Raw genomic sequence first — 55,012 nt, 5'->3', positions numbered from 1 at the left:
AAAAATAACTAAAAACATATAATGATATGCACAAAAAGTCCCCCAAAACACCTACCTGTGCACACACAAACAGACTGACCAACAATTTAAATTTAATCAACCACCCAAACCACATGGTAAGTTATGATTCAGCATGTAATCAGACATTTGAATGAGCAGCACCTGCTGCTGTTAAACGTCTGTTTATTAATTTGCATGTCTGTGTTAACTGTAATGGTTATGTTTCCAATATGGGAAACCAAAGAGAGACATTGTAAAGACAGGGCACTCATGGGGTCACCCCATTTCCTCGGTCACTCGCGGGGTCCCTCAAGGCTCAGTGCTCCAAAATCTCATCCTTGAAATCCTTATACTTGGTTCACAGATCAACTCCTTTATTAACAACACCTCCGCAACACAGGTGGTCCCATCACATCACACCAGTGTTCTAAAACCTCCATTGGTTGCTAATTAAATCCCACATGTAGTGCAACCTCAGATTATCTTTAATCCTCCTCTTCCAACCACAGTAGCTTTGGTGCTCGAGCCTTCTCCTACTCCACTATTAATGAATTCAATCTCTGAACCATCCTTGAAGCCCTTTCTGCTGTCCTAAAAAGAATTAGACTGATTATGTTACAAAGTTTTTATTAAAAAAAAGGCAAAAACAACATAAATGGAAAAGAATACATAATTGATTATACAAATGCTCTGAAGGCATCAACACACAATCTGCTTTGTGTTTTGTTCTATTCAGATTTGCAGATTATGGAGAAGACTGACGCACTCCTACAGTTCAGGAGTGTCCGCCAACTGTCAGTACAATCTCGGCACTGTTTAAAGCAACAGTTCATCAGAAAAAACTAGTAACTGTAACTGCCTGTATCAAGGGTGTAAATCCACTCACACAGCTTCAGTTCATCAGCCACTTTCTGAGGAAGGGAGCCCTAACTTTTCAGGAACTCATCTTCACAGCTAAACTGACCAACCCAAGCAAGCAGTGATTTTATCCTATATTCAAATGGTAACCGTGTTATTTTAAGATTGGTGGGGGGTCAACTGGGGGAGAGAATGGTTACATACAAATCTTTAACAGTGCTTACACTCTTATTTAAGAAAAGTGAGTAAAAAAATATGTTAAAGCAAGAATGTTATATACATAAACATAAACATGCAAAACACGTAATTCAGCCATTATAAATGAATGATTCGGTATAAAAAAAAAGAACCCATATGGTTCAATTGTGTAGTCATGAACATGAGGAACTGAGGTATGGAACTACTATTCAGCTGGACTGCTGCTTTGGTCATTTTCTTCACTTCGAGTAAAATAATGTCCAAGTGTCAACCAAAGAGCACAAGGCTTCACCACTACTCATGTTCCACAGCGAAGTGCTCTGCAACCTGGTTAAGTCGCTCATGTGTTCTTTTATAGCGGCTGTGCTTGAGGCTGGACAAGCTTTACATAATGCAGATTCAATTGGGGGTATAACACTTCAAAAACGTCGGAATTTCATTTGATACAGTAAATTCAAAATTTTTCATTTTTTATTACAGTATTAATAAGGAATGCGCTGTAATGTACTAATGTGTGAACATTTACCATTTCCAGCTCCAAGAGCATCCAAACTACAGTATCTGAAACAGTATCTGTGCTTTACAGCGTCTCAACCCAACACTCTAGCCACAAGCTGATGTTAAGCTGAAGTCAAAACACCTACAGTTAGGGGGTTATTAAGTAAATATGAAGGATTTAGTTCAATTTAACCAATTTCTGGTGTTTTACAAAGACAAGACATTCCAGTGTAATTTAATGAATTCACTATTATTAACATTTAGGTATTGTTTGTAGGTATTGTGTTATAAACTGAGGTGTGTGTTACAGTCTCTCATTAGGGTTGAATATTAATAACACTCTAAATGTAGGTATTGTGATATAAACTGAGGTGTGAGTTACAGTCTCTCATTAGGGTTGAATATTAATAACACTCTAAATGTAGGTATTGTGATATAAACTGAGGTGTGTGTTACAGTCTCTCATTAGGGTTGAATATTAATAACACTCTAAATGTAGGTATTGTGATATAAACTGAGGTGAGTTACAGTCTCTCATTAGGGTTGAATATTAATAACACTCTAAATGTAGGTATTGTGATATTATAAACTCAGGTGTGTGTTACAGTCTCTCATTAGGGTTGAATATTAACACTCTAAATGTAGGTATTGTGATATAAACTGAGGTGTGTGTTACAGTCTCTCATTAGGGTTGAATATTAATAACACTCTAAATGTAGGTATTGTGATATAAACTGAGGTGTGTGTTACAGTCTCTCATTAGGGTTAATATTAATAACACTCTAAATGTAGATACTGTGATATAAACTGAGGTGTGAGTCACAGTCTCTCATTAGGGTTGAATGGGATGTTTAAGAGCGTTTTATAAAGCTTATCCAACCTGACAACAGTAGCTATGAAAAAACACATGGACGGAGCCTGTACAGAATAATTACATCATACAGTAACACAGTGAGGGTCCACAGGGGACGGGGTCATTTGAAAGGTCACTGGGCAGGTCCAGGTCCACTCTGAGGAGCAGGTGAGGAGACTGTGGTTGGCTGAGAGGAGGTGGTTGCTGTAGAAACAGCTGCAGCCGGTTCCATCTTGCTGATGTGGGTGATGAAACGGAGGCGGAGCTTCATGGCCGGCCTTAACGTGCAGATAATTTTCTCCACCTGAGAGTAGAGGGGGGGAAAAATGTATCCATCAATAATAAAACAATTCAAAGTCTTTGGCATTTGGGGATTGAAAAGACAATATCCCGACTGCTTCAACTTAAGTTTCAGCTTCACAGAAACAGATCTGCTGCTGTAGAACTAAACCGTTTAGACAGCAGAGACGATATTTGGAGAGAAGCAAGGCAGAGAGAACAGCTGACAGACAGACGAGTGGGCAGAATGACTGTGTGTGTGTGTTATTGTTACCTGGTCTTTGACGCTGTCCCCTGTGAACATGTATTTGATGTGGTAGAGAAAGTCACAGATGGGGTCCATATACGCCAGATGCTTACTGTGGTGGTCCACTGCCTGCAGCATCTCATAGAATGCCACTCCAATCTGAAAGAGAAAGAGAGATGGTGAGGTTCTAAAAACAGTCCGGATAAATTACACCAACATGAACAGCCGGTTCTAGGTATTATCCAGATCCAAATAAATGACTGGGTATCTCCAAACTACTGTGTAATTATTTTAGGTAATACTGGGTCTGCCCAACAGGTTCTAGATCAGCAATCTCAAGCAGAAGAGCTATATTCCCGCTGACTTTGAATGTAACCCTACCTTCAGCGGTCCTCGATTGGCTAAATGGGGTGTATTACATTTTGGTGGTAGAACCAAAGAGGCTAAATTGTGCGGGAATGTAGTTTTCTAGAGGACGGCTAAAGATCACCATTCAAGATATTCAGGGGGGGGGGGGAGTGAGTGTGTACCTGTGTGCAGGTGGAACAGCTGGACTCTGTGTAAATACATGTCAGTATGAGTATGTGTTGCACATGGCGGTGTTTGTTGTGTGTGGATAGTGTGTACCTCCAGCATGCAGCGTGTTCTCTCCTGCTGGAAGCGCTGCAGGAACGGGCCCACCAGGTGGTAGATGTAGAGGAGCTGGAACTCTGTCTTCACCAGCGGCTTCAGCACCTCTGACAGAAACCTGACAAATCATCACAAACTAATTTTAACAGGGTTCTAACTATCAGGGACGTGCTCGGGTACTCCGTAAACCATTCGAGGCGCCAGTCTTCAAACTCTAAAGTCACTGTTTGGGATATCTGTTTAATGTCATTTCAGGAACCTTTACTACACTCACTCAAGTACTTTATAAGGAAGAATACACTAATACTGGGTAGAGCATCTATTTGCTCTCAACCTATGTTCTTTATGGCATGGTTGAATCATTGCTTTGAGATTCTGGTCCAGGTTAGCATGGACTAGCATCACACAGTTCCTGCGGATTTTTCAGGAGCACTTTAATGCAACTAATCTCATGTTCTACATTACACTTGGCCAAATCTCTTACTTGGGAATGAGGGAGAGTTGTCCAATGCTGGAATGGTGCCAGACTGCGTGGGCTAGCGCTAGCACGTAACTGCAGTACATCTCAGAGTAGGATTGGTGGCAGGCCGTGAAGTCCAGCAGCTGGAAAGGGTATCCAACCCACTCAGTCTCTGATGTTAGCGTTGGGCTGCTGATCACGCTGACAATGCGATCATGAAGTACAATCCAGTACGGCTCCTACAAAACAGAAAAGATAAAGACATTTCAAACCCAAGTTAATATTAATATTAAAAGCCCCATTAATATTCATCAGATTTAATAAACAGAAAATGATTTTTTAAATACATTTAGTAAAAGGAGATTTCATTTATTCTTTGTTTTTAAACATATATATAGTTTATATATTTATCAAATATATTAGAAAACATTCTGAGCTGCATTTTAATGCATTGAAAGATACTATATAAATAAAAGAGAAACAGCAAGTTAAAATGTTTTTGAGCGAGAATGTGTGTGTAATAAGTGTGAGGGAACTATCTGTACAGGCAGAGCGGTGATGACCAGGCCAATGGCATTCATCCAGGCAGTCACGTTCTCACGAGGCACCAAAGGCTGACTGCAGGAAACACAGAGGACACCAAACATCAAAACACACACAAACACATCAATTCTAGTAGGACCGACAAACCAACCACAGTCCAGCATCAAACTCATGTACCCTCAACATGCACTAGCTTTATGGGAATCCAAAACTAAAGAAGCATTCTTGCTCTTGAAGCAGCAGCAAATCAGTGGTATTTCATCTAGCAGGGCTTGCCCTCAATTCTGACCTCTGGTGGCATTATTTTCAGCGTGTGTTTGGGGGGGGGGTACTGAGGACTGGATTAAGCATTTTTGCTACAGTCTACAACAAATGTTAATTAGTATTAGAATTGTGATTGATAATATTTATTAATTTTAATAATAAAAAAAACCCTAATTTCATTTACAACTGACAAAGACCTGACAAGGATAGCTTAATATCAATTAATCTTATTTATACAGTATCCTTTGGTTAATAAACTACATGTTCAAAGACTTGCAGTGGTGAAGAGCACGGACCTCTTTAGCACTACATTTAGCAATGCGTTTCCCACATCTTTCCCTGGCACCGCAAGAGCCATCAGCTCAACACAGGTCACGTGGAGCGCATGTGCCGCTGGGTTCGGAAACTCATTAAAGCGCCAGTCACAGTTGGGAAACGGACCTGGAGACTTCCCAGCCATTGGTAGCACTGGTTAAGCAAAAGACTTGCTGGAAAAAACATGCTCAAACCTTGCATATAATTACATAGAACAGTGTGTTTTAGTTACTGTCCCAAATGTTTACATATGATACTGTTCAAATGTTCTCTAAATGAACCTAGTTAATGTTAAAAAAAAAACAAAAAAACAAAAACACCTAATTTCTATTAGAAGCATTAAAAAATGCTTTAGGGTCATTTACAGTGTACTGGCTGGATATACAGAAAAGCACATGAATATTCATCAGTAGTTTTACATTTACAGAAACTGGAGAACATTAAACAGCCTGAATGCTCATTCTGCACTTTAATCCAAACACAACAGCTAAAAGGATATTGTCAACCAGGCGGCCAATGAGCTTGCAGTAGTAGGTATCGTCAGGTATCCACACGTTGTCATCACGGGGGTTCATGCCAAACTTGAGGTAGGTCTCACTCAGGCACCAGCCAGGCGTGCGGTTATCCTTCAGCGAGCTCATGATGGCATGCACCAGCTTGCGCTTCAGATTGGTGCGGTCGCGCAGGTGCCTCTCATAGTAGTGTAAGGTGTTATAAAGGTACGTCACCGGCCGATCTGAAAAATTGCAAAAGGAACATCAAAAAAAAAAAAAAAGGTCAGTATTTCCAGTTCTCATCCAACACCTGAATTTCTTTATTGAAGTCAATGAAGTGAGCTGCTGGTGAAACTGGAAAAATCCATACAGTGGATTTCATACTCAGGGCTGAGACACAGAGTTGTAACAATTTTGCTGCTGAGTTTTTGCACAGAACTGAAAATACTTAGCACTAGATTAAACGAAGGTTTTAAATGAAGAAAACATTCAGACTTTAGGACCTAGTTTTGTTATAAATACATGCATGAACTAAAACCTGAGAATTGTTCTGAATGCATCCGAACTGAACTGAACGCAATAATCTGATCCTTTGCTCTCATGAAGGTACATAACTCATACACAGGTACATAAGCTTTTTATCAAAGAATTTAGTTTCAGATCTTTAGTGTGGGCCAACAGCTCTCACCATGGAACTTGTAGAGCCCGCCTAGGTGGTCCAACAGAGTCTCCAGGGACTTTGAGACAGGCAGCAGCTCCAAGAAGCGGTGGATGACGATGTCGAAAACTGGCAGGAAACGCAGGCACACGTTACCAAAGTAGATGGGCAAGTACTGCGGCTGAAGCTGCATGGGTGGATTCACCTGCTCTGCCAGACCCTCAAAGTACAGCTTTTCTGGGTATTTCTGAATGTGAAGAGAGCAGAGGGAACGTGATCATCAGAATGGAATGTGAATGTTTCTGATGAAGTTTCAAAGTCAGCTGTGCTGCAGTAGAACTGCATCATTGTCTGTCTGCAGTAAAAAAAAAAAAAAACAACAAAACAAAACAAAACACAGGATGATGACTGTAGGACATCTATAGGACATCCGGGATCCAGTCCCTTCACCGCTCTGTGAGTCAAAGGAAGAGGTCAGGAGGTGGTTTGGGACTGAACTTTCTAACTGTAACATTTATCACAGTTACACAGAAAGGAAAGAGAGGGCAAACACTCCAAGTTTTGAAATGTCAGTGCAATAACAGAGCAGCCTACATAGTCTGCAAACCCCCACTGTGAGCGAGAGAGCGAGAGAGAAAGAGAGAGAGAGAGCGCGCGAGAGCGAGAGAGAGACAATGTTGGTATTTCAGAGGACCTCCATAATGGGCGCTATCCGGATAATAACGTATTCTGAAGGACTTTTTGTTCGGAAACATTATTCATTCTGTTGGGAGCGTCTATTCAGATGAATGCAGCCAATCTCAAATACACTATTAATACATTCATCAACCACAAACGCCCTCCTGCGTCTCTGCAATGTCAGGCCCAGAGCGTCTGAAGGAGTGCTTCACTAAAAATACCAATAATGAATGCAAGCTAGTGAAACCAAAATTAACTGTTAGCGTAATGCTAACTGGCAGCCCACTAGCATCCGCCCAGTAATGGCAATGTAGTCGACTGTGCATTGGTTAAACTAATCCTTTAGAGCTAGATGTGTCTTTCAGTGTAAGGTCATCTAGTACAATTTCCACTCTGATGTTGAAGGTCCCCATGAACAACATATTAGATGTGTTAAGAAAGGGTATCTTGGGTATATTTACCTTGTGGTAGGACATGTGCTTGTTATGCCAGTCACTCTGTAGCCAGTGTTCGGGAGCGTTCTCCTTGACGAAGTCGCTGACACGATTGCGGAAGTCATTGGGCTTTAGGAGGAGAAGCTGGATAATGAAGTAGCAAACTTGAGCTTCATTCCCTTCATGACTCCTCATAGCCTACACAATGGCAAACAAAGAAAACCAAGAGTAAGAAAAAATAAAACCACAAATCCTGTAGCGCAACACGGCAGAGTAAAACAGCACAATATCAGAGAGGGGAGGATGTAAAGGTATGGAATTAGATCAACCAACAATGCTTTAATAAATAAACTCCACCTCATCACCAAATTTCGAAGTCATCCCAAAAGAAGAAAAAGAACACAGTTCCACTACTCCACAGCTCAATGCGGGGGGGGGGGCTTATACATCTATCAGCATGGTGCTGTTTGTCTGGCAATACAGGGACTAGACAAGCTGTGTCAGCAATGGGTGAAACCTAACAATTCTCTACCAAACCGTTTAAACAGAGTATGTGGGCAATATCAGCAGAAGATATCAGAGGGTGGAAAAAACTACTCAATTCCCATCATAAAGAGCATACTTTCACACCGACTGTTAACTGTGGTGTAAACCAGTGGGTGGGTAGTTTCACACTTGCATACTTTTTAGATACCTTTTCATTTTAAAGCATTTGTAGCTGTGCAATGCTGAAACAGCACAGGTTTTACTGCATGTTCTTTAGAGTCCACAAAGATAGTCTCATAAAACCATGTGTGTATGGATTCCTCACCAGACAGAGGATGAGGCGGTCCAGAGTGACAATGTTGTATTTCCACACCATGTCATTCAGGATCTCAATGCATTTGTTTAACTGCTGTCCCCCCGCTGATGTCGAGAACTCGTACACGAGAAAATCAGCAAACGTCCGCACATGTGCAACCAGCGCACGTGCACCAATTCGCTCCAGCACCCTGTCAGGCAGACGAGAAATAAGATGAGTAACAACAAACTCTGCAAGGGTAGAGTTACATTCCCAACAATACAAAACATGCTATGAAGTGCTTCTCAGTAACAGAGACAGGGAGACTGATAACAATTGAGGAACAGACGAATGCAGAAAAAATACAGAATCCTTGAAATCCTTGAGCCTCCTCTAGGGTGCACACAAATTCTGACTGGGTGTCAAGATAACACTAAAGTAGCAGGACTTCACAGCCCGATTTCAATTCTGAAACCGCACTGAAAATGCACCGTTTGTGTAAATTCACTGTATCTCAGCCAAAATCGACCCAGTCGGGTGGTTCAGTACATATCTACTTAATGATAATAGTTATGTTACGATTGTTCTGGGAGACCAGATGAAGTGCTGACAGATAAACAGAAAAACATGTGCACTGACACCGACTGATCTGTAAACGGAACAGCCACCTGAAGCCAATCTGGTTGATGTGGTCGGTTTCTAGAAGCATCTTCCAGAGCAGGCAGAGGAACAGTGGTGGAGAGCCCTGCATGGAGAAGTGTGTGATGATGTCGTTCTCATTAGTCATGGACTTCCACTTCCTGTATTCCTCCTCCACGTTCTTCTTCAGGTTGAAGCGGCTCTCCTGAGGAACGTTGTTCTGCTTGAAGAATGCCTGTGTTGAGGACAAAAAAAAAAAGGGAAAACAGGGAAAAATTCAGCGAAACAGAAACCACTGTGTGTCTTTATTAAACTCAGAGCTAGCCTAGGACTTGTTGTGCCAGATGAATACCAAATGCTGCTTGTGCTGACCTGTAAGGGAGCCGGGAAGCAGCTCAGTGTGTGAGAGGCCCAGTTATGAGGTGTGAAGTTCATGATGGTCTGCAGAATGTCCTTACACCACGTACCCTGGATAGAGTCTGAACCTGTGAAGAAGTCTTCAGCAAGAAAAGACTAGTTAAAGGCACATAAACCACATATACTATATATAAATAAAGCATTAAAAATAATAACTGAATATTAATAAGCCTAAGGGTCAACATATAGCAAGAATGTATACAATAAGCCTACAAAAGAAGGGTAATCCTATTGGGCTAGTGTACCAGTGATGTGTGTAGCACGGGCAAGAGTAAGGATGAGTGCTCGGTTCAGCTCCTCAGACTCTGCAGACAGCACTGTTTTGGGGTCACTGAGGAAACGTGTGAACTGCGGTTGGACCTCTGAGCTTCCCAATGCTGTGATTAACCTCAGAGCTGTGCTCTCCACACTGAAAAACACACAACACGCAGTAAAATTTTGTTTAAGTAAAACCATCCATTTTAAATCAGTATTTCTTATAAGGTTCATTAAAGATTTACACACTGCTTCATTCATCTGTGCACCCCTCCATCAGTACACTCATTTATTCATCTCCATCTGTATACCCATCCTATTAAATTCACACATGTATCTCTCCCCTTTCAGAAACACAGGCAGTAGCTTCTAAAACCACTGATTAATTCCTTCAATCACCTTCTACCTATTCATTCACGCATCCTCCCAGATAACCAACAGGCCACATATCTACTTATTTATTGATTTATTTATCCATCCATCCACCCATATGACCATCAGACTCTCTAATCAACCTGTCACACACACAACAACCATCATTCATGCACCCCTTGTAATTTCTATAGTAGAAAACTACTGGCGTGTCCAACTGTAAAGAGTCTGACCAGAGGTGCAGCTGGTTCTGATTGGTCTGCGGTACGGCAGCGAGTGAGTGAAGGTGAGAGAGGAGCTGGACGCGGTAGTGCGGCTGGATGTGATGCATCCGGTAACTGAACATCTCCAGCAGGGTGTGCAGAATCCCCCACGCATGACACTTAAAGACATTTGGTAACAGCTGGCCTGAGGAGGGAGGCAGGAGAGGGACAAAATTATCAATAAATAATACAGCCCTAATTAACACAGCTCAGAATATAATAAACATCCAACTGACATGAAAATTGTTGCCAACACTGTTACAGATTTTGAAGGACAAATGCCTGATAATTATTGATAAGGAATAATCAAAGAACATTCAGTTGTATTTTACATTTTAATGTTATACTCCGACTGTAATATGATAGATCCGTTCTCCATAGGCATGTATTGTAAAACTCAAATCAGATAAGAATGCTTTAATACAATCTTTGTTTTTTTTTTTCTTAGCTAATACAGTTTTAAATAAGATACCTTCACATTCAAATATCTAGGGACCCCAGGTAAACATGTTAAACAAGTTAAAAACTAACCATACTTTATAACATTTTAAGATGAATGTATTATGTATATATTTTTTTCTTTTTACACAGTTTTAGAGTGAATAAAGGAAAGGAGCACACTGCAATCATTTGGTCACCCCAAGAGAATTGAGCTCTCAGAAGATCTCAGATCTCAGTTAGCCTGTTAGGGCTATGTATTGCATTCTGACTCCTCAAACCTTGTCCCAACAGAGGAGGAGAGGAGTCTAAGACTATAATTCTAAAAAAAAAAACAAAAAAAAAAACAAACAAACACCCTAAAATCCACAGGGGACCGCCAAGAGGCATAGGTCTTGCCCTTACAGTTCATATTCCTAAACATCACTGAAAATCTGTGAATAGACCTCAACAGAGCAGTGCATGCAAGACAGATTCCTTTTGGAAATCAGGGATTTTTTTTTTACTGGCTTAGCTAGTCACCATAATAGACATTTTGTCCAGAGGGGCTCGATTTTGAACAAAGGTGCATGGCACTGTGTAGTAGTCTTCTAAATAATACTACAGTAAATTCCCCTAATTTTTATGTTGTCCCCAACGTGAAGTTCTATACTGATTTGTAGTTTAAGCTGTACTTTTTTCACTTTCTAACACTCTAAAGTATTAGGACAATCATTCAACTGTTTAACCACTGATAAACTCTTAATGTTCAAAAGGTTTTTTTTTAGGTTACTTCATAAAACCAAATTGTATTTATATTACAGAAAAACACACACACATATAAATATAAATATATATATAAAAAGTATCCCAACATTAGGTTTTCACCATCTTGCGCATGTCTTTTTTTTTTAAATAACAGAACCCAGTAAGAGTATCCAGCCTTACTGATGAAGCCTTTGATTCCAAGGGACTCTATCTCCATGTAGACCAGCAGGCGGCTGTATGTCTCCACCAGGGCAGGGGCCAGGGCGACACTAGACTTGGCATGGGCCAGTTTAATGACCCGTGTGGCTATACTGTGAATGAGACTGGGACATACAGAGATCAAGAGAGACGTATGTGTTAAGGAAGCAAATATTGTACCTTTGACAAAGACAATTTTTGTTGGACACCACACTAAATTTAATATCAATTTAAGCCGCAGTAACATCTATTTTTTTGGACACAGCAGTGGGATCAGACCTACTGTCCATCACTAAACAAAACAAAAAACAAACAAAAAAAACAACATGAAAATTTATCATCTCCTAGTCATGCTTTTTCTTCAATTAGTCATTCTACAAGCATGCCAGCTGGCAGCAAGACACGTAACAGCAACACACGCATAACTCAGTCACTCTGATATGGCAGAGAAAATTGTGAAGAGACAGACAGCAGCGCATTCCTTCAAGCAGAAGAGTGAATTAAAGTTATTGTGTACAGTGGCAGTGTGCGGTTCCTGTATCTAACAGCAGCCAACAGAGAAATAAGACCCCTTCTCTGTTCTACAATTCATTCCATAAAACTGGAAAGCACAACTATAAACACTTTGCTAAACTCAGGAAAGATATGGGAGGTTTCTATGTGACTACAACCAGTTCCAGATAACTTAACAGCGGTGGATTAAGGTGATAAGGAACCAACATGACCAAACTGGTTGATGGACATGACAACGTTTGGATTTCTTTTTAATTGGTTTTAAAAGTTTTGAAACCAAAATGTACAGAATTATACATACAGGGTGAAACATATAACTGCACATTTATTATTAGTTCAGAAATGCTGAAGGTTCCAAAATGTCTTAAAGACTAGTTAACCTCCTGATCTGTTAGCTTCTCTGTGCTCATATAAAAAAAGAAAACTGGTTGACAGCAATCACTGGCTTAAGCAACAGACAGTACAATGGGGAAGTCTAAGCGGTTCAGTGCAGATCTGAGACAGATTATCGTAGATCCACGCAAATCAGGAATGTCTCTTGGAGCCTTTTCTAAACAACTGCAGATGTTAAGATCATCCGTTCAAATAACCGTACACAAGCAGATGTTATTGGGAAGTGAAGCCATGTTGCCAAGAAATGTCACCCCCAGCTGAGAGGAAATTAATTCTGATGGACAGGAACAACCCAAGAACCCCCAAGGCACAGGCCTGCCCTGAACTGGAAGCTGCTGGAAGAACAGCTTCCTTGTCTACAGTCAAACTAATTTTTATATCACTGCTGTCCAAGGAAGAAGCCCATGCTCCAAAACGGACACCTTTAAACTGAACTGAAGTTTGCAGCTCACCACATGGACAAAGAAAAAGCCTTCTGGAGGAAAGCACTGCGGTCAGATGAGGAAGATATTTTTATCCATAATGATCAGAGGTATGTTGGAGGAGTAATGGTTTTCAACACCAAGGACACTGTACCTACTGTTAAGGGATACTGCTAGGGTACTTTGCACAAAATTGATGGAATAATGAAGGAGGACCACCTCAGAATTCTTTAGCATAACCTCAAATCAGCTAGACAGTTGAAGCTGGGATTCCAACCCAAAACACGCATCAAAAAGTCACCACACACAAAGTGTGCTTAAAGGCCAGATCCAACCTTCCAAAAATCATTGAAAGCCCACGTTCATGATAAGTGGACTGTATGTTTTCACCAAGATGTCCTGGCCAATCGGTGGTTATGGACCCATGAGTTAGTCTGCATAATTCGCACAACCCAAAACGTACCCAGCTTAAAATGTTAGCCAGCTCCAAGAATCTCCCATGGCTCACCTCATTTTGGCGTGGACGGTGAGAGAATCGAGCAGGTTCATGGGCAGTGGCGTGACTGAGCCAGATGCCAAGCAGTTGGTCCCCGGCAGTGTGATGCGCACATTACCATTCCCATAGATGGTCTCCACTAGCACACCCATGGGCAGCGTGAAGCACTCTGAATTGGTGGAGTAAGCATTGCACAGCAACGCAATCTTATAATCAGTCATCGGCAGGCTCTTGTTGCGTAAACTCTGCTGCAGAAACCTGAAGCGCACAGAGAGAAAGATAGTATAAAATGACTCATAAACACTCACTCTATGGAATAATGTTTTAATCAACGGCTGCAAAAGATGTTCTTAAATAAATTTTTCGCCCAGGTGGGCGTGTGTGTTGGCCTCTCACTCGTGGTGCAGTTTGAGCGAGTGTGGAATAGGAATCTGTAGTTTGGAGTTGTCATTCTGTGCTTTGCGGTTCAAGTGGATCCAAATGCAGGTCATGGCGAAGGCGTGAGTGGACTGGGGTTTGTTGATGTCTGAGACTGGAATACACTGCGAGAGAGAGTGTGAGAGAGAGAGAGAGAGAGAGAAAGCGCAAAACAACTTTCTGAATTAGCACCAACCACATCAATACAAACACCAGTAAACAATGTTAACTGCAAATCAAGTTCAGTTACCTCTTTCTCAGGGTAGAGCAGGTCAAACAGTTTCATGACGGGCAGGAAGTCGGCCAGCGCATTCTTCTGGATGCTTCCAGAGATGAACTGCAGGAGCACCCACATCAGGTGATCTCTACCTTTAATCAGCCCGCGACCAGCAAGCTGCAGAGAAAAAAGGACATCAGGGTTTTATCTCTAGAACTGATTCTCCGATTTTACTCGAATGATGAAATTATTTGTATCGAAATTAAAATTTGGGTATGGTTAAAACTCTAGTGGAGGTAATGCAAGAGGAGTGTGTGAGAGAAAATGTTTGGTAACTGGATACATTTTCAAACACGTCTTCATCTACCAGCCTGAGCTCTGCGTTCTGAAGGCAATTTGCGCACACGTGCTTGTTCTTATGTGCCTAATGTTTCCCGACTGTCTGTATGTGTGTGTAACTCTAAGTGCACAGATGTTCAGGTTTGTCTTGTGGAGGGAAAAACGACTGGATATTCTGATAAATTAAGATATAAAGAAATCAGGATGAAATACAAAAAGTGCAGTTTTGTTGTTCCACCGGACAGCTGCAGCACCACTACTTATAATTACCATGTTTACATATGCACATGTCCTCTGATTGGTCAACTTAAGGGAACACAGTCATCATATCAAACTGGCAGACACCTACAAATAAAAAAATGTAGATTTGCTAAACCTATCCCTGGGGTTTTGTGTGGCATTGTGCTACATCCCAGTCATCATTTTTGGTCTGTGACGCTCATATTTGGGGCCGGATCTATATAAATATATAAAAATAATGAAATACACTCAACAAGCACTTATGCTGAGTAGGGCTTCCATTTACTCTCAAAACAGCTTACATTTTTTGCTGGAATTCTGGAAACTTTACCTGTTGTACCACATCCCAAAGGTTTTCTAATGGATTCAGATATGGTGACTGAGAACTTATCAGGCCCAAACTGCGTCAAAAACCATTACACCATTATACCACCTCTACCAGCCTGGACTGTTGACACCAGGCAGATTGGGTCCATGGATTCAAGGCTCTCTACCATCTGTGTATTTTAGCAGGAACCAACATTTATCAGACTATCTACCTTTTTTCAGTCTTGAGCTGTCCAGTTTTAGTGAGCCTATGTCCACTGCAGCCTCAGCTTTCTGTTCTTGGCTGACAGAAGTGGAACTTGACATGGTCTTCTGCTGTTACTGTTTCCACATTCTGATGGTTGGTGTAAACATTATATGAAGCTGCTGGCCTGTATCTGGATTTGATGCACTGTACTTAACTATATTTGAAGATAACTGCATGAATGAGAAGATCTTTCCTAATAAAGTGCTCAGTGAGGGCATTTCAAGTGTCAAGTTTTCTAATAACATGATTATAAAATGCTGTGTTTGTGTCCTGTACAGCACCTTCTGATGCAGTGACAGCACCATGTGTGGGAAGCTGGCGAACTGGAAGAGGACGAAGAAGATGAGTTGACTGGATAGATGTTGCCACAGCAGCTGGCTGGTTCCGCCATCGTCAAACTGCTCCTCGGTCTCTGAGCGCTCCATGGCATAAACCACCAGGTCCACCAGCTGCTCCTCCAGCACAGGGCAGCGCTGCTTATGCTACACACCCCGCAGAGCGAGAGACACAGTGATGGAGTGAGAGAGACAGAGAGGAAAAAGGGAGAGGGATAGACAGAGAGAGAAATATAGACAGAGAAAAGGGAGAAAGAGGAAGAAAGACCCACAGGACAGATACGCTTATGCAACTTTGTTCTACTATGCTTAATTATAATATAGTAATAACTGGTCTTTCGCAACCTTCTCCCATCATATAGATCGGACGAAGGTCAGACATGATGATACTATATGCAATATTTAGATACCAGAACTTAAGAATTACATGTCAGATGTCAGAAATCAGTACAACGGAAACACTGTATAGACAGAACTGCAGGGTTTTTACTGTGAGAACGAGTTGGTTTACTTCTGTATTGGAGTACAGCAATGGTTTAGTTAAAGTCAAATTTACTGTTTTATCTGTTATGTTATGCTTAGGACATCTTAAGTGATGAATGCCTCTAAAAGCTCCCTCACAAAGAGCACTGAGGCACTGATTGACCAAAGTTTTGAGAAGATTGTAGGTGTAAAATATAAGACAAAAAAGTCCCTAAAGAAAATCCACAATATTACCATCAACACTACATATTAAACTCAGTGGGTTCACTGGTAGGTTTGGATAGCAAAAAATGGCTATATTTGTGTTGTTGGATATATTTGCCCTGGACACTGTAAAATGTTACGTTTATTGCTCCCAAAATCTCTGAGATTTTGAAAAATAATGGAAAAAAATGAAATTACTTCACACTGTTTGAAGAGAGTGTGTTGTGATTGTGGCATTGTGCTTGGTGGAGTACAAGCTTATTGTTATTTTAGTCTAGCGGAACCAGTGTAAAACCACACAAGCACATTTCAAACTTCAAAAATGATCACGCACATACGGGCAAACTGTAAATTTAACTTTTGACTAAACCATCTCTTTAAAAACAGGGAAATAACTTACATGTACAAACTTTACTTTCTTATAACCAATAAATACCTTACAAACCATCCAACAGCAACCACAGCTGATAATATAGCCACTACACAGCCACACAAGAAACACGAAGGTGCAAAAGTGTTCACTGCACACACACACACACAGACAGACGGACAAGAGCATGGCACGACGACTGCACAGATGCACAAAGAAGCTCTAGCTGCAGGGAAAGCTGCAACATATCACAATCTCCACAACCCCACAAATCTCCATAGCTAAATCAAAGAGCATTTCAGAATTCAGCTCCCAAAGCAGTCATGTTTCTGTTTAGTGTAGTTTACTTACACCCAAATCTGTAAATATTAAGCATACACTTATAGCAGGCAAATTCATTATTAACCGGACACTTTTGTCTCCCCAGATACACTGCAGCTTCCCCTTTGAAGTAGCATGCAGGGGATTTGTCACAATGACATTCTGGGGCACTGTCTGGGGTGGAAGGTAAACTGGCATGTCTGTGGGATGAAGGCACTAGTGTATAGGTGAACAGTGTTTTGTGATAAGCTTCTGTTTGAGGGTTTGTTTGGCCAGACTGAGCTGCTGAAATCTAAACTACCCGCTATTGTTAAAGCGAAGAATCACATTAACTCAAATGTAGCCAAGGCATGGTCGGTATCCAAAGCTTGCAACAGTTTGCACTGGAGCTATGAGGCTAATGTAGCCAACACGCACCAAACAGCATGGTGTTTAGCATGGCGATATACAATATGATGAAAACCAGAGTATAGTGTGAAAGTAGAGCACACAATACACAATACTTTTTTTAAGCATATTGAGGATATGATCAGTGCTTAACTAACACTGATCAGCTGCAGGTTTGGATGGTAGATTTTAAAAATCCATCACTACTGATGCATTTTATCTGTGATCACATCTATCCTGATAAATATCGTGGATCGCGAAAATACCTTTAAATATCGTGATACAATATTTTTTTAGCATATCACCCAGCCCTATGTGAAAGTATCAATATTTAACTGTAACACCAAAAACACAGCATACAGTATGCTTAAATAGTAAATATCTAACTGTGTAAGACAACTGCACAGGATTATGTTGATTGAGATGGTGAAATGATGGTTGTAATGCTGCTCCTTTAACTGCAATGCTTCAACAGCATAATGACCCATGCACATTATTTTTGGAATTAAATCGAACACAGATGGTTTACGAATGATATGGTTATCCCGAATATGATAATTTTTTATATCTTGTAAAAATGGTTTCAAATTTATGATTATGACATTTATCATATACTGCCCAGCCCTACGCTGAACTTATAAACTTCATTATCCTTGTAGCTCCAGTGCAAAACTAAAGAAGCAAACGCCATTAAACATACCATGTCCTGGCTGATGGACCGTATTTGTAATTTAATAATTTCTTTTTCTCTTTTTTTTGCTTTAGGCCTCGACCAATAAAATTTCACTGTCAGAAAATCCTTAACAAGAAAGAAAAGACCTAAGGCACAAATGAATTAAACCAAATTAAGTCTCAACAGCCAAAAGAAGACTTTTGGGACATGGGAGAAAAAGCATCTAACCCACGGGACATGGATCCAGCCTGGGTCTGATCAGAGAACAGAACACAAAGCAGAAATGAGGGGATCTGTCTACAGCGTATTAACACCACATGAAATGCTCTGTCGAAGTCTGAGACATTTACACACACCGCAAACATGTGGGAAAATCACAAATTACATTTAAACCAGTTGTAAGTTGGCTGAATGAGGTGGTTGACCTGCATGACCAGCTTCACCAAAGCTAGTCAACCAAACTAGTACAAGTAGAAATTGGTCAAGCTGATAAGCCAGCATGTTCATCAAAACAAAAGGAGAACATCCACTACGCAGGTCAAGCTGGTTAATTGAAGGTTATAGCAGCATACAAAGTTTTGGGCACTCTTGGTGAAAAGTTTTGTTACTGTAAAGAGAAAGATGACCTGATGTCATAGTTCTAGTACTGCAAGATTCTCCTGCCAGCTTACATGCAGTGCTTTATAGAGGTCCATCCACAGATTTCCAATGAGATTTAGGTCAAGGGACTTGACGGATTATGGCAACACCTTCAGTTTGCACCTCTGTAGTCCAATGTTGGTTTTACTTATAGCTGGACAATATGACAATATTTTATTGCATTGTGATAATTTTTTTAAATCGCAGAAATATGCTTTTCTAAACATATAAAGGATACTGTTAGTGCTTAATAAACACTGATCAGCTGCAGGTTTCATTACAAAAAGTGTAATTAGACTGGTTTAATTAGATGAAGAGCAGCAGATGTTGACAAAATCACTGTGTTCAGAACGGGTAGAGTATCTGAATAGCAGTTTATAAGAATATGTTGCTACTGATGTATTTAGTCTGTAATTACATGTATCTTGATAAAAATCGTGATATAATATTTTTTACATATTGCCCAGCCCTAGTTTTGATGTTTGTTCATGATCATTATCCTGTTGTTGAAGCCTTCCTCTCTTAATCTTGGTTACAGGTGATGTAATGTATTTAACTGAATCTATTCTTGTCTCTACCAATAAAATGTTGCCTGTGCCACTGGCTGCAATACATTCCCATATAATCCACCCAGTGCGTGACAGTTGGAAAGGTCTTCTTTTCATAATTTCTTCACCCTTTTTTCTCCTGCCATTTTCAAATTAGATTTTAAACTGAGCAAAGGCAGGTGCTTAGACCTTTTGCATCTTTGCTAAAGAAGCATAAGTCATAGATTTAAAACAGTAATCAAGGTCTGAGACTTTGATAAAAGTTCAGATCTCTTGGAGTGCCCAAAGTTTTTCATGGCACTTTTTTCCTTTTTGTATTCATATTCAAATATTAAAATAATGTTTTCTCTTTCCCTGATATTTGAAAGTCATACAGTTACTCATCAAATAGAAATTTTCACCAGTGGTGCCCAAACTTTTGCGTACCACTGTCCCAACATAGGGTATGTTTTCAACCATACTGACCATCAAAGACCAGCTTAGACCATCTGAAACCAGCTAAATATTCTCCTGCACTCAGTGTTGCACTTTGAAGACTGTGTAGTAGAGGTGTTCAGAGATGCTGCTGTGGTTCGTAAGTCTTCAACCAACTACTAATTTTAAAGGCCGCCCTCATCATGGAAAAAGTAATTTCCCTCATTATATTGAAACAATAGTAGTAGTAATAAATAATAATAATAATATTAAGAGTTTGAATATGTAAATATTGTTAAGTTTTACAGTGTTTACATCTGTAATAAACATACAACAATGTGAATCCCATTTTTTTTATATTTGTGGCTCTTCTGAAATCTTTACATACAGCAGATCTGTAGAATAATTAAATGTTGATTCAACTCACCCTTTACATGCCAGGTTTAGTAGGTCTGCTAGAGCCAACTGTGCTAGACTCTGCCCCCCGTTGCCCACCCCAATCTAGCTGATGGTTTCAGGTTATGCTATCCACTTTGTGCAATGTACCAGTTCCACTTGAAGCAAAACAACCTCAGAGCATACTGCTACCACCACCATGCTTAACAGTTGGCACAATGTTATTTGGGAATTAATTCCTCATCCATATCAACTTTTTTGATTCATCGGACCATGAAACATTCCTCAAGAAGGTTTTTGTCCATGTGGTCAGCTGTGTATTAAAATACACTTTGGAACTTTGAATACCATTAAAATCTAATTAAAACGGCTGTATGTAAATTTTGTATATTATCTGTATAGATCATTATGATCCAGTGTTGATTTCAGAAATCCCTAAAACAATCAAACTTGTGCCCCACATTCTTGTTGTTTTTCTATTTAAGTTGCATGTTGTAGCTCATCCTGTACCAGAAAAAGTAACATCATCCATAGCACAGTGTTGTCAAGACACTCACGTCCATAATGAGTGTACGTAAACTTCCGATCACAAAAAAAAAAAAAAAAAAAAAAAAATCAACTGTAGGAGTGGAGCACTGCAAAATTGCACGTGGTACTCAAAACCACAGATCTGGTTCTAATAATAAAGTTTCATTTCTATAACACCTTTCTCATACTCCGCTAATACACTATCTCTAGGTACAGTGGTTTTAGACTAAGAGTAGACATCTGGGTAAACCAATATCTTCTGCTGAGAGTAAACATTAAACTTAAAGTGAAGCTCCCTCTTAACAATAAGGCTCTATCATATTCCCAAAAATAGAGTAAAATATTGCACACCAAAATTTGTCTGACTACAGTTAATCTGAATTAAGAACTGGACTTCATCAGTGATACTTTAGAAGGGGAAAATTGGTTTTAAAGTCTTGATTCAGCCAGGATGGGGAATTAATTTGCTGATTGAAAGGCTCGTTTTCCTAAAGCAGGGAGATCAAAATAAAGCAGCCTCTAAAAACTGTTTTTGGCAGTCTGGATTTAAGAGCAGCAGTAATTTCAACACCCACATTTCTACGTGTGTAAGAATGTAGGTGCATGTAGGTGTAGATGTTTGTATGTATGTATGTATGTATGTATGCGTTTGTTCTGTCATAAATTAGATGAGATCAGTTTGTTTGGACTATGGAGAAGCTTCCATAGAGTCTGGTTAGTCACAATACAACAGTAAGATTTATGAACATACCTGAGCAATGTTCAGGGTCTAGAGCATTGGCGCAAGGTGGGCGGGGTAAGACAGGACAGAACAAAAATAAAGGAAGAAAAAAAAGAAGACAAATAACAGTGACTAGGAGGCCAGCTCCAAGTACCCCCGTCAGTCAAGCCAAACCAAACCCCCCAACAGACATGTATCAGAGAGACAGGCGGGGCTATACTCCCTGAGACAGAAGAGCAAGAGAGCATGCCATTGGTCAGAAATAGGAGACAGACGGACAGCTAGAGGCCCCGCCCACACCCACCCAGAAAGAAAGAGAGAGAGAGAAAAAGAGAGAGAGAGAGAGAGAGAGAGAAAGAGTTTTGCACAGCCAAGCAAAAGACGGCAAGTTTGGAGGTGCGCTGGAGTGGCAGGGAGTATACTGGAGACTGGCCTTGCAAAAAACAAAGCAATGCAAAGGAACCCCACTGTCATTCCCTTAACACTGCAATCACCTACTTCAGTGGACCTTAAAACCAAACCCACTGACTAAAAAAGGCTGCAGCGTTCTGTCTTTTTATTTTCTTCTCTCTTTCTCTCTAAAGCATCTGGCTTAACTAAGGAAGTCTCACAGAACAGAGGAGAGGGAGAGAATTAAGGGAAACAAGTGGATAAAAGACAGGAAGACAGATCCACAGAAACAAACAGAGAACAGGAGAGACTCAGATAGAGAAAGAGAGAGAGACATAGAAAGAGAGACATAGAGAGAGATTGAGAGATAAATGTAGAAAGGTAGTCAGTGAATTTAAGAAAGAGAAAGGGAGAGGGACAAATTAACATTAGGGGGGGGGTACCTGTTTGTTCAGGCCAAGCATGTTGCAGACCATATCTCTAGAGTAGGGTTGCTCCAACACATATCTTAGCAACCCCGTCTGGGGCTCAAACAGGTCCTATAGAAGAGGAAAAAGCTCACAGTTAATAATGAACTGTTCTTTGACTTACAACTGAAAGGCATAACCTGATGTTAATGGGACCATTTTACCATTATTTTCTGTCTTACTTTATCTTAAAATCTAACAATCTGTGATAACAGAACAGTAGTATAATCATAATTACATGCTCAAGGTCTGTGGGAAATCACACTAGTGCAAATATCTCACATTATAGCATGAACCTCAAGTGTATTATTTGCTATGGTGTTTTGCTATGTTACGTGTCTATGTGGTAGAGTAATACTTGAAAAGCTGGAAGAAACTGTCTTCATTGTAAATTAATTTTAGTGCTTGCCCTGCTTGCACCTGACCCAACTAATCAGCTAATTTAACAATCCTTTACCGAGTTGAAGTGATTATGTTAAAGCAGGGAAGCACAAGCAAATTCAGATATTGACCACAAAATATTTCACAACAAAAGAATTTGACTGATGCTAACCAGCAAAGAATAGATGCAGCTCTACCTATCTGCATTTGACCTAGAGGAGGAGTTAGTGGGTAAGCAAAGCTTACAGAGGTCGTAACACGCACACCTCCAGAATCTCACCTACGTGTTGCACACATGGGAAGCAGAGAGTTAATCCAATGCTAAAAGCCTCTCTGGAAGTGTTGTGTGGACCCTGAACCTTGGTTTAACATTCATGTTAAATTCAAGTGTGCTGGCAGACACCTCTGTGAACATTTGCCCACAATGCCCGCGCAGGTTCAGAGGTACTGAGATGTGCATCTACACCCAAGTATAAAATCAGCCTTGAGCCAGTGCAGTGCTGTTGAGCAGATCTCTGAGGGACTAAAAGTAAGTGTGTGCACTGCGTGTGGGAGGGTAGTACCTTATCATAGGGCAGCATGCCTCTCAGAGGGAAGCGCAGGGTGGTTGGATCCAGCTTCCATGAGTTACAGATCGCTCCAGAGTTATTCACCACAGGGAGGAGACTACAGCGACCTAACACACATACACACACAAAACATTAGCCAGTACACAAAAAGATATTACCCTCCACTGCAGCACGGCCCATTCAAACACAAACAGAGACAGCGTTACACTATATGGGCAAAAGTATGGCTCATTCATTATTGCTACCGAAATCCAAAGAGTATGGTGGATGATCACCATCCCACCTCATTCCCAACTCATCCCAAAAGAGGGGACACCTTCATTCCATAGTTCACAGTTCCCCTGCGTAATGCTGGGGGTTTTTATATCCCTCTAGCCCATGTGGGCCCATTCATGTTTATCTCTGTTCTATATCCTATTCTACGTGCTTTTGCACATCTGTGTCAGCAATAAGCACAACTCACAGTGGCTGAAAGCATTCATTAGAAGGGGTGTTCACAAACAAATAGATAGGTAACATAAAACAAATAATCTCATCGATAACTTCTAAAACTTGTTACTTGTACTTGTACAACATCCCAAGTAGAACACATGTTTACTACATAGCTTGTAATATTTTAACATTTAAACATGACATGTGTTCAAAGATTTTAACATTTGTGTTTAATCTAGAACAGCTTTAAAAACAAAAAGACACTTAATTGTAATGAGCGCATACTACTCCAACCCCATTAGGTGGCTAGCATACGTTTGCATATAATGGAGGTGGGTGTATTCTTCTTTAGCCTTAATTGAAGGCCTTGTTCCACAGTCAGGATTAAAACTTAGAAAACTTAGATTAAAACTTAAAATTTAGTGTTACCTTTGTCAGATGTTAGGTCAAAAACATCTGAATGAGACCAATAATGTCATAGAAAATAAAATATGATGCATGTTTCAGTCTCACCACAAATGGAGTTTATCCTTGCAGTGGGTCGGAAACTGTCCACAAAGTCTGATATCAGGCTGCCTAAAAGCTGAGGGGGGGGGAGAAAAACTATTAAATAAAAACTGTAATAGTACAATATACATATATTTTTTATAGATTACAAAATGTATTACAGTGAATACAGTGAGTATTTTTCAGTATGTAAGACTGACATGCAGTATCTATCTGGGAACAAATGCATTCTATGGCACATTTAGCATCTCCCAATGTTTAAGTCTGCCAACGGTTATTGACCCGAAAGTGTCTTTAGGGTCTTTGTTTACAAAATTAATGATATAATTAATGTAGAGACTGTGAGTCAGCATGAAATTACTGTCCCTTAAGACACATCACTGCATGCTAAATGTAACTAAATGCAATCATGTTGGATCACATCAGAATCAAACTCTGGAATCATATGGCCCTAAACCAAAGTACATTGCACTGAACTGAATTGGCAGCAAACTAACTAGTATCGTATCATTTTACTGCCTCATTTTTGTATTGTCATGTAAACGCATCAAAAGGCATCCAAACTCTTGAGCTATGGCTGAAATGCAGCATGTGAGAGTGTGAGCATGCATGTAACCCCCCTGCTGAAATGCAGTCCATGAGTGTGCGCATGTGTGTGCTTTACCCAGTGTGAGAGCTGTCCCTCAGTGTAGAGTTTCCGGATTTCATTCACAGCAAAATAAGCTGGCAAGAGACACGCATTTCTGTCCAGTATGTACTCCACCACCTTCAACAAGAGAAGAGATTCACATTAGTAATTATACAGTGGTTCCCATTCCCCCCCCCCCAAAAATCCCTTGTATGTCACATTTTTGTACTTTCTCTGTTCTGACACAGCTGACACGGACCACAAAGGGCTTATATATGACCTTAATTAATATGTTACGTTTATAAACGTATAAACTATATTATAAATTATTATTTATAAATAATACGTAATTATTATTACATATTATTTAAAACTTGTCCCAAGTGTTGGGATTAGGAATAACAACAATAACCGGGTCGTTTTTTATTAGATTAAACAATTCAATTGTTTCATTCTGGGGGCATCCCCTCTCGATTAGTCAATCTATCAGTTGCAGCCTTAGCTGACTAACTCTGCTTTTGTTATTCAGCTAAAAGCAATTTTTTCTATAGATTTTGTAAGTGAATTGTAAATAAAGATGCAGCTATTACTGTATATGAAAACCTGAACAATGTTGCCAGCAAACAAAAGCTCTGTAAAAACATCACTCAATTTAACTAAACTTACTGTTCATGGGAATATGTTGCACAGTGACTATCTTTAAAAACCATAACACATGTTATAAATGACAGTTATAGTTCCTGTAGTTATAGCATGGGGCTATAATGACTGTGGAGGGAAGTGAACTGCACCTCTCGCGCAGACAAGAGTTGATGCACTACTGCCGAGCTGACCAGGTTGGGGATGGTCTGAATTTTATCCAGAACAGTCTTCAGCAGGTCTCTTACACCCTGTCCCAAAACATAAACAGTAAGTTAAGTGGTTTTAGGTAAATTGCAATAAATTTTATTTTATTTTAAACCATTTTAACCATAGTATTGCTGTCACAGTCAATAAACAATCACACTTTAATGAATGGATTAACACCTTCAGGTAAACAGTTTGTCAACGTTTGCACTTTAATTCATTTCTGTAGCATGATTTGAAATCTAAGCCAATTGTTATAATTGGAAATGTAAAACCATGAGCAGCAGAATGTCAAATAGTTCTTATTAAAAGTGAAGCTTCCACTCTACCTTATAATCCACTCCACCGATGATTTTACGGATGAGTTTGAAGGTCAGAGCCCAGAGCTGGGTGCGTTCCCACTCCAGAGTTTCCGAATTGATGAGAGTGTGGCACACCATCCTAAACACACATACACACACAAATACACACAAATACAGTTTAACGAATAATTCACAGACTCCATTTCATTGAAATCCAGTAATATACCAATATGGCAAAACACCAATACAATTTGTAAGCAGCTATCTAAGAAACAGGGCAAACAAAACCAATTCAATTCAATCCAAACCACTTATTTCATGTTTAAAATGTGTAGATTATGCAGCAGTGGGCAATAATATAAATAATAAAAATACATCACAACAGGTTTTTCTGTATATGTGATGTGTCTGCTCAATGTTCAGAGAACAGTGAATACCTACAAACACCATAGAAAGAGCGATTAAGATGAATCAGATACAGCATGTAAACAACCAATATATAATGACTGCATAGTAACAACTCAGACTTCTCTAGAAAGAAGCGTCACACCAAACCCATGTCTTTGTTTACATCTTTACCTTTAATTTATAGAGACTAAAACTATGTGAATTTCCCATTTAAATGTAACATAGCTACATTAATGAAAACACTGTAGTCTTGTTTTGAAAATTGATTTTAATCTATTAACCTATACGTGGTGTTTTTACAGTTCTAAGTTCTAGCTCTCCTAATCTCGAATATACAATGCATCTATATGATTACCTAGGAGGCAGCAAGCTGGTCTCCACAGCCATGGCTAGGCAGTCATAGAGGAAGGAAATGCGTTTCGGGCTGTGCTGGCTGTGGATGAACCGCACAATCCATTGTACACACTGCTCATGGGACTCCTGCAAAAAGAAAAACACCACATAATGAAGTGAATAAAAGGAAGTTCTGCTTCCAAGAGTATCTATTACAGTGTGTGCCCATTGTCCAGTATCTGACAATTAAAGAATGGATTTCTCATTACAACACTCTTAATGACTTTGTTTATGTCTTAACTGTTCAGTAGAACTCCCCTTTTAGAAAGCAGCCGATTGAGCAAAAAGATTTTTTATGACTTTGGCAGACAATCCCCTAAAGCAGAGTGGCACAAATGGACATGCACTGTTAAGCGTAACTAACCTCAGGAAGACTGCTCCAATACTGCCTGAACGCTCCTAAACAGCTGATCAGTTTGGTCCTTTCATCTTCAGGGGTGTCCATAAACATCCTGTAGTTTTACACAATAAAGACAAAACATGCATCAGTTTCACATTATTGCGAAGCTCAGAACACATGACAGGAAAAGACATTTCTGCTTATTTGTTCTGGACAAATGGAATCATATTGTATTCAAAATGAATATGTAGACACTTCATCACAAATCTGGTCTGCAGTGGACCCCTAATCTTCAGTGACTTACCCACCAAAAGCCTCCTCAATGACTTCTGTTTTCTAAGGGGGGAAAAAATAGAAAACAATAACTCAAACAATAATTAACAACACAGAAAAATACAAAAATGAATGGGTCTGCCAAATTTAAAAGCGTATACTGTATGCCTGCCTCCATATTCAATCCCTAAAATTAAAGTATAACATGCGGGTGCCACAAAAGCACAGTAAAATCAGGCACAAAACAAAGTACATAACACACTTTCGCAAGAGACTGAGAATCATACTGTTTAGATTTAGTGTGTGAAAATCTTTTTTAATGCCTAGCTCTCTACAGTGTGTCTGGTGTAGTGCTGTGGATAACAACACCTCTCAGAGACTCAATAAGAGTGTCCGAGCAAGACTGCTAGCTACATTTATCTACCTGTGCAACATGATTCAAATGGTCAAGTCACTCTGGATAGAGCTGGGCAACATGACGGTATTTTCTCGTATGGTGATCATTTTCGATTTTGTTATCATGATAACTATATGCTTTTATAAGCATATTGAGGATACTGGTAGCGATTAATAAACACTGATCAGCTGCAGGTTTCACTACTTACGGGAATAGTTGTTTTTAAGAATCTGTCGCTACTGATGTTTTTAGTCTGTGATTAGAACTACATGTATTGTGATAAATATTGTGTATTGCAAAAAAAAGTATATTGTGATATAGCTAGTATTTTTTTTACATATCGCCCAGCCCTAAATCTGGATAAGATCTCACCCAAACGCAGTAAATGCAGGTAAATGGCGCTTTTGTGATGTACAGATGTTTCTTATTAAAATACTGACTTTTTTTTTGGCTAAAATAAATCCCTCAATCCTACATCCTTTCTACCCCCAATCTGAAACACAACCACCATCTTGCAAAGCTGAAAAGACAACCAAACAGCTTTTAGCGCAGACAGAAAAGCCACAAAATAAGTTGCACGGATGTATTAATTCGCTCCAGTTATTCATGACCAGCTTTAAACTTCAGAGGTTTTTATAAAACACCGGAAGTTCAAAACATTATTTGGATTTTTGCCCCCAAAAGCTGCTATTTTCTTTAGCTAGCATGCCCTGCAACCCTCAAAACGCGCTTTTTCCATACAAAAACACACACGCACCACCACATCCTCGAAGATGCTCTGAAGCTGGCTTTCCATCGGGACTGCCATGATTTCAACACCTCACAGAGGAGAAAGTGTTGTGAAAATATGAGCTAAATTTGCGTTAGCAACATTAGCATGCTGCTTCAACAGCGGAGGCTCTGCACGGAGTATCTGCGCTCCTATCAAAACAAGCCGAAATACTCCGCAAGTGAGAAACAATGGTTCCGGGGTTTAATAATAATTATAATAATAATAAAAAAAAACTCATTGTTGATTAAACACTCACATTTAATTAAAAACACATTCTCTTAAACACGCACTGCTGCTTAAGCTCCTAATCTAAAGGCATTTTGGCCACCTATTATTTATATAGCACATCTAGCTACCTTTTACACTTCTGGCAGACGCACCCCCTTCGTTGTCTTGTAACTTGTACTCAGCAACAATACATGACAACTAAGTTCAAGCTATCTATCTAGATATTAATGTACACTATATGTCCAAATGTAATTTATCTGAATCTCACTCTTTGTCTTTTCATGGCACAGCTCTGTTGGGCTTCTTCATAATGGACATTTGCACAACGGTACAGCAGATGTTGGATCCCTGCGTGCCCGGCACAGCAGCCGGCACTTTACCCAGCACTTGTATTGCATGGCCAGCACACCAGCTATGCACATCCTAAAGCACCGGGATACACAGGCAGGCACGAGGAACCAGGATCGAACCCACAACCCTCGGTGCCTGCAGCTGTGCCACACGCGCACGGCATGTGACGCCACCATGCCACCCCTCAGCAACAGCTGAGCAATTCAGCAAGTAAAGTATCATACATTTTAAGCAAAATGACAAAAGTGATTGATAATGTAGAAAATACAGGTGTGCATTCGCCATTTGTTAAAAAAATAGGATGACAAAACTAATATTATAACTTAACTAATTATAATAAATACAAATAAGTAGTTGATATGTGATATGATTGCTGGTAGGTGCTGATATAACTACAGATATATAAATATTAATATTACCTGTATCTTCTCAACTTTAATCATTGTCATTTTTACTTCTTATTATATACATGATGAAAGAAATCCCTCGTTTCCACCATGAGCTCACGAGCTGTTAATATGTTAATAGATATTTATTAATAGATATAAATAACGAGAGTGTATTAATCTGTTGAAAGTTTTGTGTGTATACATATAATATTCATTATTTTACAATTTATTATTTGCATTAAGATGAGGGAGGGAAACCCTATAAAAATGAATGTCTTTCTTGAGCTCATTCAGTCGAGGAAAAGCCCTCTAACCCTGCTGCTGGCATCCAGAGGCTTAAAAAGCACAGTGCCAGCAGCATCCGCCTTTCAAGAATAGCTGGGGCATCCCAGAGGACAACAGAACCTTAGGACCTCCCTGCACACCAGGCAGTGATAAACAGGAGAAGAAGCTTCTCAGTCCGACTGGAATCAATGCCTGGAAAAAATGGACATCTGGTGGAAGAGCAACAGCTGAGCCAAGCTGTGGGGCTGGCTTTGCTCTCAGAGCTAAGACCCCGACCAGCACAACATGAGATTGAGGCCTCTGTTGCCTCAAATGAGTCACAGTGTAAATACAATCATCGCAATCAGATGTAGACCAAAACAACCGAGGTCTGGTCTCGGTCTAGTCCCAAAAAAGCTCTGGAGCGGTTCCTTTGTGGTGAGAATGTGATCTGACTTCAATTCAATCCAAATATCAGGTGTATTCCTGTAGCCAGGTGTTATCCTGGTATGTTGCCCAGATCATTCCTGCAACTATAAACAAATCCCATCTCTGCCATTAATCCATGTAAAATTGTACAGTCCAGAACATAGGACCTGTATTTACTTTCTTGATTCCGCTTCAGACAGGTTCGACCAATGAGAAGAGAGAATGTCCTCACGTGGTTTGTTGTGATGCATTTCACATTCTGCATTTAACCCTGTTGCAACCTACTGATGACACAGTGTGACACTCTAAGCTCAGTGGCCACTTCTGTCTGAGAACATCCTGCTGGACATAGTACACATGAAGACACAGCTGGATCCACTTAACATCTCTGTCACATACATTGGAATGTAAATGTATGTATGTAAACATGTTCCTATACTTGTACAGCTCATGTGCAGTTGTATTAAGCTCTCCTTTTTCAAGTCTAGTCCAAAAGCCTCACCATATTATTCCTCAACGCCATACCATTGCTTCATGTCAACATCTGCATAGCTAATGAATATACTTTATGTATTTGTTTCCAAATCCCAGTCTGGTGTTCGGATTCCTCCTGCTCATGAAGGTTTGCATCTTGTGGTACTCTGCTGTCTAGGTCTTCTTCGAACAGTGGATTGTGATAGCTTCACCCCAGCCCTGTGGAGGTTGTTGGTGATATCGCTGACTGTTATTTGGGGGGGTGATGAACTGCTGTGGTTGTCCTTGGCTGACGTGTAAAATACTGGTTGTTAGTTTCTTTTTTTTTTTAAGGATATTCCATATTGTAGGACATTCCACATCCCAGAGCTTATGTTGTTCCTTACCCTTTCCTCAGCTTCAAAATGACTTGCTTTCCCTAAAAGCAGCACTTTTCAAGATGGTTTATGCTTTTAAATAACCAATACAATCAAACAAAGTGTAAACTTTTAAGAAACACCAGATACATGGCACGTATATGATATATAACTATATGTTTTCACACTTTAGAAAGTGTTCTAAACTGTTTACCACATCTAGATATAGATATATAAAAAAAATCAAGCTAAAATTGAGATCTGTCATCTCAGATTATTATGGCAAACTCAAATATTCTCAGTGTAGAGCCAAAAATATATATATATGTGGCTCTGCAATTACATTACTTTTGGAAGTGCACTGTAAACATGGGGCTTGGAAATGAATTATACATCCAAATCCAGGCTACCAAGAACATCCCCTAGAGGCCTTTCTAATCCCCCTGCTTTAATTGTCACTAATTTTAAACTAAAATTTCTAGTGAGTTAATCCCTATGTCTATTCATTAGCTATGCAGATGTTCATAGACCTGAAGGAGTGGTATGGAGTTATATGAATAATATGGTGAGATACCAAGGGCTAGACTGGAGAGCGAGATCCATCCCCAGGCCTAACTTGGTAAAACTGCACATGAGCTGTATAAATATAGGAGAATGTTTAGATTGGACATACATTCCAGTAAATAACAGAGATGTTAAGTGGATCCAGCTGTGTTCTTCATGTGTACTTTGTATGTTAAGCAACGGTGGGGGCTGATTTATATCTCTTATGGGTTAGACATTGACATCCTACATATGGGAACAGTACAACAACATATGACGTGTAGTAGGGTATAAAACGTTAGGTGTTCCTCTGTCTAGGGAGAGAGAGCAGAGGGGCACAGAGAATTGGCAGACTCTCTCCACACTGTACTTTTGATTGGAATAAAATGTTTCATGATTGCAACTGAAAGACAGTGGTCACAGATCATTCAGTGACACCCAGTGCTCAATTCAGATCATCTCTACACTCCGTTACACAAATAAAGGTGCTTCAAGGGGGTTATAATAGAGATGTGCAATAGTAGAGATGCTTTTCTGGAATATGATTGCGCCTTGCTGTTGAGAGGTTCAGCAAACATCTTTCGTCATATGTTCTTGAGTTACAGAGAGCTTCTTTTATCCTGGAATCAATTTCAGGTGTGATTATTATTATTACTATTATTATTATTGTTATCAGTGGTCTTAAATGCCATGTGAGGTGTAAAATGCTCTGGTCCCACAGCATTCAGTTTAGGTTTTTTCATGAAGCTGGGTAGATAGCAGCTCCTTGGTGAGATGAATTAGGTGTGTTAGTCGACCCTTTAGCCCTGGGACTGGGAGTATAAAGAATATGACTAAGACATTTAGAATAAAAACAGTGACTTTGCCCTTATTTCTATGTTTAGCAGTTTAGCAGGGCCGGTTTTTCTCTACGTACAGTCCAAGTGAGTATTGGCCTGCATTATAACAACTCAATGCTGCAGTAATGTAAACCTATATCCCACTTTAAAAAGTGTTATCCACACCTAAACTCACATGATCTAAGTGGTGTGTGTTTGAAATACTCATGAGTAATTGAAACTCTCTTGTATTGCTGTGTAACGCTCAACACAAGGGGGCAGCGCTTCTCCAGAGTGATCCCCTCCATTCTGTGGTAAAAGGTGACGGACGGCTTTGCAGAGGACTCGAGGAGGCTGCCTTCTGAAACGCTCTCCTGAGCGGCTGTATTTTCTGAGCTGTATTTATTTATTTATAAGGTTCATACATACATAAGTTATTTCCTCAAATGTAAAACAATGGTTTAGTCAGAAGACAAATCTAATGTCATACAATTTCTCCAAGCGTAGTTGGTTCAGTTCTGACATGTTTGGTGTCTGAAATGTGCTGCTTTCGTTTTACATGGGAGCCGCAAGACTAAAATAATGGAAGTTTATGCTCCACCAGTTAGCATGATGCTAACTGTATGCCTCGATCACAACACACTCTCCTCAGACTGTGTGAGGAGATTATGCGAGAGATGGTATTTTTTGCTCCTGGGCTCTCCCGACAGTGAGCATGTGTAGTTTGCGTATTGAGCCACCACTAAAGGACCCGCTCTAAACATGCTTTTCTGGACAAGCTGAGAGATACAGGACTGTCACTGAAAGGACTGGGTGGTAGAGCAATATTGCAGAATTCTCCATTTTAAGAGAGATTTGAGGTAAAAAGAGAAAATTGTGTAAATTTTACTTTAACTAAAACATCGCTTCAGTCTAATACATAAATAAACCTACTCGTTCTCCCAGTAAAAACCCTGCAGCCCTGTCTGTACAGTGTTTTGGTTGTACTGCTTTCGGACATCTGACCTGTAATTCTTAAATTCTGGTCTCCAAATTTCGCATATAGTACCTTCATCCACTCATTCATATGATGGGGAAATGCTCTGGGAGGTCCAGAAATCCAGTTACTGCGATGTACACCTTTAGTGTTTAACCAACTCCACAAATACAGACACTTGTAGTAAAAGATATCGTAGAACAAAGTTATATAAGTGTGTATAAACTATAAGCGTATCTGTCCTGTGGGTCTTTCTTGTCATGAAGTTTATGTCTATGGCTAAACTTCCCACCGCAGCTGTATGTTTTTAGCTATGCCATCCACTACAAATGATACAGTAGATTACTATTACTAATAGATTACTATTATGTAAAGTAATTCCTTAAAGTTTTAATTTTTACTTTTTGCTAATATTTCTGAAAGCTATAAGCTAGTCCAACACAGTCAATTCTGTGTTAAGTTCACACACAGTTTTGTGTATTGGTGTGTGTGTGTGTGTGTGTGTTCATGTGCTTTTTGGTATGGTCCCGTTTCTCAAATGTCCCAAATTGCAGTGCACAAGACCACACTGAACACACAGTAACTCAGCACTCCTTTGATTGTATAGTGCTTGAGGTCATATCGTGTATGTATACAATAACTAAGGTATTAAGGAAGAACGTCAACATTACAGGAACGTCAGCAACTGTTCGTCCCATAATAATACGATACACATCAGCTCATGCACGTTTGTAACGAACCTAACGAAAGCGCATGCACTTTTGATACATTGGGAGCATCATATTAGATATGATCTACGATTTTACATTATTGAAAACATTAATTACAAATATTTATTAATAATTGTTCTTATTGTTCAGTTGTCATGGATACACACACAGTCAAACTCTTGATCGGTCAATGACACACTCTCATAGACTCATGATTCGTGTACCATTAGGCACAGCAAAACACACCCACACGCACATGCACAGATTGCCTTCTCCATCAGAAGAGAGCCTTTGAGTGGATACATCTGTATACAAATAAACACATCTGAACACTTGTGCAGGTTGGCACACACACACACACACACACACACACACAGGCATGTACCATTAGGCTAGTAAAAAACAATCACATGTGCACATTGCCTACAGAACACAGAGCTCGGGCTGGTAAATTAACACAGACGTGTTTGTAAATGGATCCAAAACACTAGAATAAAATCTGAGAAATTCTGATGTGTGTGTGTGTGTGTGTGCGTGTGTTTCTGTGTGTGTGTGTGTGTGTGTGTGTGTGTGTGTGTGTGTGTGTGTGTGTGTTTGTGTGTATTTCTGTCTCTCGGCAACTGACATCATTGGTCATTGTCTGATTAAATGGTTAATTATGAAGCTGTTTGACCTGATCTACCCTGAGAAAGAGGTAACAGACCTCTGACTGCTCTGTCCATTACAGCACAGCACCAGTCTGGAAGGGCAAATGGCCAAACTTAATTGACATTAAACACATTTTGGCTGATCCCTTTTTTCCCACTTCAATTATAACAAAAAGAGAAAAAAGATAAACCACATACTATATGGACAAAAGTATTGGGACACCTGCTCATTCATTGTTTTGTACTGAAATCAATGGCATAAAAAAGAATTTGTCCTGCTTTTGTTGGAGTAACTGTCTCCACTAGATTTTGGAGCATTGCTGTGGGTATTTGATTAAATTCAGCAACAAGAACATTAGGGAGGTCAGGATGTTGTTTGATCACTCTCCCACCTCACCCCCAACTCCCCAGCCCATCTCAAATATATAAGATTGAGTTCCATCATTTCAGAGAACACAGGTCCACTGCTTCACAGATTAATGCTGGCAGCCCACGCCTGGCATTAGGAAAGGTCCTACTGGGTTCATGTTTATCTGCTCCAGAAGGTCCTATTCTACAAAACTCACTTGTGCTTTTGCCCATCTTTGTCAGCAATCGGTTTGAAGGGGTGTTCGCAAACATTACTATTAGCCATTTGAACATGTGTCTTCTCTGTGAATAGGCTGTGATTGGAAGTTAGTAATTTGCATGATGATAGTGACAGTAGAAATGTCCACAAAAGGTGTTCTTACAGTATTTTGACCCAAGTGTGTTTTTAGATCAAAATGATCGTCAGATAATTGATTACTAATATGATCCATAGTGACAGCTGGTTAACTGCATAGGCTGAAAGCAGTATCAGTAGAAAACACACCCAAGACTGTACTGATTTACGTAAGAGTTCCTTGTTTCATCCTATCATCACCTTGTCATGCTCTGGGGAAAGTGTTGGGTGCCTCATTTGGGTTCACATTCATACTGCAGCCCATTTTTGGAAACTAGCTTTACCTTGCCTTTTAGCTCTGTGAATCAGTGCACTCACTCAGATTCTTGGTAGCATTACCTATATTATCACTGACTATACACCAATCAGCCATAAGATTAGCACCATAATATGCCTAATATTGAGTAGGTCCCCCTTGTGCCACCAAATTGCAGATCTGACCATTTGGGTCATGGACAACACAAGACCTCTGAAGGTGTCCTGTGTTATTGGGCACTACAGTGTAACAACAGATCCTTTAAATCATGTCATAAGGTGGGGTCTCCACGAGCATCAATGAGCCTTAGTCCGTCTTACCTGTCTTTACTTGGAGCACCTTTGGTAGGTACTTTGGTAGATGGACACTGCATACCAGGAACACCCTACAATACCTGTCTGATCTTTTGGAGATGTACTGACCCAGCTGTCTAGCCATTACAATTTGGCCCTCAGATCCTAATGCTCGTCCGTTTCACTTGCTGCTGAATATATCCCACCCCTTAAGAGATGCCATTGCCACTGATGAAAATAATCAATATTTTTCACTTCACCTGCCAGTGGTGCCTATGTTATGGCTAATTTTTGTATAATCTCTGGTATTAGCTGTAATGCACTCGCTTTTCCAGTATGTGTTATGAGTATGAAAGCATGCAGAGCAATAAAACTACAACGGTCTTTAGTGAGTGAGTGGTCCAGCTGTGCTTGGAGTTGGCTCAACAGCACGCCAGATGAAACGAGCATTAAATAGAAGGATTTGATGTGTCTGGAGAAAAGTAAGGCCTGGAAATGCATTTCTAAAGATAAGCATTTGTTTATTTGAATAGTTATACCTCATTGAAGGATTTGTCATATGATGACAAGAGGTGTCTATTAGTGGTGTAACAGTTCAGAAAATGCAGAATTCAATTCGATCCATTTTACAGCAAAAATACAAATTGGCTAGAAATATGTCTTACATTAATATGTTATATGCTAATATACTATATTATTAGAGTATTCAACAGCATAATACTACACCATCAGAAACAGGGTCCCGATCTAATTCTCAAGCCACTAGCTGGCAGGGTAGTGAAGACGCAGTACGATACGTTATATAGTAATGCCTGTAATTCTGGAGGGTGCTGTACTTCTACACATGTGTCATCTCATCTATCTCTGATTGCCCTTCTGCAGTGTGTCAGTGCTGATGATATGCGAGCGGCCCTATTCATCAGCAGGAGTGAGAGACACCGGCAGAGCTCCCGGCGGACTGTCTGTGACGTCCATCATTCCTCTATAAATCCTACAAGTGGCCGATCCATCTGTCCATCCATAAATGCCCCCATTTATCTGTCCGTCATCGATCTATTCATTTATACATCAGTACATACAAATAAGCGTAACCCCTTAAACTACAAGTGTGCACTTTCGAGTGAGTTCTTCGGCTCCTCACTTTAATGAAACATGTATGTTAGTTTTATAGAAGTTGCTGAACAACAGTAAAGGGTTTAAATATTGGTACTCGTTTTGCAGTCACTCGTTTGCTTGTCATGGAGGAAGTGCAGGTTTGCAGGTGCAGTTTTAGTAGATGTATCGCACCTGTTTTCCAGACCCAGATTAACCCTCTGGAGTCTAAGGCTGTTTTTTTTTTGCATATCTTCTTAAAGTTGCCTTTAAAGGCACTTGCATATTATGTTTAATATCAAAATGGTCAGAACAATCTCTCTCTTAAAAGAGGCCCCATGTGACCTCGAGCACTGAGTGAAGAGATACTGAAGTTTTATATTTCATGTGTACGATTTTTTTGTTGCTTAAAATATCACACAAATGACAATTAGTTAGACACAGCAAGAGGCAGAAGACATCTTTGAGTGCCCATTGGTCAGTTTCACACAAAACCATTGAGGGATGCACAAATCCACCAATTATAGATGAGATTAAAGACACACAAATCCACCAGTTAGACACAGCAAGAGGTAGAGAAGAGTATCTTAACCCAAGCAACCTTAGTTTACTTTATAGTAAACAATGGACAAATAATAAATGGTCAGATTTAGAATCATGTGAGATGTGTGGAGGGAGGAAGTTTAAATACGTCTGGCCTAAAGAATATAAGACAGCTAGTGCTATTAGAAGCTACGATTCTAAGCTCACAGCAATCTTTATCCAGACTTCCCTTATTATGGTTTTGTTCATTTTTTAGTACAGTACTACAGAAGAAACATTCAGATGCTGTAGACCAGGTTTGGGGTACAGGGGGCACACTGTGAAAACTGGACACAAAAGGCAAAAAGACAGACTGCACTGCATGGTGAGTATGTGTGTGTGTGCTCACACAAATAACAGACTAATAAATGACTCATTTACTCGCAAACATGTTCATACAACCCCCTCATTCTGTGTTTACTCCATCAAACAGACAGAAAGTGTATAACAGAAGGCCCACAATGTATGGGGTCTGAGGTCTTCTATAGGTGAAATTCATGTCTGAATTTATGGTTTCTGTGTTTTTAACCCCTATTTTTTACTCCAGTGTATCACTGCAGATTAAAGTGGTTTTTGATTGAGCTGGTGACACTACAGCTTTGGGCGTGTAATTGTTCTGCATATTTCATGTTCTAGTAAGCTAGAGCTTTACTTCTCTAATCAGCCAGTTTCATCCGTGTTTTTCTTTTTTCTGCAGAAAAGGAAATGCTGAGAGTTGACTTTCCATACATTAGATGTTTAGTGTGATTACACAATACATCTATTCCATTTTAAGAAAAATAAATGTTTATTTTTGTTTTTTCCAAACACAATCAATTATAGCCACAGCAAAAACTATACAGTGTAGTAGAAGAAAGCTATTTGAATGTTCACTGGCTGATAATGATGATTTTTAATGTACCCGGCATGTTTTTTGAGAGGAGACTCTCTTTCTGGGCTATAAGTGTGATTGTGATTCTGTGTAATGCTTACTCTACCAACTCAGACAGCTTCAGACTGCCCATGGGCGTGCTGGTGAAGACCATCTGTGGGAATGGTACCAGAAACCAGATGAAGGCTTTTTTTTGCCAGAGCAGCCCACTTTTCCCTCCACTGAGCTATCACTCTCCTGCACCTGAACATGAAGATGAGCTGAATATGTCATATAACAGTCAAAACGTTGACTGTTACACCACAGACCTGCTTGATTCACTCACTGTCCTCGCTGAAATGAAGTGAGCCGTGGGAATTCCTAGCTGGGTAAGCCTAAGGTAAAAAGTTGCAAATTCTGCAAGTTAACTCCATCTGAGCATTTTAGCACTAGAGTTATCTAGATCCGGTAAAGTTTAGGATGTTTATCCTAATGTTAGTCCTTAGTTTGCTGCAATACTGGAAACCAGAGAAGGTGTTTGGTCTCATTTCTCATTGGCTGCTGTGTGAGATGCAGGAACCACACGCTGTCACTGAACACAATTAAATGAATTCACTGAAGGAATGCGCTGCTGTCTGTTTGTTCACAATTTTCTCTGCCAAATCAGAGTGGCTGAGTCATTCTGTTTTTATCTGTGTGTGTGGAGCAGTTGTGTGTCCTGCTGGCAGCTGGCTTGTAGAATAATGACTAATGGAAGAGAAAAATGACTAAGAGATGTTATTAATTGTGTTACACACCTGTTTTCACCTAATTTCTTTTTCATCTGTGCTACTTCTGTGTCCACATTTTGCCACATTTTGCCAGATATACTCATACGCGCTTATGTTCACAAAGTATACAATGCATTTATTTTAGCTTGGTGCCATCACCAATCAGTGAGCTCCCACCCTGCAACATGGGGGAATGAGCTTATTTGGCCGTGTGCTAGATAGACACAGAACAGCAATTTGAGATGTCATACTGTGCATGTCGTAATTCTGAGATACTGTCCTCATTTGGAAATATAATTTTTTTATTATACCACCCAGCCCTAGTATACTGCTCAGCGCGTGGCAAAAACGGAGTAGTTTTACTACAGCAGTGTAAGGTAATTATAGCTGGATCACACATTTAAACATTTTTAAAAACAATGCAGTGTCACACTATGCACATAATAAACACATAATTACATAATTAGCAGAATACTACCACCCTGTTTACACCTGGTCACTTCATGCATCAGGAGTTGATCTGAAACTCAGTTGAGTCACATTTAGCAGCATTCCAAGGCCAAAACTCCTCCCAGTACAACCAAAACACCAGTAATAATAGCTGAGTAATAAGCAAATTTGCATATTCCATCCCACACAGCAATATTATTATCAGCAATAAGATACAAGGGTTTAAAAAGACTTCTATAGAAGGTAAAGTATCAACTAAAGCATTTTACTCAAGTAACAGTGTAAACGTACTGGTTTCAAAACTACTTCAAGCAGAAAAGTAATGTAATGCAGGGCAAACAAATGCCAAAAGCTTTGGCTGTGCCACAGGAGTCTATAGTGCACTACCTCACCTCCCCAAAAACATTTTTCTAAAAGCCATAATGACGACAATGTTCTCTTAAAATGTTCATGTTGAAAAATGTTGTGATGCACTAGACTACCTGTTTCAGCTGCATAGCTGCCCTTTGAAAATGAATGCATTTTAATAATATCAAATATATTAAAGGAGCATCTCTGTAAACTACTGAGCATTAACATGTGTTTCATGGAACGGAAAATATGGTGAGTAGTTGACTATACGAATTGTAATGGTGTAAAAACTTCAGAGGCGTGTTATCAATAAGCTTTATTGGAATGTAAATGTGGAGCTCAGTTAGACAGACATTCACTCCAGTTCTCTTGAGTCTCTGCCATGGACATCTTCAAAATGGACTACATACGTCTGCTATGTCACACTTTCCGGATGGCACGAATTTTCTGGATAGGTTTTTTTTTCTTTTTCTTTTTTTTAATAAGAGTAATGAGGCTATTTTTAAAATGTAAGGAGTAGAAAGTACAGGTAATAGCTTGAAAATGTAAGGAATGGAGTAAAAAGTAAAAAATAGCTACTCCAGTAATATATAGATAACCAAGATTTCTACTTAAGTGAGGTAATGAAGTATTTGTACTTCACTACTTGACACCTCTGGATACAACCCAGATGCTAGTCAAATGACCAGGTGGTCTATATATAGCCTAAATGATGTGGCTGTGTTAGCTATGCAAGTCCGAAGATTGGATTAAAGCACCGTTTATGGCTGATTAGTGGAAGAACACCTGACACCTGACGATTATATCAGTTTCTAACTAAAATCTCTGTAGTATAAAATTCAAATACAAATATGCATGTAAAATGTGATATTATCCATTATTTACGATCATTAAGTCTTGATTCGTGGGGCATCCTAGAGTCAGCTAGAGCTATGTTAATAAGAGTTATTAATTAGGACTGATTTCTCTGCTGCCACTTTCACCCAGAATGATCGTCCAGATCTAGCCAGCTGTTCTAAACATCTGCTTATGTTGTCTGTTGTATTGTCCTGCTCTCGTCCTTCCTCCTCAGGTCAGCTGTTACAGAATGTGTTTACGTGACGTGTGTGGGGGATTCTGCACAGCCGGCTACAGATGTTCTCACCTCCACTCCGTCGCTGCCATACAGCAGCAATATCTGCTCAGCCTCTGTGCACTTTTAAAGATGCTTAAATGGTTATTTGAGCAATGCCATAAAAGAACCACTTTTGTCTCCATAAAGAATCATGTTTGTAATAGAGATTTGTGAATGTGAAGAACCTATAAATCGAAGTGAAGGACTTGGGTAGACGTTTATTAAAGGAATTAATCAGTGGTTTTATAAAGCTGGTGGCTGTGTTTCTGAGCTAAGGATGAGGCAATATTATTTTATGTAAGCATTTGGATGCAGCCAATAGCAGAGAACTCAAATCCTGGTACCTCAGTGTGTGATGATTTAGAGCTGCTTCTGGAGATGTAGCACCACCCTTCAAGAAGACACAGTATCCTTTTTGTGGTATGCGAAAGGTTCTCATTGGTAGGACACAACCAATCCATCAGCTTGGTTGACACCAACACATGCCAAAAACAGAGAAACAAGAGTGATTAGTCAAGGTAGTTCATGTTGCTTGTAAGGGTTCACAAAAATCAATCACACACATGATTACCTCACTGTATTGACGTCCAAATCGATGGAAATGGTGAACTACGTTTGGTGTGTAAAAGCCTTTATTGCGATTTCTCAAGTTGGATATGGAGCAGTGAGGTATGGTTCTAATGAAAGTTATTTGTTCTGCTAGAGTTATGTCTTTACGTGTCGTTGCTTCCGTATGTTTGCCGCCTATGAACCCATAAAAAGATCAGTTATTCTTTGTTTTGTGTTAGCACTCCTGTCTGTTAGCGGCAGTGTTTCTGACTGCCTGCTGAACTCCAGACAAAGCAGAGCTCCCTGGGGAGATAAAAAACACTTAACTCTCCTCGTGATTTAAAGCTGCACTTTAATGGAACAGTGGAGGGTTCTCTGAGCACTAAGAATTGCTTTTGTTGAATTTGTTGCCTGGTGTTTGTCACAAGTGTTGAGATGTGTGCTTTTGCCCCAAACTGTGTAATTCAAATTCTGTACGGATTGTGCCGCAAAAAGAAAGAAGCAGAGCCTTTGAGACTTTGCTAGTTTAAAACTTTGGCCTAGTTCATCTTTGCTGATAATGAATGACAGATAGTAGGGGCCTGCTTGTGTTTTTACACAGGCTGTGTTTGAGCCTCCAGGGTTTCTGTCACCTGTAAAAATGAGGCTTTAGTATAGACTCAATGTTGGAAACAATGCAGATACAACCAAACCCATTTTTCAGTTCTTCACGTATTCCATATAGAGCAGTCAGTGTTGTAGTTTTTTACTTTTTGACACATTCAAATTTGAAAGTTGTTCTTTACATTGCAGGTGTCCCAATACTTTTGTCCATGCTGTCTTGTGCATCATTCCATAGGCAGTTTTGAATGAAAAACACTCTTTATAACGTCAGTGTGGATAAAAGGGGATATTTAACCCCAAAAGTGGCCAAAAGTGTTATCACAAACTTCTGTCACCAAAGAATAGCCACAGCAGTGTGTACAGAAGTCCCTGTAGTTACTGAATAATTCACCTTAGCGTGTAATAAGCCTGGCAGCGCTAAGGGGTTAATACAACTTGACATCATAAATATGAAGTAAGACAAGCCTGTTTCTGCTGCTTAGCTTCTATTTTCGGACCGTTACAGTTTCAAATGAATGTAAAATGAATGAATTCTGTTGTGGTATGTTGCCACGCTGAACCAATGAAAATGCACCACAAGCTAATTACAGTAATAACATGCAGCATCAGTAAGACATGAGTGCGCCACATTTGATTTTGTTTCTTGGTCACAGTTATTCATTGTAACTGTGCAGTTTCACACTGTCTCTTGAACAAGGTCATTAGTTATGGAGCAGAGGAATGAAGGATCCCTGTTCTAAAACAATGCTAAATATAGCTGGATGACCTTTTTTCGTTATGGTCCCTTAAAATCTGGCTTGTGAGGAACCGTTAGAAATGAAAAAAAATGGGGACAAGTTTAGGTGTGGCCTATTTTCGCTGGATATTCTAAATTAGTGTGCTGAATTTATCATTGGAACACAACTGAAACATAACACACATGCTGTACAAACCACAATTTGCATTTTTTTTTATAATATGTGAATTTCAGTAAATAAATGGCAATTATCAACTTAAAATGTAGGGGGACATGACCCATTTACACTTCATCACTTTGTCCCTAAACTTTTCGCATAAGATAAGTGTTTAGTAACGGCTGATATCCTGAATTCAGATAACAGTATTGGGATTAGAAGAGCAAATACTGGATCTGTGCCCACCATTTTATTATTATCATTATTATTATTATTTTTATTATTATTGAGTAATTGTTTGAATTTTTTTAAATACTACCACTGCATACCCATGCTGTTTTGACACAGGCGTGTGTGTGTATGAGTGTGTACTGTGGCTGCAGCTGGCGGTGGCTGCACTGAGCCCTGTTGTGTTGGACTGACTGAGTGCTGTTAGTGTCGGCCTGTGTTGCTCTTATGACTTAGATCACGAGTTGGCACTTATAAGGCAACTAGTGTTCAGCCTAAACCGCCTGATCTGCAGACACTCAGAGGCTAGAGTACTATCTGGTTTTCAGTCTAGAGACTAGTTTTGCAGTCATGGAATTAGAAAAACGTTCAAGTTGAGCTGCTAGGATGCTGAGATAGCTGCATAGTTTGTAATGCTGACTGATATGTGGACAGTTATGCCAGCATAATGCTGTACAGTGCGTAAGGTTTTTCATGTATGCTCATACAAATACATGTCACTGATGAACAGGACATTAACACACATGTGCCTCACACATATTGGCCAGCCTTCTTTCTTTTTTATTTGCACAGTACTAGGTGTTGAATAATAGATCTATGTGTAACCATGTGTGTAAAAACTATTTTGTAATGCTTCCACCTGCTCTCATTAAAACTGTTACCCCTAAAGACTCAATTTCCCATGAACACTGAAAGACAGTCACAGCCACATATGCTCAGCAGTCCAATGATGGAAAGTCCACACGCTCAGGCTCACTTGAGTTCTATCTGGTATCACCAGTGTCTGATTTTACTCTGTGTATGAATATCTGTTTGTTTCACCACTGCATTGTAAAGTAGAGCTGGGCAACATGATGATATTTTATCGTATTGTGATAAATGTTATTATCGTGATACACAATATGCTTTTCTAGACATTTTGAGGATACTGTTAGTGCTTAAGCTGCAGGGTTCAGGGCAGTGAAACTGGGTGAATCTGAACAAAACCTACAGGCAGTGCCTGGGGAAACTAAGGGCGCACGAGAACCGAGCTGAGACTAATCAAAATGGGAGAAGAGAGCTGGGGAACCAGCCGCATAACCAAAAACGGCTAGGCCGACCAAACCTGGGAACGCAGCGTGGAAGAGGCTCGCCTAGCTGGAGCGAGAGTCGTGGGTATTAATTTGGGAGCGAGCGACTACGCCTTGCTAAATCCGTAGATTCTTCTCGAGAACGTGAACAACGAGCCGAAGGTGGCCTAAACGCACCGTGATCCGTGTCCTGAACCTCTCAGGCTTCTTTGAGGAAAGGCATAATCCAAATATATGGACATGAATTGATGGCCCTGTCCCACATTCCCTCCAGCGTTCAGAAAGGGATTTTATTTGTTTGGACTTTTGCTTAGGTGTGATGGAGAAGTCCCTGCAAACAAGGGAGTTAGTGGAGCTGGACTGAGTTTCCCAGACTCCTCTGACAATGCTACACCTAATCGTCTCTCCCATCATTGTTTTATATATTCAGTTAAGTTATTATTTAGTCTTATTGTTTATTATTGTTGTTGTTTATTCTTATTGTATTGGCTATTTATATACAACTCTGTTTATTTATCTCTCTGGTAAGTCTCATGTTTATACTAAGAATTCTCACGGCTCTACATTTGGCCCTGTTGCAAATTAAAACTGAGAGCCTTTTAATATTGTTTGTGATCGTGACAATGTCAAGTATCGCAGTGGTTTTCTGTTATTGCCCAACCTTAGTCCCAGCTCGGCCACTGTCGCTCTGCCTGTCTCTGTCTCATATTATGTATCTCTGTGTCCTCGTCTCATGTCTGTGGTATGAGAATAGCTGTCTGCTTGTGGCTGTGCGTCACTGGGCCGAGGGAAGGCTTTTAATGGAAGGCTTTCAGTCTCTCTGTCTGCGTTTAGGCGCTCAATGTTTGCAGTGCAATCCGCTGACGTTTAGCACTGCGGGGTGTTATCTGCATGCTGTAGAGCTTCTAAAGCTCACCGACTACAGGGTTTACCGAGACAGTGTAAGGAGAGAACTTTCCGCTGGTGGAGTTACATAAAACACCCAGCAGGCTCATACTGACCATATAATGCCACTATCGCAGGCCTGTGAGGTATTATGTAAAGAGCTCTATAAAGGGGCTCCATTAAACTTCTCCTGCCCTCCGGTAAGTGCTCAGCATATGTGAAAGCATTCATGTTAACATGTTCATGAAAGAATGACTAATCCTAATTTGTTGTTATTCATAAGTTCACAAATAAATAAGTTTAGTGTTAACGGCTGCAACAAATAGCTGTAGCATAAGGAATTTCTATAGCTCCCACTAGCACCAGCAATGCTCCCGACACTAGGAGGGTAAGGACCCACCACACCAGCTAACATTGTTGGTGATAAGGGGAGAGAGAGCGCCATCTACTCACCCGGAGAAAGCATGTCCAGTTGTGCTCTCTCGATCTCTGGGTCATAGAGGTAGCGCATTAAGCATAAGTGATTACATTGCCACATCTTAATCACAATTTCAGTACTTAAGCAGGCCTTGGTTTTCCAAATACAGTACGGCACAATAGTCAGCTTTTTGGTTAGCACACAGGTAGCCTCTGTTTCTGTCATGCAGATTTCTCCTGTACAACATCCGGAGAATTCGACCCTTCCTCTCTAGAGAGGCCACCCAGGTGCTCGTTCAGTCTATTGTCATGTCAAGATTTGACTACTGCAACTCCCTTCAGTCTGGTCTCCTTTTTGCACACCATCAGGCATTACCTCCGCACTTGATGGCAATGGCCGATCTGTACCACGAATCCAGCTTCAAGTAAGGCTCAGCTCGACCGGCCATGCCTTAAGATCCAAGAAAAACAAGCGTCCAGACTTTTTTTCTGTCCTGGCACCAAAGTGGAAGGAACTTCCCTTGGGTGTCCGAACGGCAGAGTCATTCGCTGTCTTCAAACGCAGACTGCAGACCCACCTCTTCCAGTACTTGGGCGAATAGCAGAGTGGTCAAAACAATAAGAACAACCATGCAAAACAGTGGGCTTTGATTGGTCATAATACATGTCAGTCATACAGCCTATTCTTCACAAGTTAGGTGGTTCCTGGTCACATTATGTGATGGTAAGCATCTGACCCTCAGCATGGGTTGCAGTCCTGGGTTGCGAGCACAAATGCACAAATGTCTTATATCTTCACTGTTTGAACAAAACCTTATGTGACTTTACAAAAAAAACATTCTTAACTTAATGGAGCAAGATTTCATTTGCTGTAATTTTGCCAGTGGACCTCAACATGTTTGGAGGAGAGCACTAACAGCTAATTGTGTTAAATGAGCTAACAGAGGCCCACACTGGCTTACGACATGCTAAGTGATGAAGGGAGATAAAAGGCCATTGAGGTAAATTCATCACCTATACTGCAATTCATAGACCTGAAGGAATAGTATGGTGTTGAGGAATAAGATGGGCTATGTCCCATGGGCTTGTCTTGGGAAAGGAGAGCCTTGGTCTAGCTCTGTAAGATTGCGTGTCCCACGTGCTTCGCCTGTGAAACTATAGGAGATTGTTTAGGCTTTCCCATACATTCCAATGTACCTTACAGAGATGTTAAGCTGATCCAGATGTGTCGTCATGTGTACTATGTATATTAAGCAAAGGTGGGGGCTGATTTTCACCCCTTATGATGACACTTGGGCTAGATGATTGATGTCCCACATATGGAAACTGTTACAACATGTGACGTGTAGTAGGGTGTAAGACGTGAGGTGTTTCTTTGTTGAGAGGGAGACAGCAGAGGGGCACAGACAATTGGCAGACTCTCTCCACACTGTACTTTTGATTGGAATAAAAATGTTTCATGATTGCAACTGAAAGACGGTGGTCATGAGTGTCCTCTCAAGAGAAGTCCTTCCAAGAACACCTCACAATCCTATCTACCCAGAGAAAGTGAGGTCAGTTATGCTCTGTGGGACTCCCGGCTGCTCAGACAGTGCATTGACAGGCGCACCACTGATGGAACCAAACAAGTAATAGAATTTAGCAACCCTAACTCGTCGTCTGCTGAGTTTCTGTTGTTTCTCCTGCTTCTCTCTTCTATTCTGCCTGGCAGGGTTTTAGAGCGGATTGGTGCAGATTGATTTCCTTTTTCCTTTGTTTGCTTAGTCAAAATGTGCTCCTTCAGCGCTCCCTTGGACGAGCTCATTCCATGGCAATGTTAAACACGTTCGTTTTCTGAGGTACGGTATTGGAAGTTCAGCTCTTGTCAGGCGATCAATTGAAGTGATCAATATTTTACATTCGCACAGCATATCTTGTGGTCACAAGAAGTGAATGCATGCCTAAGGGTGTTGAAAATGAACAGCAATGTATCTTGTGTGTGTCTGATTACTTTATTTATGGATGTTCGATTTTGATTGTGAGGAAGGTGGAAGGGGTGACTCGAGACAAATGAAGAACAGCATGACAGATTATCCAAACACTAATGCAGATTTTCTGCAGCGGCTATATAAATACTTGGAGCAGTCAGCCCAGATGTGGAATTAAACTGAGTCTGTATTAAGACTGTTCCGTTCAGTAAAAAAAACAAAAAACAAAAACCTAACGCTCCTGCTCTAATTTGTGCTCTTGTAAACCACCTGTGGGACAGGAGTTTCAGCTGGATAATCAATAATTTTCATGCTTTACAACACACGCTATTTCTTAGCTTGTAATGGATCGATAATGTCAGGTGTAATTACCAAGAAAGCTTCCCCTGCTGTCAACATGGGGTTTGAGCAGGCTGGGTTTTTATTGATGAATGAGTCGTTTGTTGCTCTGGCTTTTATTACCTTCTACTGTGCTGTGCTTCTGCTGACAGTACTACAGCAGTGCTGTGCTGTCTGAACCTAATGGTGGTAAAACGTCATTCTGTACCAAGCAGCGCATGGAGATAAAATCACAGAGATAAAAAGATGGAGAAAGGTTGAGGTTGCTCTCTGTGGCCTAATATACCATGCTGTAGGAATCTGCAGTGAGAAGATGCTTAAAAGGTGTTGTGTTTATGAAAATGTTATTTCACCCTCTAGCATGTTAAAATGCATCTAGGCCCCAACTTTTGGGATCTTATGAGTTGCATTACTAGGAAACTGGCCCAACACACTGCCTAGGACTGAATCTTTTGGAGTGAAAAATGCTTTTCAGGAGTTCTTTTTATAATTGAATAGCTTGTAATCAAGATGCCCCCATGAGGTTGCTGACACATTTGTTTCCTATGGATGAAAAATTACCTGCCCCACACCTCACGCTAAAACACTGGTCTGTGGTTGGTTATTTTTGAAAGGATATAGCAATGCAAGTATCATATCATTTGTTACAGAGCAACCTTACCCAACACACTGAAAACTGGTTCGACAACTAGGCAACCTTACCCAACACACTGAAAACCGGTTCTACCACAAGAGAACCTTACCCAAACACATTGAAAACAGGTTCTACCACTGGAGAACCTTACCCAACACATTGAAATCAGGTTCTACCACTGGGTCACATTACCCAAAAAACTGCCAACTGATTCTACCACTAGACAACACTACCCAACACACTGAAAACAAATAGGGAGCCAACACATTAAAACTGGTTTTACCACTACGCAACCTTTCCAAACACATTAAAAACTGGTTTTACCACTACGCAACCTTTCCAAACACATTAAAAACTGATTGTACCACTAGATAACATTACCAAGCACATTGAAAACTGATTTTACCACTAGATAACATTACCAAACACACAGAAAATGGATTGTACCACTAGATAACATTACCTAACACACTGAAAACTGTTTCTACAAATAGGCAGCCTTACCCAATACACTGCAAACTGGTTCTACCACTAAGCATCCTTACCCAGCACACTGAAAACTGTTTCTACCACCAAGCATCCTTACCCAGCACACTGAAAACTGTTTCTACCACCAAGCATCCTTACCCAGCACACTGAAAACTGTTTTTACCACTAAGCATTCTTACCCAACACACTGAAAACTGGTTCTACCACTAAGCATCCTTACCCAACACGCTGAAAACTGGTTCTACCACTAAGCATCCTTACCCAACACGCTGAAAACTGGTTCTACCACTAAGCATCCTTACCCAACACGCTGAAAACTGGTTCTACCACTAAGCATCCTTACCCAACACACTGAAAACTGGTTCTACCACTAAGCATCCTTACCCAACACACTGAAAACTGGTTCTACCACTAAGCATCCTTACCCAACACGCTGAAAACTGGTTCTACCACTAAGCATCCTTACCCAACACACTGAAAACTGGTTCTAATACTAAGCATCCTTACCCAACACACTGAAAACTGGTTCTACCACTAAGCATCCTTACCCAACACGCTGAAAACTGTTTCTACCACCAAGCATCCTTACCCAGCACACTGAAAACTGTTTTTACCACTAAGCATTCTTACCCAACACACACTATCACTCGACAACTTTATCCAAAGAGGTTCTGCCACTAGATGATATTACCTTTCACACTAAAAACAGGTCCTACCACTAGAGTACTGTACCTAACACACTGAAAACTGGTTCTCCCACAAGGCAATGCACCAAACATGGATTAATTTGATGTTACCCAACATTACAAACAAGCCCTACCTTAGCCTGGACTTCAATACATCAAACACATTTTATCACATTGGTAACCTTATGCAGCACACACCAAAGGCAACACAATCAAGAGGTAACCTTATTCAACATGACAGACATAACTCTTGTTGTGAAGTCTCCTTATCCAATACACTGAATATGTACCCAACCTTAAGATATGCTTACCAAAAACACCAACAAGCCTGCTACTACTCACTCTACATTTACATTTAAAAAGTGTGTGATACTACTGATATACTACTATACTACTGACTGATATTACACAGCAACACCAACATTTGGTTCTACCATTAGATGATATTATCCAAGACACCAAACATGGAGGTAACCATAGTAAACACACAAACCATCTCTCTAGTCAAGTGGTGGCCTCAATCAGCACACCAAAAACAACTTCAAACAGAACAGGAGGCAATCTTACTATGACAGATTAGAAAGGTAAAAAAGCTTTAGCAAGTCTATAGTCATCTCCACAACCCTTTCTCTTTGAAGGTCCACCATTCTGCCCTTTGCATTAGCAGACACATCTAGCTCTAAAGGATTAGTTTAACCAATGCACAGTCGACTACATCACCAGTAATGGGCGGATGCTAGTGGGCTGCCAGTTAGCATTACGCTAACAGTTAATATCTGTTTCACTAGCTTGGATTCATTATTGGTATTTTTAGTGAAGCACTCCTTCAGATGCTCTGGGCCTGACATTGCAGAGACGCAGGAGGGCGTTTGTGGTTGATGAATGTATTAATAGTGTATTTGAGATTGGCTGCATTCATCTGAATAGACGCTCCCAACAGAATGAATAATGTTTCCGAACAAAAAGTCCTTCAGAATACGTTATTATCCAGATAGCGCCCATTATGGAGGTCCTCTGAAATACCAACAGTTCACTGTCTCTCTCTCTGTCACTCACAGTGGGGGTTTGCAGACTATGTAGGCTGCTCTGTTATTGCACTGACATTTCAAAACTCGGAGTGTGTGCCCTCTCTTTCCTTTCTGTGTAACTGTGATAAATGTTAGAGAGAGAAAGTTCAGTCCTAAACCACCTCCTGACCTCTTTCTTTGACTCACAGAGCGGTGAAGGGACTGGATATAGCCATTGCCTCCTTCAGCAGAGTAAACACTCCCCACTGTCCTTCCCCTGAGACACTGATACCGAAATAAACACATTGTTTCAGGCTCCTTTAATCACCTTTGGAAGATTTTGGATTGTGTGTTTAAATGATTGCATATTTAGAGCTATTGTAGATGTCGTACAGTCTTCATCCAGTTTTTTTTTTCCTAGAGATAGATCATAATGCAGTTCTACAGCAGTGTAGCTGATTTTGAAAGTTCATTAGACACATTTCTGCTGTTTGGGTTTACTTAACATGACAATTGGATACTGACACTTCAGCTGCTCAGTTAAAACTATTGCAAGGAACAAACAATTATCTGCACAAGGGACAACGATCAAGCAGCAAAAGAGAGAAAAAAAAACGTTTATACTCAAAACTAGATCTTAGAGATTGCCAGCAAACACTCAAGCCATTGCTGCCAAGTCTAATGATAGTTCTCTGTCTCTCTCTTGCTCTTCACATGCAGAAATGTCTGGCAGTGCAGGTGATTCCCCCATGCAGCTCTAGCTGCAGGGTCCCTGTTTCAAAGTCCCTGAAGACTTTGGACCACCTCAGGGGGCTCTACTACTGCCGTGGTGAGGAGGAAAGGGGTTGGGGGGCAGAGAGAGCAGTTTGAGTTGAGAGGAACACAGTTAGAAAAACACAGTTGGAGGAACACAGAGGAACACAGATAGATTAACACGGTTAGAAGATCACGGTTAGTGGTACATAGATAGAAGAGCATGGCTAGAGGAACACAGTTAGAATATGACATTAGAAGAGCACAGTTAGAATACAGTTAGAAGAACAGATAATCACAGTTTGAAGAAGACAGATGAATATAGTTAGAAGACAGTTAGAAGAACGCAGTTAGTACAGATAGAGGAACACAGAAAGGAGAAGCACCTGCACGACCAAGCACAAGCTGGTGCACACCTTCATGAGCTCACTGAAGGATAACCACATGCCCGACTGGTGCCTCAGTGAGAACTACCTCAAGTTTGTTAATAACCCCTGTGACCACAAGATATGGTTCCCCTACGTCACCTACTACTGCAAGCTCACTGGCCGCCTGGTGACCTGCGCTCTGTATGACCTGCGGTGAGCTGATGGCTCTTGCTGGGCCTAATGGAACTGGACCACTGATTTGGCTGGTTTGTCCTACTACAACTGATGTGTTTGTGTTTATGTGGCTTAATGGTGTTGATTTGTGTTTTCTTCAGTCAAAGAACGTGACTGTCTGGATGAACGCTATTGGTCTGGTCATCACCGCTCTGCCTGTACGGCCAGTTCCCTCAAACTCCAGCACACACTTACTCTAACACTCTCCATCTCTCTCACACTCTTCCTCTTTCTCAGTCTCACACTCTCTTCCTGGATCTTTTCTCCTCTAGCATTCACACACATTTTTATAAATAGCTTTTTTTATTGGAAAAGCCTCGTTTGAAGTAAGTAAGAAAAGACCAAAAAAGGGTCATTCTGTGTCCTGCCATCATTACAGAACAAAAGTGCGGAAGTTATTTCTTACAAGAATGTCTTTTTTGGCCTACTCTCATTGTCATTAATCCTTCCTTTTTTCCCTCCTCTCTCTCTGTCAAGAACACGCTTTTATCACGTACTTTAGACATGCCTGTGCCATTGGCAGCAGTGTCTGGAATGCTCTAGATTAGAAAATAATACAGCATTTTACTTCTCTCCCGATTTCCTGGCAAGGTCACCCTGCCAGATTTTCCGTATAAATCCATTAATCTCTTCAGGGAACATTTTACCACTGCAGTCTCTACAGAGAGGAGACACTGCATCTGCATTACAGCAACCAGCCATCCTGTGTAACATGTCTGCAGACTATTAGTCAAGGCCTTAATATGTGTAGAAATGTGTGAGGTTCCTAAAACTACTGTGAAATGTCAGCATTACAGCACAGCTAAAGGATGGAAGTACTTATGATAATGCCTTAAAGCCTTTTACTTCCTAGCAGCAACCTAAATTTGTATCTTAGAGTATCTAGACATTCTGATGGTCGTAGAAACTACAGTATGCACATACAGTGGCATGCAACATTTTGGGCACCCCTGGTCAAAATGTCAGTGAACAGTGGTGAAAATGTTACTGTGCATAGTGAGTACAGATGAACACCTCTCCAAAAGACAAGTATAAAGGTGAAACATTTTCAACATTTAAATTAATGTATTATTATTGTTCTGTGTTATATTAGAGTGAAATAAAGGAAAAGAGCACCTTGCAAAAGTAAACGTTTTAAATTTGATCTGTATCTGTTATCTGTAACAGATGTGTTATCTGTGTGGCAGTGTAAATGGCAAAAAACGCACTGAATCAGACGTTTTTAAAAGTAGTACTGAAATCTGACACATATCCGACGTGTAGCTATGCAACTCAGTGACAGCCAGATTGGAATTCATGTGATCAAATGGACAACAGCAATTAAATTAGAAGACACATATCACAACTCTGTGTTTGAAGAAATTCCTAAAGAATTGTCCAAATGCGGCAACAGGAGGATGCTGCTGCAGCATGAAAGAAAAATAAAAAGATTAAAAGCGAAATTTAAAGAAACTATAAATGCAAACCAAAGAAGTGCCGGCGGCCAAATAACATGACCTTTTTACAGCAAGTTCGAACGCATACTTGTTGATGAGACCAGCTGTCAGCTCCTGGAACTCCTAACTACTAACGTTCATAAAAAAAACTAAAAAAGCCCAATAAAACATCAGATTTGATGAGAAAATCAGATTTGGGCCATTGTACCTGCCATGTGAACGTAGCCCAGACCTTAATAAGCTTGTTAGGACTATGACATATTCAACACCATTATTAAATTCGTACATTTTATAAATCCTCTGACTACTCTATTGACAGCCATTGGCTCCTCTAAGCAACTGTCCAACAGTCTAAAAGTAATTGTGATCTTCACAAAGCAGGAGAGGATTATAAGAAGACAGTAAAGTCAGAAGAACACAGTCAGAACACAGTCAGAAGAACACAGTCAGAAGAACACAGTTCTAAGAACATAGTCAGAAGAACACAGTTCTAAGAACAGAGTGAGAAGAACACAGTCAGAAGAACATAGACAGAAAAACACAGCCAGAAGAACACAGTCAGAAGAACACAGTCAGAAGAACACAGTCAGAAGAACACAGTTCTAAGAACACAGTCAGAAGAACGCAGTCAGAAGAACACAGTCAGAAGAACATAGACAGAAAAACACAGTCAGAAGAACATAGACAGAAAAACACAGCCAGAAGAACACAGTCAGAAGAACACAGTCAGAAGAACACAGTCAGAAGAACACAGTTCTAAGAACACAGTCAGAAGAACGCAGTCAGAAGAACACAGTCAGAAGAACATAGACAGAAAAACACAGTCAGAAGAACATAGACAGAAAAACACAGCCAGAAGAACACAGTCAGAAGAACGCAGTCAGAAGAACACAGTCAGAAGAACACAGTCAGAACACAGTCAGAAGAACATAGTCAGAAGAACACAGTCAGAAGAACATAGTCAGAAGAACACAGTCAGAAGAACAGTCAGAAGAACAGTCAGAACACAGTCAGAAAAACACAGTCAGAAGAACACAGTTCTAAGAACATAGTCAGAAGAACACAGTTCTAAAAACACAGTTTTAAGAACATAGTCAAAAGAACACAGTCAGAAGAACATAGACAGAAAAACACAGCCAGAAGAACACAGTCAGAAGAACACAGTCAGAAGGACATAGTCAGAAAAACACAGCCAGAAGAACACAGTCAGAAGAACACAGTCAGAAGAACACAGTTCTAAGAACACAGTCAGAAGAACGCAGTCAGAAGAACACAGTCAGAAGAACACAGTCAGAACACAGTCAGAAGAACATAGTCAGAAGAACGCAGTCAGAAGAACATAGTCAGAAGAACACAGTCAGAAGAACAGTCAGAACACAGTCAGAAAAACACAGTCAGAAGAACACAGTTCTAAGAACATAGTCAGAAGAACACAGTTCTAAAAACACAGTTTTAAGAACATAGTCAAAAGAACACAGTCAGAAGAACATAGACAGAAAAACACAGCCAGAAGAACACAGTCAGAAGAACACAGTCAGAACACAGTCAGAAGAA

The 55,012-nt window shown here is 40.2% G+C and overlaps 1 protein-coding gene across 4 annotated transcripts; it reads right to left on the bottom strand.

The window, feature by feature from the left end:
* Positions 1-610: 610 nt before the first annotated feature.
* On the bottom strand, positions 611-41,261 carry med23 (mediator complex subunit 23). 4 transcript variants are annotated; one of them, XM_072677468.1, is made up of 30 exons: positions 41,245-41,261; positions 27,117-27,148; positions 26,837-26,924; positions 26,435-26,559; positions 25,699-25,810; positions 25,315-25,413; positions 24,560-24,661; positions 23,902-23,971; positions 22,951-23,063; positions 21,983-22,078; positions 21,180-21,197; positions 15,412-15,612; positions 14,011-14,154; positions 13,740-13,885; positions 13,356-13,601; positions 11,502-11,644; positions 10,107-10,281; positions 9,492-9,655; positions 9,202-9,326; positions 8,859-9,064; positions 8,221-8,401; positions 7,437-7,607; positions 6,328-6,544; positions 5,645-5,881; positions 5,127-5,292; positions 4,569-4,641; positions 4,048-4,262; positions 3,561-3,681; positions 2,961-3,092; positions 611-2,711 (listed from the first exon to the last, which is right to left on the bottom strand). In XM_072677468.1, the coding sequence occupies exons 3-30, from the start codon at positions 26,921-26,923 to the stop codon at positions 2,541-2,543; spliced, it is 4,056 nt and encodes a 1,351-aa protein (XP_072533569.1). In that variant the 5' UTR covers position 26,924; positions 27,117-27,148; positions 41,245-41,261; the 3' UTR covers positions 611-2,540. The 4 variants fall into 4 exon arrangements, with proteins under 4 accessions (XP_072533569.1, XP_072533559.1, XP_072533540.1 ...); XM_072677458.1 differs by lacking the exon at positions 41,245-41,261 and adding an exon at positions 28,751-28,783; XM_072677439.1 differs by lacking the exon at positions 41,245-41,261 and adding an exon at positions 28,240-28,386.
* Positions 41,262-55,012: the final 13,751 nt, after the last annotated feature.

This window comes from Salminus brasiliensis, chromosome 1 (assembly GCF_030463535.1).
Source record: "Salminus brasiliensis chromosome 1, fSalBra1.hap2, whole genome shotgun sequence".
Lineage (NCBI taxonomy): Eukaryota > Metazoa > Chordata > Actinopteri > Characiformes > Bryconidae > Salminus > Salminus brasiliensis.
This window is presented reverse-complemented; position numbering and strand designations above follow the sequence as displayed.

Bases quoted from the DNA above. Each gene is read 5' to 3' on its own strand.
- med23 (XM_072677439.1), bottom strand. From the start codon at position 28,290: ATGGCAGTCCCGATGGAAAGCCAGCTTCAGAGCATCTTCGAGGATGTG. The intron at 22,079-22,950 runs GTACTACCCTCC...CCTCTTCTATAG, and splicing joins GCATGCTGCCCTATGATAAG to GACCTGTTTGAGCCCCAGAC. The intron at 5,293-5,644 runs ATATCCTTTTAG...AACCAGTGCTAC, and splicing joins CATTGGCCGCCTGGTTGACA to CAATGGCTGGGAAGTCTCCA.